The sequence below is a fragment of the Bubalus bubalis genome, chromosome X (assembly GCF_019923935.1).
Source record: "Bubalus bubalis isolate 160015118507 breed Murrah chromosome X, NDDB_SH_1, whole genome shotgun sequence".
In the NCBI taxonomy this organism is placed as follows: Eukaryota; Metazoa; Chordata; class Mammalia; order Artiodactyla; family Bovidae; genus Bubalus; species Bubalus bubalis.
In genome coordinates this window covers 72,575,749-72,647,837 of record NC_059181.1, presented here as the reverse complement: position 1 = coordinate 72,647,837, position 72,089 = coordinate 72,575,749, and positions in this window count along the sequence as shown.

The following is a 72,089-nucleotide window of genomic DNA, read 5'->3' as shown; positions in this document are numbered from 1 at the left end:
CAAACTAAGACATATCATAAATAAAATAGCTAAAGTTACAGAGAATTATAAAGGCAGCAAGAGAAAATCAAGGAGTCATATAAAAGGGTATTCCTATAAAGCTTTCAACTGATTTCTCTGAAGAAACTTTGTAAGTTAGAAGAGAATAGCCTGATACAATCAGATTGCTAAAAAGGAAAAACAACCTAGGATGCTCTACCCAGAAAAATTATTATTTAAGTTCAAGAGGAGTAAAGAAATTCTAAAACAATTAAAAACTAAATGAATTCATCAATACTAAACCTACTTCATACAATTTTGAAAGAATTTTTCTATGACATCAAAATACAAAATGTGGGGTAGGGGTGTAAAACATACAATTTTCTAGAATGTTGTTGAATGTAAATGACTGTCAGTTTAAATCAAGTAAATATAGCTGGCAGTCAATACATAAACCTCATGCTAACTGCACTTCAAAAAAAAACTACATTAGATACACAAAAAATAAAAAGAAATAAACCCAAGAATATTAAAAAAGAAAATCATCAAACCAAATGGGAGGAAAAATAAAGAATAAGAAATGAACAGAGAATAACTTCAAAAACAACTGGAAAACAAGTAATAAAATGGCATTAAATACATATTTATAAAAACTTACCATAAATGTCAATGAACTAAAAGCTCATATATATATAAAATTGGAGAAAATAAAGAACAAAAAGAAAAAAGAAAATAAAGACCTTTCAAGAGGTCACCTACAAGATACTCATTTCAGTGATAAAGACACACAATACTGAATGTAATGGGATGGGAAAAGATATTTCATGCTAACAAATATGACAAAATAGAAGTAGAATTGCTCATATAACAAAAAATGACTTAAAAATCTATAAGTAAAGAAAAAGCAGGGCACTAGATACACTGAAGGGGTTGATGAAAGAAGAGGATGTTGCACTTGTTAATATATACTCACCCAGTATAGGAGCAACTAAATACATTTTTAACAATTAACAGACCTGAAAGAAGAAATTGACAATATCCAGAGTACACATTATTTTCAAGCACTTAGTCAACATTCTCCAAAATAGATCACATACCAGGGCAAAAAAGAAGACTCAACAAATTTAAAAGAACAGAAATTATATCAAGCATTATTTTCCAATTACAGTGGTATGAAACTAGAAATCAATAAGTAAAGAAACAGGAAAAAACAAACACATGGATACTAAACAACATGCTACTAAAAAAAAAGGGGGGGTCAACAATGAAATCAAGAAAGACATAAGAAAATACTTAGAAACAAATGAAAACAGGAACAAAACTCCCTTAAATCTATGGGATAGAGCAAAACAGTTCCAAGGGGGAAATTAATGGTGATATAGGCCTTTCTCAAGGAACAAACCAGAACAAATAAAAAAACCTCAAATAAACAATCTAGCCTACCACCTTAAAGAATAGAGAAAGAACAAACTAAGCCCAAATTACCCAAAGCAGGGTATTTATGTTCCCTACTATTACTGCATTGTTTTTTATTTCTCCCTTCTGGTCTTTAGAATTTGCATAATATATTTTTGTGCTCTGATGTTGGGTTCATATCCTATTGAATAATTGACTCTCTTGTTACTATTTAATGACCATCTATATATCTCACTAAAATTTTTGCCTTAAAATCTATTTCATCTAATATAAGAATCACTATCCCTTCACTTTTTTGTTTTCACTGCATGGAATATCTTTTGTCATTCCTTTATTTTGAGCCCACATATGTCCATAACAGAGAAGGCGATGGCACCCCACTCCAGTACTCTTGCCTGGAAAATCCCATGGATGGAGGAGCCTGGCGGGCTGTAGTCCATGGGGTCACTAAGAGTCGGGCACAACTGAGCGACTTCACTTTCACTTTTCACTTTCATGCATTGGAGAAGGAAATGACAAGCCACTCCAGTGTTCTTGCCTGGAGAATCCCAGAGAGAGGGAAGCCTGGTGGGCTGCCATCTATGGGGTCGCACAGAGTCAGAAACCACTGAACCGATTTAGCAGTAGCAGCAGCATGTTTAAATCTGAAGTTACTATAGGAAACATATAGTGTTTTGTTTTTTTTTTTAATCTATCCAGGGATTTTACCTTTGATTGGATAATAAAATCCATTACCATTTACAGACATTATTGATAGGTGAGGACTTCCATATTATTAATTGCTCTCTGGCTGCTTTGAAATCCCATTGTTTAAAATTCCCATCTTACTTCTTTATTTGTAAATTGATGATTTTTTAATACTGGTATGGTTTGTTTGCCATCTTTTTTTTTTTTTTAATTTTATTTTATTTTTAAACTTTACATAACTGTATTAGATTTGCCAAATATCAAAATTAATCTGCCACAGGTATACACGTGTTCCCCATCCTGAACCCTCCTCCCTCCTCCCTCCCCATTCCATATTTTGCTTTGTTGTTTTCATGAGGTTTACATAAAATATCTTATAGATGCAAAGTCTATTTTGTTATGATAATTTAATTTTGATTGCATACTGCAGTCTATTATTTTGATCCTCCCACTGTTATAATTTTATACTACCATTTATATCATTTTAATATGTTTGTTTTATGTAAAGATCAACAAAGCTGATTGGCTTCTAGAAATGCTGATAAAAAACAGGGAGGAGAGACATAACAACAGTTGAACTACAATTAGTGTCTATCACTTCAGACCACACAGAAATTACAAAAATAATAGTAAGATTTTATGAAAAACACTAAATATATAAATTATACAAATTATATGAAATAGATCAATTCCTTGAAATGTATAAACCACTTAAAGAATAGAGAATATTAATTGTCTTATATATTAAAAATTAATATACAGTTAAAAGCTTCCATAGAAATCTCCATTCCAATATAGTTTCAATGGCACTTTCCACCCAAACACTTAAAGAAGTAACACTAATTCTACACAATATTTTTCATAAAATAGAAGGAAGAAAACCCTTGGTACCTCATTTACGACAACAATGCTGCCTTAATGCCAAAAGCAAAGACAGCTTGAAAGGAAAGCTACAGGCCAATATCCCTTATAAGTTCAAAAATTCTGAAAAAAGAGAAGAAAATATCAAATTCAACAATATATACAAAGTCTAGGGCACCACAATCAAATGGGTTTTATTCCAGAAATCTAAGGCTATTTTAATATTTAAAAAGTATTAATAATTTTCTAGTCCATTATATAAGGGGCTTAGAAATTGTCACTCTACCTTAACAAGGAAAAATCTGAACAAACTGCAAAACCATTGTTTTAGGTTCAACAGAAAAGTGAGGTGACAGACCACTGAACCCAAAGTTGAAGAATCAGACAGGAAAACACAGAGAACCTCAAATTTCCATAGTAGAAACTCACAAACAAAAATATTCACAAGAACCAGGACTGAGATTGGAAAACATAAATTGTAATTGACAAATTGATGGTGACTAGTTTTGTCAAGCTGATAATTAAAATCTCCAAGTAGAACAGATCATAAGGGCGATCTCACATGGTTGTGAATTTTACCTTTAGAAGCTCTGGCAAAGTGAAAAATTAAATAAATATCTCCACACATTTATGGCAGCAAGAGGGGAAAAATAACCATTTTGAAATATATAAGTGCATTATGTCCTTAACAAGGACAGCACTGAGGAGAAATTATTTTCCCAGGACCTAGCCTGCTGGGGTATTAGAGGCTCATCATTCAGGCAAAGAAACACTCAAATCCAGTACCATCTTGTCACCCCCATTTAAGTGGGGTGGGATGGGGTTGGATGGATAACTGAAAAGCACTGTGAAATTTATATTCCAGTGTCACAAGGTTACTAGCACTGTGAAGTTTGTAATCCAGGGTCACAAGGTTACTAAAAAGCAGAAATCTAATGGGTAAGAGTATAGAAGTTTTCCCCTCCTACCATGCATATGCATTGGATTATTAAAGTTTATTCACTGTGGTTCATTCTATCTAATATATCTTGCTGACTTTCCAATTATATATATACACTAAAGAACAAAAATTCACATAGTAAACATCATAACCAAACAGGATATGACAAGGATGCTGCAATTATCAAATCAGGGATTGAAAACAACTCTGATCAATATGCTAAAGGCTATGATGAAAAAGTAAAAAAAAAAATGCAAGAAGGGATGGAAAATACAGGTGGAGAGATGAAAATCCTAAGAACCAAAAATAAATGCTAGAGATCAAAAACATAACAAACATTTTATTTGATGGGCTTATTTGTAGACTTGACAGGGCTAAAAAAGAACAACTACGGTTTAGTATATGGGTATAGAAGTTTCCAAAAATGAAAAGCAAAGGGGAAATTTTAAAAACAGAATATTCAAAGACTGTAGGAAAACTTCAAAAGGTATAATATACACATTACATATGGTGGAGCTATAAGAAAAAACAAAGGAATGAAATAAACATTTAAAGCAATAGTAATAAAGAATATACCCAAATTAAAGTTAGACAACGAGCAATAGTTCCATGAATCTCAGGGAACACCAAACAGGATATATGTCAAAAAAGCATACCTATACATATCATATTCCAACTGTAAAAATTATGTATTAAAAAATCTTGATGGGATTAACAGATGAAAGCTATTATATATAGGCTGGGTAAACAACAAGGTCCTACTGTTTAGCATAAGGAATTATATTCAATATCCAGTCATAAATCATAACAGAAAAGAATACGAAAGAAAATGTGTATAAACATATTTTTCAAACATATATATATATATATATATATATAAACTTGATCACTTTGCTGTATAGCAGGAATTAACACAAAATTGTAAATCAACTGTTCTTTAATAAAATAAGTTGCTAAAAGTCTTGAAAGAAACCAGGGCATCGGAAAACTTACCTATAGAGGAGGAAGTATAAAAACCACATTTGTCTGTTCAGAAATCATGTAAGGTAGAAGAGAATGGAATGAAGAATTTAGAGTATTGAAAGAAAAAACCCAGCAACTTAGAATTTTGTACCTTATAAAATTATCCTTCAAAAGTGAAGGGAAATAAAATATTTTCTTAGACAAGCAAACTGAGCGAACTTGTTGCCATTAGATTCACCTTGCAAGAAACTTTAAAAAAGTTTTTCAGGAAGAAAAACAATATGTATTAAAAATTCAGAGTCACATAATGAAAATAAGGGCACTGGAGAGAGAATATGTTAAGATAAAGCAAAAAGTCATGGGGGGGAGGTGGGGCCAAGATGGCAGATGGCAGAGAAGGAAGTCAGGGAGTCTGTTTCTCCCCACACCTAGAATACTCACCAGATGCTAGTGGGGGACCTCCAACAATCAGACAGACAGGAGAAACTCTTGAATCACCAGGTACAACGTAGGGGTGAATAAGTTGGGTAGGAGAAGTCAAGGTGGCCAAGTACCGGTGAGGATGAGGAGCAACGAGGAGAGGGGAGAGCATTGGTTTAGGCAAAAGGAGAGGCATGCTTCATTCAAGAGATCAGCAGGGAAGGGAGCGATCCTCACAGATCACAGGATTGATTGTAGGAACCTCATGGTTTTTCCTGTACATTTGGCCTCCAGGAGTCTCCTGTGGCCCCAAACCTGGTCCTCAACCATCCAGGGAAGCCTCCACCACTGAGGGAAGCATCCACCATCCATTGCCCTCTCCATCCTCCCGGTATCATCCAAGAGCTCCCTCTGTGCCCATGTAGGTCCTGTTGGTATGAGAGGAAGGCGGAAGGAGAAAGAAGCAGATTAGTCAAGGGAGGATGCCTCAGAGTTCGAGGATCAGGAAACCTACCCAGTGTTCCTCTGCCCTCACAGCCCCAGGGAGACTCCTGAGACCTTGGTCCAGGTCCTCCATCCTCTTGATACCCCTCTGCCTTCCAGGGCCCCTTCTGTCCTCCAGATCACCTTCTGTCCACATAGGTTTTACGGGTGTAAGAGGGAGGGGGAATAAAGAAGAGCCAGGTTGGCCACCGGAGGATCACTTGGGGTGTGGAGGAGTGGAGAATCTTCCTGATGTTCCCCCACTTATTCAGCCTCTGGGGGTCTCCTGGAGACTGGGGCCTGATCCTTTACACCCTGAAGCCAGAAGCACTCCAGAGACCCTTCAGCTGGGCTGAGCTCAGGCCCTGCCCCCCACTCCTACCCAGGGCCTCTTCAAGTGGTGTGGACAGGAAGCCAGAACTCTGCCCCTGTCTAAATACCACCTCCACCTAAACCTCACCACCCATTAAACCTTTCCCCAAGTAGACCCTGCCCCATACAGTGAAGGATTTTGCTACATTTTTTTGCTCTCTTGTTTTCTTATTCTTTACCAGTGGAATTCAGTTTTACTGTCTAGTGGTTGTTTCATATATATTCTTATTATTTGTTTTATAAACTTAGTTTATTTTTTATTCTTTACTATTTTTCTGCTCCTTTCTATTTTTTACTGTTTTTTTTTTGTTTGTTTGTTTGTTTGTTTTTTTCCTAGTTGAGATAAGTTTTAGCTTCCAGGGCATGCTTCATATGCATTGATTTTTTTCTAATATATATGTTAATTTTCTAAATTTATTATATTTTTTATTCTTTGCTATTGTTTTGCTCCTTTATTTTCCCTTTTTGTTTTTTGCCATACCCTGCAGCTTACAGGATCCTGGTTCATAGGCCAGAGATCAGGCCTGAGCTCTTGTGGCGGGAAGGCCCTGACCTGATGGACAAAGATAAAGCATCAAGCCCCAGGGGATATTAATCAGAGTGAAGTATTTCAGAGGTCCACATCTAAACACCAAACCATGTTTTCCCAAAGGCTTGCAAACTCCACTGCTGGAACCCTCAGGCTAAACAGTCAGTAAGAAAGAAACACAGTCCCACTCATCAAGCAAACAAACAAACAAAAAGACAAAAAAATATGTTGGAGGTAAAGGTACAAGGCAAAAACCTACAAGATTAAATAAATGAAGAGGAAATAGGCAATCAATATGAAAAAAAGAATTTACAGTAATGATGGTTAAGAAGTTCCAAACTCTCACAAACAGAATGAAGAAAATGCAATAAGTATTTAACACATTTAACAAGGAATAAAGAATTAACTAAAATTAAAAATACTCTAAAGGAAATCAGTAGCTGAATAACTGAGGCAGAGGAAAGGATAAGTAAGATGGAAGACAGAATGGTCAAAATAACTGTGAAGGAGAAGAATGGAAAAAAAGAATGAAAATAATCAAGAGAGTCTCAGAGGCCACTGGAATACTACTAAATGTACCAGCATTCGAGTTATAGGGGTCCCATAAGAGGTCAAGAAAGATAGAGGATCTGAGAAAATACTTGAAGAGATTATAGCCAAAAATTTCCCTAACATTTGTAAATAAATTGCCACTGAAGTATAAACACTTTTAGAAAGGTGCTGAGACATATTAAGCAAACCAATAAAAATTAAATATGAAGGAAACTGTTGAAAAGAGCAAGGGAAAAGAAATAAGTAGCATACAAGGGAATCCCCAGAAGGCTCTCAACTGAATTTTCAGCAGAATTCTTCAGGCCAGAAGGGAGTGTGTGACAATATATATTTAAAGTGATGAAAGGGAAAAACCTATAACCAAGATTACCCAGTAAAGATCTCATTCATATTTGAAGTAGAAATCAAAACTTCACAGACAAACAAAAGGTAACCAGTTTTCAAACAAATGCTAAAGCAAACTCTCTAGGCAGGAAGGAAGAGAAGAAACACACACACACACAACAAACTCCAAAAAATTAAGAAAATGGAAATGGAAACATACATATCCATAACTATGTTAAATGCAAATGGATTAAATTCATCAACCAAAAGACAGTCTGTCTGAATGGACATGGAAACAAGACCTGGGTATATATTGCCTATAACAGACCCACTTCAAACCTAATGGCACATGCAGATTGAAAGGGAGGTGATGGAAAATACACTCCATGCAATTGAAAAACAAAGGAAAGCTGGGGTAGCAATACGCAAATCAGGTAAAATAGACTTTAAAATAAAATCTTTTAAAAGAGTTGAGGAAGGACACTACATAATGATCAAGGGATTGTTCCAAAAAGATAATATAATAGTCACAAATATTTATGCACCCAATATAGTAGCACCTCAATGTATAACACAAATGCTAAGAACCATAAAAGGGGGAAAGTGACAGTAACATGATAATAGTATAGGACTTTAATACCCCAATTTCACCAATGGACATGTCATCCAGACAGAAAATTAACAATGAAATGAAATTCTTAAGTGACATATTAGATCAGACGGTCCTAATAGATATGTATATGAACTTTCATCCCAAAGAAGCAGAATACACATTTTTCTTAAGTACACATGAAACATTCTCTGGATTAGATCATATCTTGAGTCACAAATCAAGCCTTGATCAATTTCAGAAAATTGAAATGATATCAAGCATCATTTCTGAATACAAGGCTATGAGATTAGATTTCAATGACAGGAAAAAAAAAAAACTGTAAAAAGCACAAACACACGGAGGCTAAACAATAAAATACTAAATAACTAAGAGGACACTGAAGAAATAGAAGAGGAAATTTTAATAATGCTTAGAAACACATGATAATAAAAATATAATGGCTCAAATCCTATGGTATGCAGCAAAAGCATTAGTGTGAGGGAGTTTACAACAATACAATCCTACCTCAAGAAGTGATAAAAACACCAATTAGACAAGCCTACCTTACATCTAAAGCAACTAGAAAAAGAAAAAAAAGAAAGTTGGTACAAACAAAGAAACCATAAAGATCAGAATAGAAATATATATATTTTTTAATGAAGAAAACGATAGCAATAATCAGTAAAACTAAAATCTAATTATTTGAGAAGATAAACAAAATTGACAATGAGCCTACCTCAAGAAGGTTCAAGTAAATAAAATCAGAAATGAAAAAAGAAAAAATCACAATAGGCAATGCGGTAATACAAAGGACCACAAGAGACTAATATGAGCAACCATACAACAATAATATGGACAACTTGGAAGAAATGGACTGATTCTTGGAAAAGTTCAACCTTGCAAGAATGAATCAGGAAGAAATAGAAATCATGAACAAATCAATCAGAAGCACTGAAACAGAAATTGTGATAAAAAAATCTTCCAACAAACAAAAGCCTAGGGCAGATGGTTTCACAGGCAAATTCTAACAAACATTTAGATAAGAGCTAACATCAATCTTGCTCAAACTATTCCAAAAAGTTGGAGAGGAATGAAAACTTCCAAACTCATTCTACAAGATCTTTATCACATTTACATTAAGATCAGACAATATCACAATGAAAGAGAATTACAGGCCAGTATCAAAGATGAACACAGATGCAAAAATCCTCAACAAAATAGTTTGTTTAAATTGAAATCATTAAATTTGTTAATATTGTGTATTACATTGATTGATTTGTGTATATTTAAAAATCCTTGCAGCCCTTGGATAAACTCTACTTGATCATGGTGTATGATCCTTTTAATGTGTTGTTGGATTCTGTAGGCTAGAATTTTATTGAGAATTTTGAATCTAAGTTCATTAAAGATATTGACCTGTAATTTTCTATTTTTGTGATATCTTTATATGATTTTGGTATCAGGGTGATGGTGGCCTCATAGAATGAGTTTGGAAATGTTCCTTCCTCTGTAATTTTCAGAACAGTTCAAGAATGATAGGCATTAGCTCTTCTCTAAACATTTGATAGAATTCACCTGTGTAGCCATCTGGAATTGGGCTTTGTTTTTTTTTTTGTTTTTTTTTTTGTTTGTTTTTAATGTGATCACAGTTTCGATTTCAGTGCTTCTGACTGGCTTGTTCATAATTTCTATTTCTTACTGATTCAGTCTTGTAAGGCTGAACTTTTCTAAGAAAAGTTCATTTTTTTCCAGATTGTCCATGTTATTGACATATAATTGCTCATAATTTTTCTCTTATGGCCCTTTGTGTTTATGCATTGTCTGTCATAACCTCTCCTTTATCATTTCTAATATTGTGGCTTTGAGTTGTCTCCCTTTTTTTCTTGATGAGTCTGGCTCATGATTTGCCAATTTTCTCTTCTCCAAAAACCAACTTTTAGTTTTATACATCTTTACTAATTTTTTTCTTTCATTTCTTTTTCATTTACTTCTGCTCTGATCTTTATGATTTCTTTCCTTCTACTAACTTTGTTGTTGTTGTTGCTGATATTCTTTTTTCCAGTTTTTATTGGTATAAAGTTAGGTTATCTTTTCAATATTTTTTTCTTGTTTTTTGAGTTAGGCTTGTATTGCTATAACCTTCTCTCTTCAAACTGCTTTTGCTGCCTCCCATAGATTTTGAGTCATCATAATTTCACTGTCATATGTTTCTAGGAATTGATTTCTCCTTTTGCTTCTTCAGTAAACTGTTGGTTATTTAGAAAAGTATTGTTTAAGATCCATGTGTTTATCCTTTTTACAGTTTTTTTTTTCCTACAATTAATATTTACTCTCATAGTGTTGTGGTCAGAAAAGATGCTTGATATGACTTCCATTTTCTTAAATTTACTGAGGATTTGTTTGTGACCCAAGATGTGGTTTTTCCTGGAGAATATTCCATATGCACTTCAGAAGAAAGTGCATCCTTTTGCATGTGGATAGAATGTTCTGAATATATCAATGAGATTCATCTGGTCTAATGTGTCATTTGAGGCTTGTGTTTCCCAATTAATTTTCTGTTTTGAAGATTTGCCCATTGGTGTAAATGAGGTGTTAAAATGTCCTCTTATTGTATTACTGTTGATTTCCACTTTTACATGTGTTAGTGTTTGCCTTATGTATTGAGGTGTTCCTATTTTGGGTGGGTAAATATTTACAATTGTTAATTTTTCTTCCTGGATTGATCCCTTGATCATTGAGTAGTGTCATTCCTTATCTCTTATAATATTATTTAAGGTCTATTTTGGCTGATATAAGAATTGCTATCACTGCTTTATTTTTATTTCTATTTGCAAGAAGTTTCTTGTTTTATCCTCTCACTTTGAGTCTCTATGTACCTCTAGGTCTGAAGTGAGAGTCTTGTGGATAGCATACATATGGGTCTTGTTTGTGTATTCATGATGTCAGTCTGTGTCTTTTTGTTGTTGCACTTAATATATTTAGATTTAAAGTAATCATTGATATATATATTCACATCGGCATTTTCTTAATTGTTTTTAGCTTCTTTTTTTTCTTTTTTTGAAGGTCTTTCCCTTTTCTTTTGTTTCCTGCTAATATAAGCCCCTTTATAATTTGTTGTACAGCTGGTTTTTTGGTGCTAAGTTCTCTTAACTTTTACTTGTCTGTAAAGCATTTGACTATTGCATCAATTTTGAATGAGATCCTTGCTATGTAGTGTAATTTTAATTGTAGTTCCCCCGCTCCCTTTAAGTACTTTAAATTTATCCTGCAATCTCCTGGCTTGTAGAGTTTCTGATGAAAGATCAGCTGTTAATTGTAAGAGGTATCCCTTGTATGTTACTTATTGCTTTTCCCATGCTTCTTTTAATATATTTTCTTTGTGTTTAATCTAGGTTTGTTTGATTACTATGTGTTGCCACATGTTTGTCCTTATGTTTATCCTATATGAGACTATCTGTGTGTCGGGAGCCATGTTAGGCATTACTGACAAAATGGAGGCACAGCCCCAACCTCCTCTCCTCATCTCGCAGTCATGGTCCCAGGATGAAGGAGTTAGGCCTTGTGATTTTGACTTGTTCTTTCCTTTCATCGGTTGAGTTGGCTAGAAAGAATGTTAAGGAGCTTGAGAGAAGTATGAGAAAGCACAAAGCCTTCTACAGTTGTGCCCAGAAAATAATCTATAAAGTAACCATTGACATTTGTTCAAGGATCTTTACAAAGAATGTCCCAGGATTAGCACATAGGCCGCAGCTTGAGGCCATGGGAAGATTGTTATCTGAGACCTGTTGTGAGGGAAATGTTTATGGCAAAAGAAATTTGCTGAGTTTAGGGTTTAGGAATAATTAAGAATAGCTAGAAGCCTTTTTAGGAGATAGTGATCTTAAGATGCTAGGGGCAAACAGGATTTAGAAAGATAAGACATAAATTGAGGAATGTAGCATGAGTTATAATGTAATCACAAGTTAAGTATAGGACACAAAAGAGAAAGTAGATAATAGATAGTCAAGCCTATTCTCAATATGCCAGCAAATTTGGAAAACTCAGCAGTGCCCACAGGACTAGAAAAGGTCCGTTTTCATTCCAATCCCAAAGAAAGGCAAGGCCAAAGAATGTTCAAACTACCATACAATTGCACTCATCTCACACTCTAGTAATGCTCAAAATTCTCCAAGCCAGGCTTCAGCAATATGTGAACCGTGAACTTCCAGATGTTCAAGCTGGTTTTAGAAAAGGCAGAGGAACCAGAGATCAAATTGCCAACATCTGCTGGATCATGGAAAAAGCAAAAGAGTTCCAGAAAAACATATATTTCTGCTTTATTGACTATGCCAAAGCCTTTGACTGTGTGGATCACAATATACTGTGGAAAATTCTTCAAGAGATGGGAATACCAGACCACCTGATCTGCCTCTTGAGAAATTTGTATGCAGGTCAGGAAGTAACAGTTAGAACTGGACATGGAACAGCAGACTGGTTCCAAATAGGCAAAGGAGTATGCCAAGGCTGTATATTGTGACCCTGCTTATTTAACTTATATGCAGAGTACATCATGAGAAACGCTGGACTAGAAGAAACACAAGCTGGAATCAAGATTGCCGGGAGAAATATCAATAACCTCAGATACACAGATGACACCACCCTTATGGCAGAAAGTGAAGAGGAACTAAAGAGTCTCTGGATGAAAGTGAAAGAGGAGAGTGAAAAAGTTGGCTTAAAGCTCAGCATTCAGAAAACAAAGATCATGGCATCTGGTCCCATCACTTCATGGAAAATAGATGGGGAAACAATGGAAACAATGTCAGACTTTATTTTTCTGGGCTCCAAAATCACTGCAGATGGTGACTGCAGTCATGAAATTAAAAGATGCTTACTCCTTGGAAGGAAAATTGTGACCAACCTAGATAGCATATTCAAAAGCAGAGACATTACTTTGCCAACAAAGATCCATCTAGTCAAGGCTGTGGTTTTTCCTGTGGTCATGTATGGATGTGAGAGTTGGACTGTGAAGAAGGCTGAGCACCAAAGAATTGATGCTTTTGAACTGTGGTGATGGAGAATGCCGGGGACCAGCCCCGGCTGAGCCAGGGTATTCGAAGGAGAGACGGCTAGGCGAGGGTCAGGGAATAACTGCTTAATTACACTTTAATTAAGGATACAAAGAGTAATAGAATAAGGATAGCTCAGTGAGGAAATTCAGTGGAGAAAAGCGGCTGAAATAAGGATAGCTCAGTAGGAAAATTCAGTGGAGAAAAGAAGCTGAGTGGCTTGGTTTATGCGGAAAATCAATATAACCCGTGACACCAGGTTAGCTCTGACCACGGAGGCCGCAGGCGCCCTCTCGAATAGCGGAAGGTGCCCCACCTTAGACACCTTCTCGAGTGGGTCTTAGAAGCCCAGGCAAATAAATGGTCGCAGAGGACATCCGCGCTCCAGATGGACACTCAGCTGGAATTTGGGAGAGAGAGTGACATGGGGAGACCAAGTTTCAGTGAACAAGGCCCGCACTTTATTTTCCAAAGTAGTTTTTATACCTTAAGGTATGCATAGAGGATAATGGGGGAAGGGGTAGAGTCATGCAGCAAGCCAGGCTTTCTTCCTGCAAACTTATCATATGCAAAAGTTCAGGTGATTGACATCATCTTCTGGCCCGGAGGCCTGTTAACATTTTAAGAAACTTATCTTTCTCTAAAGGTGATTATTCCAAAGTCAGGCGCCAGCCTTCCAAAAAGCATTGGACAAAGCGGCATTTTACATTTCTATACACCCATTATATCAATCAATACACTGCCAAGGACACAGTAGGTAAGGAGTATGGAGACTTAGCAGCAAACATTGGCCCAACAAGTGAAAAAACCCTTCACCAATACATTTTCTAATCAATCTTTTAACTACTCAAAGGAATCTGTGTTTAGGCAGTTTAGAACATCTCCTGCCTCTCACAGTTGGGAGGCTCTGAACAATCACATGTGGCCGGAAAAACCCATTCAGGCAGGCTAGAGGATTTCCAAAGGAGTTTGTAGGTTGAAACACTGTCACATCCAAGAATTATTAACTGGAGCTGTAAGCTAACTCTTTTTTCAGAGAGAGGTAGTGGGAGACAGCCCCCCGTAAAGTCAGAGGTGTAGGTGAAAGCACAAAGCAGAAAGTAGGCAGACTCTGGTTTTGGGGGTAGATGCTCGAGAATTTCCAGGGGGACTCCTGAGGCTCGATCCCGCCTTTGCGTATGCCGAGCCTCCTTCCTCATGACCTTTGTCATGGGCGGAGTGCCTCACGCTGTCTCTCGGCAGTGATAGAATTCCAGTTGAGCTATTCCAGATCCTGAAAGATGATGCTGTGGAAAGTGCTGCACTCAATATTCAATATGCACTCAATATGCAATATGCCGGCTCCCGGCATCTCCCCCTTTTTTATTTCTTAAAACAGCCAGATGCAGCTCAGTCGCGAGCTTCTGAATGTTTTGCCAAAGAATCCTGACAATACAAGGAAGAATGATTATGAGAAGATTAGACAGAATGTTTTTTCCAGAAATAAAAGTTAGAGAAGGTGTGAAAAAAAGTCATTAGCTGCGGTAAAATCCAGTCGAGAGTGTTTCAGGGTCTGTATTTGATTATGAAGTTTCCCTAAGTCCAGGCCAATGTCAGAGCTGTTCCAAACACCTGAGAGATGATTTTTGATTTTTTCCCATTCATAATCTGTCTCATTTACCTTTAAAGATGTCACGCATATCCACCGGTAATCAGCGTGGCAAGACAAAGCCATCTTCACTTTTAAAGCCTGTAAATCAGTCCCAATATGCATTATTGCCTCTTCTAAGGCGTCTACTCTCATCTCTAATTTCCTATCTATAGCTTCCTGTGTTGCTAGAGTTAGTGAAACATTTTTAGACATGGTATCAACATATTGGGCAGTATGCACTTGTTGAGTCAATGATATTGCTGCCACAGTAACAGAAGTAATTGCGGTTATTAAAGCTGATATTCCTAAAATAAGTAAGCCCACAAATCGTCGCAATCGCATTAAATCCTGAAGTTGTTGTAATACAGCAAGACTATAGTTATATCAATAAGTGGTTACATTATAAGATAAGGTGGACGTTGTAACACTACAAAGGAGCAAACATTATATTGAGGGTTTAAACAAGATGAGAGCATACATTATTCACAGGTCACTACATTGGGTCCACCAGTTTAAAGTCACATGTACATTAAGTTTTCCAGAATCATTGGTAAAGAGAAAAACATAAGAAGAGGGTAGACAAGCCAAAACAGAATAAGTAGAATTATTTTCTGGTTGGAGTTCGCGCTGCAGCAGCCCTGTCGGTCCCGCCGGGATCTCGATGTTTATCTTGCCTCCCCTTCTGGCGGGCTCCTCTTTTGCGATCGAAGCAATGGGGGAACTGGATGTCTGGGGGTCTGCAACATGGTGAATCAGCCTGTCTAAATTGGAGAATCTGTATTATGTGGAAAAATATAAGCACATCCTCGACCGATAGTTAATAATGGGTCAGGACCCTTCCATTGTCTTGAGAGGGCCTTCCATTTGACTAATGGTTTTGTATTTAATTGCTCTGGGCACCAATGGGAAGCATTGCAGTAATTCCAGCTGAATCAGTATTTAAAATATTTATTATAAAAAGAGCATGTTGCAAGATTTGATGGGGAGAACTATACTTAAACTCCCCTTCTTTTAGTTTTTGAATTTGGATTTTTAATGTTTGGTGTGCTCTTTCCACAATGGCTTGTCCCTGTGGATAATAAGGGATGCCTGTATTATGTTTAATTTGAAACTTTATACAAAATTCCTGAAAAGACTTAGAAGTGTAAGCAGGAGCACTGTCAGTTTTCAGAGCTTTTGGCAGGCCCAAATATGAAAAACAAGTAAAGAGATGTTGTATCACATCTTTACCTGTCTCTCCGGTACGAGCAGTTGTAATAATAACGTGATAAAAGGTATCTACAGTTACATGAACAAAGGACAGTTTTCCAAATGAAGAAACATGAGTTACATCCATTTGCCAGAGTATGTTAGGTTTGAGACCACAGGGATTAACTCCCATAGGTAGACTATTATAAACAGTAGGGCAGTGTAAGCAAGAACGCACAATCTCTCGAGCAGTCTCTCTGGGAATTTGGAATTGATATCTTAAAGCAGTAGCGTATTGATGATGAAGTGAGTGAGAGGCTCTGGCCTCCTCAATCACAGTAGCCACTGTATTTCTGGTTAACAAGTCAGCCAAATCATTAAAGGCATTTAAAGGGCCGGGCAATCTGGAATGAGCCCGAATATGTCCAATGAAAAATATTTTATTTCTTTTCCAAATTTGTTGCTGTAACTTAGTTAACAAATGAAATATGGTAGTTTTATTTTCAGGCAAAACCGCAGCTTCAATGTGTGGAATCAGCCTGACCACATACTGAGAATCAGAGTAAAGATTAAATTCCTCATCTGCAAACATAGCAAAAGCCTCTATGACTGCTGTTATTTCAGCTCTTTGAGCTGAAGTTTTTTGTGTTTTTAAAACTTTTTGGTGATTTTTAGTAACTATGAAGGCTTTACCGTTTGTTGTCTATCAGTAAAGGCTATCTGAGTATTTGGAATAGGAGACTGTTTACATCTGACAGGAAAAATAACTGGATGTCTGGATATAAAATTCAGCAAAACATGTGAAGGTAAACGATGTAAAAATTTTGACCAAAATAGTTTCCTATAGCAATCTGTCAATTTTCAAACATTAGAAGCACATCAAGTTGTTCTTTATTATATGGAATTACAATTTCTGATGGCTCTTTAAATAATTTAATGTTCCGCTTTTTTTCTTTACTATCAAAGTAGCTATCAATCCTGGATAAGAAGCCGCTACTTTTTTAGTTTGAGCGGGAAGATGGACCCACTCTAGGGGGCCATTTTGTCATAAATCTAATTTTTTGTCTGGCTTCCCCAATTACACCTATGGGGGTTTTATGGCAAAGGAATTGTCAAGCAGTTGTCAATTTAATTTTTTAATTTTTTAAAATTTACATTTTAACAACATGAATTTAAAGATATGTTAATTTAGGTCTAATGTTTAGTTTAAGTCTCTGTATAAATTTAAATAATAAATGTATAACCTCCTTATCTCATTTTAGTATACAGATATACCTAAATGCAAAATGTATTTATATAGTTTATACTTGTTACCATATAATATATATAAATCGATATACTTGAATTAATCTTTATAATTAATATATTAATATATATATTACAGCAATACAACACGTACACAGCTAATACCAACCAACACAAACCAATGCACTGCAATGATACATGTCACACATATATAATTATACAGTATATAGAACATATATCATCACAGCACATCAATCTATACCAATTAATATCAGCCACTCACACATTATATTACTGCAATATATATTTAATTATACAGTATATATATAATATGCATATATAGTATACATATTAATTTATATACAAATTAATTAAGTATAGATCAATAAATAGAATTAGGTATACCTTTATTATATTTTATTTATACCCATACCTAACTAGGCAAACTGTAATTATGTAAATATATTTATATTATGTATTTATAACAACATATAAAGTATTGTTAATTGTACCTCTTGTTGATAACTAAGAAATTGAGAAAACCCTTCTCTGAGTATCTCCTATTTGAGACAGCACGTCCCTCCCCCATAGGGTAAAGGGGAGCATAGGAACTACATAGGGTTGAAAAGTTCCACAGGTATCTTCAAACTGCCAATCTAACATTTTTGAACTTTTAACTACTGTGGGGGCTAGAGGGCAAATGAAACAAAATTTGACTCCTGAAATCTATCAGGGCAACTTGCCAATCATCACTATTTTGTAAAAGACTTGCAGTTGATCCTTACTGAGTGAAATTATTATATTTGCTACTTGTTTTCTAAAAAGTTCTACACTTCTTTTTTCCTCATTTTATAATTAATTGTGTCACCAAGCTGGGATAAGATAAAACTATTTTTCTTGGGGTCACTGATAGATGGAACCAATGGGCCTTTTTGTCACAAGCACCTTGTAGGTGTATGTTTTGTGGCAAGAATAATTTAATCTCATCTTTTGGTAATATTAATCCTAATTAACTGATCATTTAAAGTCATCTACTTTAACAAGAGCCGTCTGTCGTCTTAGTCAACTTTCGCTTAGAACTGGAATTAGGATCGCTTTTTAAGCAATCAAACAAAGGCTTTAAATCTGCAGTAGTCCGTTTTAAATGTGGGCGTATCCAATTACTGTCTCCTAATAACCCCTAATAATTTTTGGAAATCATTTAAAGTTAGTAAACAATCTCTCTGTAGCTTCAAATGGGCATTATCAATTTTTAAAACTTTTGGCACCTAAATATGAGAAGCAAGTAAAGAGGTGTTGTACAACATCTTTATAAGCTTCTCCAGTTATCGTTTTGTAAACTAAATCTGGTCTATAGCTTTTTAGATGACAAGTAACCATCTAATCTTTGCTTGAATACTTCCAGAAACAGGGAACTCACTACTCTTCAAGGTTTTAAACTCTCCCTCACCTTTTTCTCTACAGCATTCCCACCCCGCATACCACTTTCTCTAATCCCACCAACTCATTTTCAGTAGTATGTGTTGGCCAGGAGCTGGGTCAGTCTTTCCCAGCAATGTTAAGAGACGTCTGTTCCTGCTTCTAATAGCCCTGAGATTTTACTTTTTTGAATTAAAAGATCTTTTAAAGGCCTTGGAGCTGTAATTTCCTGCACCCAAAAGGCTAGATCACTAGATCTAAACGCTCTGTGGCTCTTAGCTTGAGAAGTCAAATTTTTTCCTGTCTGATAAGGTAAAAGCAAAAACTGTGTTATTTTTTGACTTTTATTAATTTGCAGTTTTAGTAGGCTGCGAGATCAAAACTTTAATTTCTCCAATATAATCAGAATCTACCACACCATACACCACCAAAATTTCTTGAAAAGAAAGCGAGCTACGCCCTAGCACAAGTCCTACAATGCCCTCAGGCAGGGGGCCAGCCACTCCCATTGGAATCGGAGCAACCAGCTAGTCAAGGGTTAATATTGTTGCTAAATCCCCTTAAGGTTTTTCTCTTAGCCTGGGTGAGACCCCCCTGAGGGGGTTTTCTCCAAGGAGCACGCTCTGCATATTGTGCATGCAGTCTTGTTTTAAAAGCTCCACTGTTTAAAAAACTTTTTTTCTTCTTCAGGCTTAGGTAACACTTTGAGAGGCTTTGGGGGCAAAGCAGGGAACTCTTGGGCCCTAGAAGGTGCAAACGGAGGCTGCGGCGATGGCCTTAAATCAGAAAGTGGTGGATAAGTTTTTTGTTTTTTAAAGGTTTGCGCAGAGCGGGAGGGAGCTCGCCAGGGCACCTGGTCACAGCATCTCTTACTGTCTCTCTCTCTCTCTTCTTGCCTTTCTCACTTTTCTCTCACCCTTCTTTTTTCGCTACCCTTCTTTCTTTCGTTTCTTTCTCTTTACCCTCTTCTCTTCTTTAATAATTTTTTTTATCTTTTTCTCTGTATCTCTTTTAACTTCTTTTTTCTATCTTGATGCGTTCCCTGATTCCTTCCTTTTCTGTTCCTCTCCTTTTCACTCTTTAGCTCTTTTTCTAGATCTTTTTCTATTTTCTTTCCTTTTTTTTTCCACTTTTTTTTTTTTTTTTTTTTTTTTGCTTGGGTGAGGCCCCCCGAGGGGTTTTTCTGCAATGAGCAGGCTCTGTATATTGTGTATTCTTTAAAAGCTCCTTTGTTTAAAAGAATTTTTTTTTTTTTTATCTTTTTCAGCCTTAGGCAATGCTCTGGGAGGCTTTGGATGTAAACTGGGGAATTCTTAGGCCCTGGGAGATGCAAGCGGAGGTGGGGTAGTTGCCTTAAATCAGAAATTGTTGGATAAATTTTTAAAGGTGTGTGTAGAGGGGGAGGGGGCTCGCCAGGGCGCCTGGCCGCAGCGTCCTGTAAACCCTCTCCTTCCTCGGGAGGTAGAGCACAGTCTCTCTCCTTTCCTTTGTCAATGGCAGAAAATATGATCTGCGCAGAAGGTGGAGACCCACTACCATCCACCGCTATAGCTTTTCCCATAGGCTATCCCACAGCCTCATGAGGAGGGTCCAGAACATTTTTAATCATATTTATAGGATAAGTTTTTAGTTGTTTTTTACCTTCACCCAAGTATCTAAGTTAACAGTAGCCTCTTTATCAGTTTGAAGATTACTTGTATAAAGAGTTGCCATTCTTAGTTTCAGTGTTACCCATGTAAGAAAATTAAGTATAATAGAAGATAAAGCTTTTAGCTTTTAAAAGATCAGGCTTTTCTTTGGCCTTTTAACATCAGAAACCGTTTTCTCTAAGTCTTCAACACTTTCAACACTTCCCACTCCTCAGCCCTGTCTATCCTACAGGGGGGTCCGCGGCACCCTTGAGTGGGGTCCTAGCCGTCCCGAACATTGGAAGGACAATAGGGCTGGTGACCCAGATTGTCCCGGGGGGGAAACAGAAGGCTGATGACCCAAACTGTTTCGAGGGGGGAGCAGTAGAGCTGATGACCCAAACTGCTCCGTGGGGGAACAAGAGAGCTGATGACCTAGTTGTTCCGAGAACGGGGGAGCAAAAGAGCCGATGACCCTAATTGCTTTGGGGAGCTTACCTTCGAAAATCCTGTCTCGGGCGCCACCTGCCGGGGACCAGCCCCGGCTGAGCCAGGGTATTCGAAGGAGAGACGGCTAGGCGAGGGTCAGGGAATAACTGCTTAATTACACTTTAATTAAGGATACAAAGAGTAATAGAATAAGGATAGCTCAGTGAGGAAATTCAGTGGAGAAAAGCGGCTGAAATAAGGATAGCTCAGTAGGAAAATTCAGTGGAGAAAAGAAGCTGAGTGGCTTGGTTTACGCGGAAAATCAATATAACCCGTGACACCAGGTTAGCTCTGACCACGGAGGCCGCAGGCGCCCTCTCGAATAGCGGAAGGTGCCCCACCTTAGACACCTTCTCGAGTGGGTCTTAGAAGCCCAGGCAAATAAATGGTCGCAGAGGACATCCGCGCTCCAGATGGACACTCAGCTGGAATTTGGGAGAGAGAGTGACATGGGGAGACCAAGTTTCCGTGAACAAGGCCCGCACTTTATTTTCCAAAGTAGTTTTTATACCTTAAGGTATGCATAGAGGATAATGGGGGAAGGGGTAGAGTCATGCAGCAAGCCAGGCTTTCTTCCTGCAAACTTATCATATGCAAAAGTTCAGGTGATTGACATCATCTTCTGGCCCGGAGGCCTGTTAACATTTTAAGAAACTTATCTTTCTCTAAAGGTGATTATTCCAAAGTCAGGCGCCAGCCTTCCAAAAAGCATTGGACAAAGCGGCATTTTACATTTCTATACACCCATTATATCAATCAATACACTGCCAAGGACACAGTAGGTAAGGAGTATGGAGACTTAGCAGCAAACATTGGCCCAACAAGTGAAAAACCCTTCACCAATACATTTTCTAATCAATCTTTTAACTACTCAAAGGAATCTGTGTTTAGGCAGTTTAGAACATCTCCTGCCTCTCACAGTTGGGAGGCTCTGAACAATCACATGTGGCCGGAAAAACCCATTCAGGCAGGCTAGAGGATTTCCAAAGGAGTTTGTAGGTTGAAACACTGTCACATCCAAGAATTATTAACTGGAGCTGTAAGCTAACTCTTTTTTCAGAGAGAGGTAGTGGGAGACAGCCCCCCGTAAAGTCAGAGGTGTAGGTAAAAGCACAAAGCAGAAAGTAGGCAGACTCTGGTTTTGGGGGTAGATGCTCGAGAATTTCCAGGGGGACTCCTGAGGCTCGATCCCGCCTTTGCGTATGCCGAGCCTCCTTCCTCATGACCTTTGTCATGGGCGGAGTGCCTCACGCTGTCTCTCGGCAGTGATAGAATTCCAGTTGAGCTATTCCAGATCCTGAAAGATGATGCTGTGGAAAGTGCTGCACTCAATATTCAATATGCACTCAATATGCAATATGCCGGCTCCCGGCAGGAGAAGACTCTTGCGAGTCCCTTGGACTGCAAGGAGATCCAACCAGTCCATTCTAAAGGAGATCAGCCCTGGGATTTCTTTGGAAGGAATGATGCTGAAGCTGAAACTCCAGTACTTTGGCCACCTCATGTGAAGAGTTGACTCATTGGAAAAGACTCTGATGCTGGGATGGATTGGGGGCAAGAGGAGAAGGGGACGACAGAGGATGAGATGGCTGGATGGCATCACTGACTCGATGGACATGAGTCTGAGTGAACTCCGGGAGTTGGTGATGGACAGGGAGGCCTGGCGGGCTGCAATTCATGGGGTCGCAAAGAGTCAGACACGACTGTCACTTATCTGATCTGATCTGATTAACTTTCTTGTAAAAATCCATTTTTCAAAGATTTTCCATATTTCATTTAAATGTGTGTGTGTGTGTGTGTGTATATGTATGTATTTTAAATGTATTGTACTGATTTAAATGATTGTGATCAATTTTGTATTTTTTATATTGTATTTTTGAGATTCTAATCTCTCGGTTTTTAATCTTTGCTTTTTGAAATTTGTTATCAATTTTGTACTTTTAAGGGTCAAATATTTAGTATCCATTTTCACTTATGTATTTGACTATTGGCTTGATTGCTCTCTCCCCTTTAGACCCTCGCTTTTCTCCTCCTAATCACTTCTATCTCCCTCTTCTTTCTTTTCTATATAACTCTTTGAATCTCTATGGGTGTTCCTTGCTGTGGAGAGCTGTTTCACCATTAACCTAGAAGTTTTGTCTTCTGAATCATGTGTATGGAAAATTGTTGAGGCTACTGTAAGAGAAGGCCCAAAAGCCAGAAGCAAGAGGCTCAATTCCAGAACTTTATAACATCAGAGAACTCCTGACTATCAGCCTCTTTCTCTCTTTCACTTTCTTTTCGTCAACTCTGGAACACCAGGTCCCGGTGCATTAAAGGACCCCAACAAGTGGCGCCTGAACAGGGACACTGGTATACTTGGCATTTTGGACAGAGTGACTCAAGGCTTATTGAGGTCAGGGCCTATTGAGGTCGGTAAGTACTAAGACATGGGTCAAACTGCTTGAAAGCCCCATTATTTCTCTACTTTACTTCACCATTTGTTTAAAGTTCAGGGACTTCTGGTTTCACACCAAGGAATAGAGGCTTGCCTTCAAACAGTAGTCAAAAGTAATCCCTGGTTCCCTGATGAAGGCAGTTTTGATTTAGAAATTTGGCACCAGATCAAAGAAAATTTGAATGAACTGCCGGGGAGGGAGAAAATATTCCAATTGATTTCTGGCCCCTATGGACTCTCATTAAAGCTGTAATGCTGCCATTTCAAGGTAATTCTAGCCCTCATGATATTTGACAACAGACAGAACACTGATTGCATGAATATGAATTAGATGATGTAACTTTACAAAAGGCCCATTTAAAAAAACATAAAGTATTTCAAAATTTTCCTACTAGCCCTGCCCCAGTTGCTCCAAATGCTCCTCCTCTGACAGCAGGCAGGAATCCAGAAGTCTCTCCTTTGTTAGAACTTAATGATTCTGACAATGACTCTCCTGAGGCGTTTTTTGACACCAAAGCTGGCAATGTTCTTATGGAAAATTATAAGTCCTTGGCACAGACTCATATTTGCAAAAAATCAGGACTTATTCACTCTCCTCCACAACAGAGGCTCTCTGAATTACTGGCTTTGCAATCAAAAGTTTCTGACCCCGTTGGTTTTTCCATCTTTCCGGTTGTAAGAAATGCTCAAGGGCACATAATACCTCAAAATGATGGTATTAATCTTTTTTACATGCAACAAATGAAAAAGATATGGCCCACATTCGCCTTTTACTATAGAGCTTCTAAATGTTGTGGCATCTTCTATTGGAAACTTTATTCCCTATGATTGGTGAATTTTAATAAAAGCTTTCCTTAAACCAGGAGAATATCATAAATGGACAATGTGGTTTCATGATATAGCCAGAGATCATGCTAACAAGAATGTTCGAGCTGGCACTCCCCAAAACCAAATTACTTTTGAAATGCTAACTGGTGCGGGACAATTTCATACCATAGAAGCTCAAATACAATGCCCTCCCTTGTTGCATGAACAATTAAAAACAGTGGCCCTTGAAGCTTGGGATCAAATTACTCCTCAGTGAGAGCCTACAGGTAGCTACACTAAAATATTACAAGGACCTAATGAAAGTTATGCTGATTTTTTAGCTAGATTAGAAACTCCTATATCCCAAACTGTAATTAGATAAGAAGTCAAAAAAACAGCTAGAGAAATTACTTGCTTATGAGAATGCAAATCAGGAATGTCAAAGAGGTATTGCTCCAATTCGTGAGACTGGGACTATTATTGATTATTCGAAGGCTTGTCACAGTCTAGGATCAGAAACTCAAAAGATACAAATGCTAGTTGAGACAATGGTTGCTGCCTTTAGAAAGGGAAATGAAGGATGCTTTACATGTAGAAAACCATTTAAAAAGGGACACCCTTAAGAAGGCTAATAAAAAACCTCCGAGAATTTGCCCTCAGTGCCACAGAGGAATGCATTGCGTCAAAGATTGTAAATCTAAATTTAATATTGAAGGAAAACCTATTCCGGGAAACTTCAAACAGGGGACCCCCCCTCCTCCACCCCGGTCTCCTACAACAAAAACCAGGGGCAAATTCTATCTTTTCCCTCAAACCTTCAACATCTGGCAGTGGTCCCGTTGATATACCAACCTAAATGATTTTTTCCTTTACCCTCAAGCAGTCCCTTCTAGAGTACCTACCAGACTTGTTGGATCCCTGCCCCCACAAACCTTCGGTCTTTTGCTTGGCCAATCTAGTTTGACTTCTAAAGGAATTACTGTTCACCCTGAAGTAATTGATTCAGGTTATAAAGGAGAAATTCAAATTATGACATCATCTCAGATTCTATATCAATTAAAAAAGGGGGACAAAATTGCTCAATTACTTCTTTTGCCTTACATTTCTATTAACTCCTCTAATAATGTATGGACAGGCGGATTCAGCAGTACAGATAAAAAACAATCCTTATAGACATCATTGGTATCTGAATATGCCCGACCAAATATAAATACCAAAATTGATAGTAAAATATTATCTGGTCTTCTCGACACTGGACCTGATATTACTATTATTTCCAAACACTTATGGCCCAAATCCTGGCCTATACAAAAAGGTCTCTTGCCAAATTGCAGGAATTTATCAAACTAAAGTACAAAAAATCTATCAAAGTGTTCAGATATACCTAGGTGAAGGACCAGAAGGCCAAACTGCAACACTAAGACCTTATGTGATAAATGCACCTCTTAATTTAATAGGAAGGGACTTACTTATGCAATGGTAGACTCAGATATGCATTCACTCAGATATGCATTCCACATTTCTCCTAGAGGACACTTCTCATTTAACAAACAGAGCAATTATTAAAATAACTTGGAAGAATTGATGAGCCTATTTGGACACAGCAGTGGCCCCTTACAAAAGAAAAACTACATGTTGCTAAAGAACTGATTTTCACTGAAAGTGAAAGAGGAGAGTGAAAAAGTTGGCTTAAAGCTCAACATTCAGAAAACGAAGACCATGGCATCTGGTCTCATCACTTCATGGGAAACAGATGGGTAAACAGTGGAAACAGTGTCAGACTTTATTTTTCTGGGCTCCAAAATCACTGCAGATGGTGACTGCAGCCATGCAATTAAAAGATGCTTACTCCTTGGAAGGAAAGTTATGACCAACCTAGATAACATATTCAAAAGCAGAGACATTACTTTGCCAACAAAGGTCCATCTAGTCAAGGCGATGGTTTTTCCAGTGGTCATGTATGGATGTGAGAGTTGGACTGTGAAGAAAGCTGAGCACCAAAGAATTGATGCTTTTGAACTGTGGTGATGGAGAAGACTCTTGCGAGTCCCTTGGACTGCAAGGAGATCCAACCAGTCCATTCTGAAGGAGATCAGCCCTGGGATTTCTTTGGAAGGAATGATGCTGAAGCTGAAACTCCAGTACTTTGGCCACCTCATGCGAAGAGTTGACTCATTGGAAAAGACTCTGATGCTGGGAGGGATTGGCGGCAGGAGGAGAAGGGGATGACAGAGGATGAGATGGCTGGATGGCGTCACTGACTCGATGGACGTGAGTCTGAGCGAACTCCGGGAGTTGGTGATGGACAGGGAGGCCTGGCGTGCTGCAATTCATGCGGTCGCAAAGAGTCGGACACGACTGAGCAACTGAACTGAACTGAACTGAACTGAAAGAATTGATAGACAATTAGAATTGAAACATATTGAGGAATCTTGCTCTCCTTGGAGCTCTCCTATTTTTGTTTTAAAAAAGAAATCTAGCAAATGGCGCCTTTTAACAGACCTTAGAAAAGTTAATGCATCTATGAAACCTATGGATGCATTACAACCAAGAATCCCATCACCTACTACTATTCCTCAAAATTGGCATATTATTATTATTGATTTACAAGATTGCTTTTTTAATATACATTTACACCCTTTAGACCAAGAGAGATTTGCTTTCCCTCTCCCTTTTCCTAATCAGTTCAGGCCTCATAAGCAATATCAATGGAATGTGCTGCCTCCAGGAATGATGTATTCTCTCACCATGTGTCAATGCTACGTGTCTAAAGCCCTTGAGCCTGTGAGAAAACAATTTCCTGACTTTCTTGTTATTCATTATATGGATGATATATTGTTTTCAGTTCCATCTGTTTTAGAAACTTAATACATATTTGATATAGCTAAACAATTCTTAAAAATCTCTGGGTTAATCACTGCCCCTGAAAAAAATCAAACTGCTACACCTTACCATTACTTAGGATTAATTGTGTATAGACAGCCTATTATTCCTCAATTAACTCAGATTTGTACTGAAAAATTATCAACTTTAAATTATTTTCAAAAACTCTTAGGCAATATAAATTGGATTAGACCCTCGTTAGGCATTGCTAATTATCAACTGAATAATCTATTTAATACTTTGAAAGGAGATCCTAATTTAGATAGCCCTCATTCACTTTCTCAAGAGGCACGAGAGGAACTCTATTTAGTGCAAAATAAATCAGACTAGATTTACCTCTAGAATTATTTATACTCCCCTCTCTTCATTCTCCCACAGGACATCTTGCCCAACAAGAACACGCAATAGAATGGATCTATACCCATTTTAGAGGAATAAAGTCAAACCCTGCTACTGCTACTGCTGCTGCTAAGTCACTTCAGTCGTGTCCCACTCTGTGTGACAACACAGGCGGCAGCCCACCAGGCATCCCCATTCCTGGGATTCTCCAGGCAAGAACACTGGAATGGGTTGCCATTTCCTTCTCCAATTCCTGAAAGTGAAAAGCGAAAGTGAATTCGCTCAGTTGTGTCCGACTCCTAGCGACCTCATGGACTGCAGCCCATCAGACCCCACCATTCATGGGATTTTCCAGGCAAGAGTACTGGAGTAGGTTGCCATTGCCTTCTCCAAAAGTCAAACACAACCTTGATTTAATTGCTCTCATCATTAATAACAGAAGAAATAGAATTAAAATTCTAACTGGCTCTGATCCTCATAAAATTGTAATCAGTTCAGTTCAGTTGCACAGTGGTGTCAGACTCTTTGCAACCCCATGAAATGCAGCACGCAAGGCCGCCAAGCCTGGAGTTCACTCAGACTCATGTCCATCCAGTCAGTGATGCTATCCAGCCATCTCATCCTCTGTTGTCCCCTTCTCCTCCTGCCACCAATCCCTCCCAGAATCAGACTCTTTTCGAATGAGTCAACTCTTCACATGAGTTGGCCAAATACTGGTGTTTCAGCTATAGCATCATTCTTTCCAAAGAATACCCAGGGCTGATCTCCTTCAGAACGGACTGGTTGGATTTCCTTGAAGTCCAAGGGACTCTCAAGAGTCTTCTCCAACATCACAGTTCAAAAGCATCAATTCTTCGGCTCTCAGCTTTCTTGACAGTCCAGTTCTCACATCCATACATGACCACTGGGAAAACCATAGCCCTGACTAGACGGACCTTTGTTGGCAAAGTAATGTCTCTGCTTTTGAATATGCTATCTACGTTGGTCATAACTTTCCTTCCAAGGAGTAAGCGTCTTTTAATTGCATGGCTGCAATCAACATCTGCAGTGATTTTGGAGCCCAGAAAAATAAAGTCTGACACTGTTTCCACTGCTTCCCCATCTATTTCCCATGAAGTGATGGGACCAGATGCCATAATCTTGGTTTTCTGAATGCTGAGCTTTAAGCAAACTTTTTCACTCTCCACTTTCACTTTCATCAAGAGGCTTTTTAGTTCCTTTTCACTTTCTGCCATAAGGGTGTTGTCATCTGCATATCTGACATTATTGATATTTCTTCCATCAATCTTGATTCCAGCTTGTGCTTCTTCCAGCCCAGCATTTCTCATGATGTACTCTGCATAGAAGTTAAATAAGCAGGGTGACAATATACAGCCTTGACGTACTCCTTTTCCTATTTGGAACCTGTCTGTTGTTCCATGTCCAGTTCTAACTATTGCTTCCTGACCTGCATATATGTTTCTCAAGAGGCAGGTCAGGTGGTCTGGTATTCTCATCTCTTTCAGAATTTTCCACAGTTTATTGTGATCCACACAGTCAAAGGCTTTGGCATAGTCAATAAAGCAGAAGTAGATGTTTTTCTGGAACTCTCTTGCTTCTTCAATTATCCAGAAGAGGTTGGCAACTTGATCTCTGGTTCCTCTGCCTTTTCTAAAATGAGCTTGAACGTCTGGAAGTTCACGGTTCATGTATTGCTGAAGCCTGGCTTGCATAATTTTGATAATTACTTTACTATCGTGTGAGATGAGTGCAATTGTGTGGTAGTTTGAGCATTCTTTGGTGTTGCCTTTCTTTGGGATTGGAATGAAAACTGAATTTTTCCAGTCCTGTGGCCACTGCTGAGTTTTCCAAATTTCTGGCATATTGTGTGCTGAAATTTCACAGCATCATCTTTCAGGATTTGAAATAGATCAACTGGAATTCCATCACCTCCACTAGCTTTGTTTGTAATCATGCTTCCTAAGGCCCACTTGACTTCACATTCCAGGATGTCTGGCTCTAGGTGAGTGATCCCACCATTTGATTATCTGGTTCGTGAAGATGCTTTTTGTGTCTTCTGTGTATTCTTGCCATCTCTTCTTAATATCTTCTGCTTCTGTTAAGTCCATCAATTTCTGTCCTTTATTGAGCCCATCTTTGCATGAAATGTTCCCTTGGTATCTCTAATTTTCTTGAAGAGATCTCTAGTCTTTCCCATTCTGTTGTTTTCCTCCATTTCTTTGCATTGATCACTGAGGAAGACTTTCTTATCTCTCCTTGCTATTCTTTGGATCTCTGCATTCAGATGTTTATAGCTTTCCTTTTCTCCTTTGCTTTTTGCTTGTCTTCTTTTCACAGCTATTTGTCAGGCCTCCCCAGACAGCCATTTTGCTTTTTTGTGTTTCTTTCCTATGGAGATGGTCTTGATCCCTGTCTCCTGTACAATGTCATGAACCTCATTCCATAGTTCATCGGGCACTCTATCTATCAGATCTAGGCCCTTAAACCTATTTCTCACATCCACTGCATAATCATAAGGAATTTGATTTAGGTCATACCTGAATGGTCTAGTGGTTTCCCCTACTTTCTTCAATTTAAGTCTGAATTTGGCAATAAGGAGTTGATGATGTGAGCCACAGTCAGCTCCCGGTCTTGTTTTTGCTGACTATATAGAATTTCTGCATCTTTGGGTGCAAAGAATATAATCGATCTGATTTCAGTGTTGACCATCTGGTGATGTCCATGTGTAGATTCTTCTCCTGTGTTATTGGAAGAGGGTGTTTGCTGTGACCAGTGCATTCTCTTGGCAAAACTCTATTAGCCTTTGTCCTGCTTCATTCCGTATTCAAAGGCCAAAATTTGCCAGTTACCCCCCAGTGTTTCTTGACTTCCTACTTTTTCATTCCAGTTCCTTATAATGAAAAGGACATATTTTTTGGATATTAGTTCTAAAAGGTCTTGTACGTCTTCATAGAACCATTCTACTTCAGCTTCTTCAGTGTTTCTGGTTGGGGCATAGACTTGGATTTCTGTGATATTGAATGGTTTGCCTTGGAAATGAGCAGAGACCATCCTGGTTTTTTTGAGTTTGCATCCAAGTGCTGCATTTCGGACTCTTTCGTTTACCATGATGGCTACTCAGCTAATATATATATATGTATATATACATATACATACATACATACATATAAAACACACACACACAGTTCTAATGAGCGTCCAAAACTGGAGCCCATTATACAGAGTGAAGTAAGCCAGAAAGAAAAACACCAGTACAGTGCATTAACACATATATATGTAATTTGAAAGATGGTAGTGACGACCTTATATGCAAGACAGCAAAATAGTCATAGTTGTAAAGAACAGACATTCAGACTCTGTGGGAGAATGCAAGAGTGAGATGACTTGAGAGAATAGCATTCAAACATGTATACTACTATATGTGAAATAGATGATCAGTCCACGTTCAATGCCTGAAACTGGGCACTCAAGGCTGAGGCACTGAGACAACCCAGAGGGATGGGATAGGGAGGGAGATGGGAGGGGAGTTCGGGATGTTGAGACACATGTGCACACATGGCTGACTCATGTCAGTGTATGGCAAAAGCCACCACAATATTGTAAAGTAATTATCCTCCAACTAAATAAATACACTTTTTAAAAAGTGTAAACCAAAATATCACCAAAACTAAAATAATACATCCGTATCACTGATGAACATAGAAGCAAATATCCTCAAAAAATAGAAGAAAACCAACGCCAGTAACACTTTAAAAGGCTCATACAATATGATCAAATTGGATTTATTACGTAGATGCAATAAATGTTCAACCTATATAAATCAATCAATGTGATACAGCAGACTAACAAACTAAAGGGTAAAAACCATATGATAATCTCAATAAATGCATAAAAAATATTTTGAGAAAATTCAACAGTCATTTATGCAAAATACTTCCAGAAATTGAGTATGGAGGGAATCTACTTCAACATAATAAAGTCCATATATGAGAAACTCACAGAAAACATTGTTCTCAATGGTGAAAAACTGAAAGCATTTCCCTTAACATGAGGAAGGGGACAGGGTGTCCATTCTCACCACTATCTTTAAACACAGTCTGTAATCCTTAGTCACAGCAATCAGAGAAGAAAAGAAAATAAAATAATCCAAATTGGAAAAGAAGTAAAAATATCAATGTTTCCAGAGGACATGATATAATACATAGGAAATCTTAAAGATACCATAAGATAAATGCTAGAGCTAACAAATAAATTTGGTAAAGTTACAGGATAAAAAATTAATGCACATAAATCTCTTGCATATCTATATGCTAATAACAACATATTAGACAGGGAAATTAAGGAAACAATAACATTTACCATTGCATCTGAAAGAATAAAATACCTGGGGACAAACCTATCTAAATAGGCAAAAGACCTGTGTTCAGAAAATTATAAAACACTTATTAAAGTAATAAAAGATGACAAAAAACTGATGGGAAAATATACCACGTCCTTGGATCAGAAAAATCAATATTGCAGTGTCTATATTACCACTGAATCTACAGATTCAATGCAAATCCTATCAAATTATCACTGGAATTATTAAAGAATTAAAAAAAATGCAATTTGTATTGAAACACAAAGGACCTTGAACAACCAAAGTAATTTTGAAAAAGAAAAACAGAGCTGAAGGAATCAGGTTCCTCGAATTTAAAGTATATTACAAAATTATAGTAATCAAGACAGTATGGTACTGGCACAAAAATGGATATATGGATAGAAAGCCTAGAGGTAACCACATAAACCTATGGTCACCTAATCTGTGAAAAGGTAGGCAAGAATATACAATGGAGAAAAGACAGCCTCTTCAATGAGTGGTGCTGGGAAAACTGGATAGCTTCACATTAAAGAGTGTAATTAGAACACTACCTAATATTATCAAAATAAACTTAAAATGAATTAAAAACCTAAATATAAACCTGGACATCATAAAACTCTTAGAGGAAAATAGGAAATATACTCTTTGATATAAACTACAGCAAGATCTTTTTTGACCCACCTCCTAGAGCAATGAAAATAAAAATGTAAAGAAACAGATTGGACTTAATTTAACTTAAAAGCTTTTGCACAGCAAAGGAAACCAGAAACAAGATGAAAAGATAAAAATTGAAATGGGATAAAATATTTACAAATGAAGCAACCACCAAGGAATTAATCTCCAAAATATACAAAGAGCTCATGTAGCTTAATATAAAAAGAAAATCTAATCAAAATTTGGCAAAAGATCTAAATAGACCTATCTCAAAACAAGACATACAGATGGCCAAGAGACATGTGAAATGATGCTCAACATCACTAATTATCAGAGAAATGCAAATCAAAACTGAAAAAAACTACATTGAGGTATCACCTCATACTGATCAGAAAATGTGTCATTAAAAATCCATTCTCTAAGTGCTGGAAAGGACAAGGAGTAAAGGGAACTCTTGAGCTATTGGTGGGAATCTAAATTGATAAAATCACTATGAAAGTATAAAGGTTCCTTAAAAAACTAACCATGCGTGTGTGCTTAGTCACTCAGTCATGTCTGATTCTTTGCAACCCATGGACTGTAGCCCGCCAAGCTCCACTTTCTGTGGGGATTTTCCAGGCAAGAATAGTGGAGTGGGTTGCTATGCCCTCCTCTAGGGGATCTTCCCAACCCAGGGATTGAACCCAGGTCTCCCACATTGCAGGCATATTCTTTGCCATTGAGCCACCAGGGAAGCCCATACATATATATTACCATATGTAAAGTAGATAACTGGTGGGAATTTCCTGTATGACACCAATAGCACAGTCACAAAAGCAAAAACAAGTGGCAATGAAACAAACAAAAAGTTTTGTGAATCAAAGAACACAATAAACAGCATAAGAAAGCAATCTACGGAATAGAAGAAGCTAATTGCAAGTCATGTATCTGACTAGGATCAATATCCAGAATATGTAAAAAACTAATCAGCAGTAAAAAAGTAATAGCCAGATTAAAAGTGAACAAATGATTTGAATAGACATTTTTCTTCAAAGTAATTTTTATATTCCACATATAAGTGATAGCAGAATATTTGCCTTTCTCTGATGTAGAAGACAGGAAGAAAAAAAGAAAAGCAGGCCCCAGCAAGGGACACAAAAGGAATTTATAATTATTGATGTTATAAAATGGACGCTATAAGGCATTAGGCTCTTGAAACAAGTCCAGAGGGAACAGTTCATAATCTTGAAAACAAGATATGATATTGGGGTCAGAAAATCAACCCCAGATTGTTTCCCAACTGGTGTCTCGGAGTGACATATTTTATGTATCTGGAGGAAAATCTATAGATAAAAATATTAGTCTTAGTTACTGAGTGGTTATTGATTACTGTTTCTTAGTTACTCAATGGCTAATGATCACTTTGTTCTTTGGCCCTGAAGGCCACATGAGATAGCTTAACTCCCTCCACATTCTTTCTTTCATGGCTGAGAGTATAATAAAGCTGGCCTGGATTCAGTTTCTGCACCTTCACCTTGAAGCGGTATCAGTCCCCTGATCCTTGCCTTTCACTGAACTCTTGTGTCTTGTTTCTCATTCTCCAGTCATATCGCACTTTCAGAAACCCTGCTTGTCAAGCCAGTCTCAATACTCTGACTTATTTCACTAAGCATAATACTCTTGAGGTCCATTTCTGTTGTTGATAAAGGTAGAATTTCTTTTTTCAGGGCAAAGTAATATGCCATTATATATACATATATACCAGATTTTTTTTCTATTCTTTCATCTGTTGATGGACACCTGGGTTGCTTCCATATCAAGGTTTTTATGAATAATGCTGATAGGAATACTGGGTACATGTATCTTTTCAAATTAGAGTTTTTTTCAGATATATACCTAGGAATGGATTTCCAGGGTCATATAATAGCTCTATTTTTAGTTTTTGAGAAACATCCATACTGTTTTCCATAGGAGCTGCACAAAATTATATTCCCACCAACAGTGTATCAGTCAGTAAGTTCAGTTGATCATTTGTGTCCAACTCTTTGTGACCCCATGGACTACAGCACTCCAGGCTTCCCTGTCCATCACGGACTCCCAGAGTTTGCTCAAACTCATGTCCATCCAGTTAGTGATGCCATCCAAACATCTTATTCTCTGTCGTCCCTTTCTCCTCCTGCCTTATATCTTTCCCAACATCAGGGTCTTTTCCAATGAGTAAGTTCTTCACATGAGATGGCCAAAGTGTATAGGGCTCTCTTTTTTCCACAACCTCACCAAAGTTTGTCATTTGTAGACTTTTGGGTAATAGCCATTATGACAAATGTGAGGTGATATCTCGTAATTCTGACTTTCATTTTTCTAATAATTGGACTTGCCTGGTGGCTTAGACACAGGTTTGATCCCCTGGTGAAGGGAGTTGCAGCCCACTCCAACATTCTTGCCTGGAGAATTCCATGGACAGAGGAATCTGGTGGGCTACAGTCCACGGGGTCAAAAAGAGTTGGACATGATTGAGCAACTAACACTTTGAATAATTAGTCAGGTTAAGCATATGTTTGTGTGCATGTTAAATATCTGTATGTCTTCTTGGCAAAAAACATTTCTTCAGGTCTTCTGATAATTTTTTTTGACAATTTTTAAATTTTTTTTCCTGATATTGAGTTATATGAGCTGTTTACATATTTTGGATTTTAATCCCTTGTTGATCATAAAATCTGAAGATACTTTTTACCTATTGTTTAGGTTGTCTTCTCATTTTGTTGATGGCTTTCTTTGCTGTGGAAAAGTATTCAAGTTTAATTATGTCACATATGTTTATTTTTGCTTTTGTTTATTTTACCTTATGGGACACATCAAAAACAAAAAAATTTGCCATGATTTTTGTCAAAGAGAATTCTGCCAGTGCTCTCTAGGATTTGTTTATTTTGTGGTCTTACAGTTAGGTCTTTAATCCATTTTGAAGATTTTTTGCATTCAATCTCACTGTTTTCCATATGGCTGTCAAATTTTCCCAGGACTACTTATTGAGTAGAGTGTCTTTTCTCTCTTATGTAGTCTTGCCTCTTTTGTCATATTAATAGAGTAAATGACAATGTGCATGCTATTTCACTTCAGTAGTGTCCAACTTTTTGCTACCCTATGAACTGTAGCCTACCAGGCTCCTCTGTCCTGGAGATTCTCCAGACAAGAATACTGGAGTGGGTTGCTGTGACCTCCTCCAGGGAATCTTCCAAAAAAAGGAATTGAACCCATGTACCTTATGTCTCCTACCTTGGCAGGCAACTTCTTTACCACTCGTGCCACCTGGAAAGCTTGAATGACCATAGGTACATGGATTTCTTTTTTGGATCAGCATACAGTCCCATTGACCATGCATCTGTTTTTCTGCCAATATTATGTTGTTTTGATTACTGCAGATTGGGGTATAATGTAAAAAAGCATGATACCTCCAGTTTTCTTCTTTTCTGTAAAGATTTCTTTGGCAACTTGAGGGCTTTTGCAGTTCTATACAAATGTTAGGATTATTTCTTCTAGTTTTGTTAAAAATGTCATGGGTATTTTGATAAGGATTGAATAAATATGTAGGTTGATTTGTGTCAGTTCAGTTCAGTCGCTCAGTCGTGTCCGACTCTTTGTGACCCCATGAATCACAGCACGCCAGGCCTCCCTGTCCATCACCAACTCCCAGAGTTCACTCAGACTCACGTCCATGAAGTCAGTGATACCATCCAGCCATCTCATCCTCTGTCGTCCCCTTCTACTTCTGCCCCCAATCCCTCCCAGCATCAGAGTCTTTTCCAATGAGTCAACTCTTTGCATGAGGTGGCCAAAGTACTGGAGTTTCAGCTTTAGCATTATTCCCTCCAAAGAAATCCCAGGACTGATATCCTTCAGAATGGACTGGTTGGATCTCCTTGCAGTCCAAGGGACTCTCAAGATTCTTCTCCAACACTGCAGTTCAAAAGCATCAATTCTTCAGCCCTCAGCCTTCTTCACAGTCCAACTCTCACATCCATATATGACCACAGGAAAAATCATAGCCTTGACTAGATGGACCTTTGTTGGCAAAGTAATGTCTCTGCTTTTGAATATGCTATCTAGGTTGGTCATAACTTTCCTTCCAAGAAGTAAGCATCTTTTAATTTCATGGCTGCAGTCACCATCTGCAGTGATTATGGAGCTCAGAAAAATAAAGTCTGACACTGTTTCCACTGTTTCCCTATCTATTTCCCATGAAATGATGGGACCGGATGTCATGATCTTCATTTTCCCAATGTTGAGCTTTAAGCCAACTTTTTCACTCTCCACTTTCACTTTCATCAAGAGGCTTTTTAGTTCGTCTTCACTTTCTGCCATAAGGGTGGTGTCATTTGCATATCTGAGGTTATTGACATTTCTCCCAGCAATCTTGATTCCAGCTTGTGTTTCTTCCAGTCCAGCGTTTTTCATGATGTACTCTGCATATAAGTTAAATAAGCAGGGTGACAATATAGAACCTTGACCTACTCCTTTTCCTATTTGGAACCATTCTGTTGTTCCATGTCCAGTTCTAACTGTTGCTTCCTGACCTGCATACAGATTTCTCAAGAGGCAGGTCAGGTGGTCTGGTACTCAAATCTCTTGAAGAATTTTCCACAGTTTATTGTGATCCACACAGTCGAAGGCTGTGGCATAGTCAATAAAGCAGAAATAGATGTTTCTCTGGAATTCTCTTGCTTTTTCCATGATCCAGCGGATGTTGGCAATTTGGTCTCTGGTTCCTCTGCCTTTTCTAAAACCAGCTTAAACATCAGGAATTTCACAGTTCACGGATTGCTGAGGCCTAGCTTGGAGAATTTTAAGCATTACTTTACTAGCATGTGAGATGACTGCAATTGTGTGGTAGTTTGAGCATTCTTTGGCATTGCCTTTCTTTGGGAGTGGAATGAAAACTGACCTTTCCCAGTCCTATTGCCACTGTTGAGCTTTCCAAATTTGCTGCCATATTGAATGCAGCACTTACATAGCATCATCTTTCAGGATTTGACATAGCTCAATTGGAATTCCATCACCTCCATTAGCTTTCATCATAATGATGCTTTCTAAGGCCCACTTGACTTTACATTCCAGGATGTCTGGCTCTAGGTCAGTGATCACACCATCATGATTATCTGGGTCATGAAGATCTTTTTTGTATAATTTTTCTGTGTATTCTTGACACCTCTTCTTAATATCTTCTGCTTCTGTTAGGTCCATACCATTTCTGTCCTTTATCGAGCCCATCTTTGCATGAAATATTCCCTTGGTATCTCTAAGTTCCTTGAAGAGATCTCTAGTCTTTCCCATTCTGTTGTTTTCCTCTATTTCTTTGCATTGATTGCTGAAGAAGGTTTTCTTATCTCTTCTTGCTATTCTTTGGAACTCTGCATTCAGATGCTTATATTTTTCCTTTTCTCCTTTGCTTTTCACTTCTCTTCTTTTCACAGCTATTTGTAAGGTCTCCCCAGACAGCCATTTTGCTTTTTTGCATTTCTTTTCCATGGGGATGGTCTTGATCCCTGTCTCCTGTACAATGTCAGGAACCTCAGTCCATAGCTCAGCAGGCAACCTATCTATCATATCTAGGCCCTTAAATCTATTTCTCACTTCCACTGTATAATCATAAGGAATTTGATTTAGGTCATACCTGTATGGTCTAATGGTTTTCCCTGCTTTCTTCAATTTAAATCTGAATTTGGCAATAAGGATTTCATGATCTGAGCCACAGTCAGCTCCAGGTCTTGTTTGTGTTGACTGTATAGAGCTTCTCCATCTTTGGCTGCAAAGAATGTAATCAATCTGATTTCGGTGTTGACCATGCAGTGATGTCCATGTGTAGAGTCTTGTCTTGTGTTTTTGGAAGAGGGTGTTTGCTATGACCAGTGCATTTTCTTGGCAAAACTCTATTAGTCTTTGCCCTGCTTCATTCCGTATTCCAAGCCCAAATTTGCCTGTTACTCCAGGTGTTTCTTGATTTCCTACTTTTGCATTCCAGTAGCCTATAATGAACAGGACAACTTTTTTGGATGTTAGTTCTAAAAGGTTTTGGAGGTCTTCGTAGAACCGTTCAACTTCAGTTTCTTCAGCATTACTGGTTGGAGCATAGGCTTGGATTACTGTGATAATTAATGGTTTGCCATGGAAACAAACAGAGATTATTCTGTGGTTTTTGAGATTACATCCAAGTACTCCATTTCAAACTCTTTTGTTGACCATGATGGCTACTCCATTTCTTCTGAGGGATTCCTCTCCACAGTAGTAGATATAATGGTCATCTGAGTTAAATTCACCCATTCCAGTCCATTTTAGTTCGCTGATTCCTAGAATGTCGACATTCACTCTTGCCATCTCTTGTTTGATCACTTCCAATTTGCCTTGATTCATGGACCTGACATTCCAGGTTCCTATGCAATATTGCTCTTTACAGCATCGGACCTTGCTTCTATCACCAGTGAAATCCACAGCTGTGTATTCTTTTTGCTTTGGCTCCATCCCCTCATTATTTCTGGAGTTATTTCTCCACTGATCTCCAGTAGCATATTGGGCACCTACTGACCTAGGCCATTTCTCTTTCCATATCCTATCATTTTGCCTTTTCATACTGTTCATGGGGTTCTCAAGGCAAGAATATTGAAGTGGTTTGCCATTCCCTTCTCCAGTGGAACACATTCTGTCAGATCTTTCCACCATGACCCGCCCATCTTGGGTTGCCCCATTGGCATGACTTAGTTTCACTGAGTTAGACAAGGCTGTGGTCCTAGTGTGATTAGATTGACTAGTTTTCTATGAGTATGGTTTCAGTGTGTCTGCCCTCTGATGCCCTCTCACAACACCTACCATCTTACTTGGGTTTCTCTTACCTTGGACTTGGGGTATCTCTTCACGGTTGCTCCAGCAAAGTGCAGCCATTGCTCCTTACCTTGGACGAAGGGTATCTCCTCAGCGCCACCCCTCCTGACCTTCAACTTGGGATAGCTTCTATAGGCTTTCTTGCACCTGTGCAGCCACCATTCCTTGGATGTGGGGTTGGTCCTCTGGCCGCCGCCCCTGGCCTTGGGCTTGGGGTCCTGGGGGTGTTGGGTAGCTCTTCCTGGCCACCGCCCCTGACCTCGGATGTGGGGTAGCTCCTCCTGGCCACTGCCCCTGACCTTGGACTTGGATAGCTCTTCTCAGCTGTTCCTGCACCATTGCAGCCTGGCACTCTCAGCTGCTGCCCCTGACCTCGGACGTGGGGTAACTCCTCTTGGCTGCTGCCCTTCGGGCATAGGGTCCTCCCAGCTTCTGCCCCTGACCTTGGACGTGAGGTAGCTCCTCTTGGCCACACTTAGTGTGCTGGTCACAGCCGCCGCCACGCTTAGCACACTGCTCTTAGTGATTTGTTTAGTATGGACATATTAGTAATATAAATTTTTCTGATCCAAAAACATGAACTATTTTCTATGTGTTTTGTATCTTCAACTTCCTATATCATTTTTAAATTGATTTCAGAATATAAATCTTTCAATTCCCTGCTTAAATTTATTCCTAGATATTTTACTCCTTTGATGTGATTTTTGAACCAGATATTTTTTATATTAATAATATCAGGTAATCTGCACATAGTAACAGTTTTACTTTACCACTTTCAACTTGTATACCTTTTATTTCCTTCTCTTGTATGATTTTGGCTGCTAGAGCTGCCAATATTGTATTAAATATAAGTGATGACAGATGGCCTCATTTTCATTGAGAGATCATTCAGGTATGATATCAAATGTGAGTTTATCATATATGGCCTTTACTAATTTTAGGTACATTCCCTCTATACCAGCATTGCTGTTGTTGTTGTTTGCTGCTAGGTCTTGTCCAACTCTTTTGCAACTCTCTAAACTCTAGCCCACCAGGTTTCTCCATCCATGGTATTTCCCAGGCAAGAATGCTGAAGTGGTTTGTCATTTCCTTCTCTGGGGGAATCTTCCTGATCCAGGTATCAAATCCATGTTTCCTCTTTGTCAGGTGAATTCTTTAACACTTAGCCACCTGGGAAGCCCATTAATGAGTTTTTATCATAAGTGTTAAGTTTTTAAAATGCTTTTTCTGCATCTATTGAGAAGATCATGCTATTTTTACCTTTCATTTTATTTATGTGATACATCACACTGATTTGTTATTACTGAATTATACTTGCACTTCTGGTATAAATCTTACTTTATCATGCAATATAATCCTTTTATATACTGTTGGATTGAGTTAGTTTATATTTTGTGGAGGTTTTTTTTCTTTTATATTGACCTGTAATTTTCTTTTAATTGTAGTGCTCTTGTCTGGTTTTTGAATAAAGTTGGATTTGTTGTGTAAAGTTGGATTTGTTGAATAAACCTGAGGGTGTCCCATCCTCATCATTTTTTTTTTTTTTTTTTTGAAGAGTTAAGAAGGATAGGTATTGGTTCCTCTTTTAATGTCAGGACAATTCTCCTGTGAAGACTTCTGGTCCTGGAGTTTTATTTGCTGAGAGTATTATTATTATTATTTACCCATTCAGTTTCAGAATTAGTGATCAAGCTGTCCAAATTGTTTATTTCTTTCTAAAATTCTGTCTTGTAAGATTTCTATTAATTTGTGTTTCTATTAATTTGCCCATTTCTTACAGATTATTGATTTTCTTGGTGTGTAACTACAGAATTTTCTTATGATATTTTGTATCTCTGTGATATTTGTTATTGCTCCTCTTTCATTTATTATTTATTTGAGTTCTCTCTTTTTTCCTGGTGAAACTGGATAAAAGTTTATCAATTGCTTTATCTTTCAAAAGCAGGTCTTGGTTTCATTTTTTTTTTTATTGTTAACCTATATTTTATGTATTTCCTCTCTAATATTTATCATTTCCCTTCTTCTGATGACTTTAGATTTGCTTGCTCTTCTCTTTCTAATCTCATTAGATGGTTCAGAGTTTGTTTATTTGAAATTGTTCTTGTTTCTTGAGATATGCCTGTATGGTTATAAACTTCTCTGAATGACTTTTGCTCCATCTCATAGATCTTGGAAAGCTGTTTTTCCATTTTTATCTATCTTATTATTTTTTTTAATTGTTCTTTTGATTCCATCATTGACCTACTGCTTTTTAGTAATATGTTGATTTGTCTCCAGGTATTTGTACTTTTGTTATTTTTCTTTATCTTATAAATTGTGTTTTATACCAATGTGATTGGAAAGAATGCTTGATAACATCTATTCTTTTAATTTTGTTGAGACTTGCTTTATTCATCCACCATGTGATCCATACTGGAGATTGTTATATGTACACATGAATAGAATGTACTTTCTGCTGCTTTTGGATGGAATGTCTAGATTTCAACAAGTTCAATTGGTCATTTATGCGATTTAAGACTACCGTTTCCTTACTGATTATCAGTCTGGATTATTTGATGTGAATGTGGTGTTAAAGTCCTTTATTATTATATTGTTGTCAACTTCTCCCTTTATGTCTGATAATAGTTGCTTTATATATTTAAGTTCTCCTCTATTGAGTGCATGGATGTTGCTGAGTATAGCATTCTCTTCCTTATTAAGCCCTTTATCATTATAGTATGCTTTTCTAAAAGCTATGACTAACCTAGAAAGCATATTAAAAAGCAGAGACATTACTTTGCCAACAAAGGTCTGTCTAGTCAAAGCAATGGATTTCCCAGTAGTCATGTGTGGATGTGAGAGTTGGACTATAAAGAAAGATGAGAGTTAAAGAATTGATGCTTTTGAACTGTGGTGCTGGAGAAGACTCTTGAGAGTCACTTGGACTGCAAGGAGATCAAACCAGTCCATCCTAAAGGAAATCAATTCTGAATATTCATTGGAAGGACTGATGCCACAGCTGAAACTCCGATATTTTGGCCACCTGATGAGAAAAACTGACTCATTGGAAAAGGCCCTGATGCGGGGAAAGATTGAAGGCAGGAGGAGAAAGGGATGACAGAGGACAAAATGGTTGGATGGCATCACCGAATGGATGGACATGAGTTTGAGCAAGTTCCAGGAGTTGGTGATGGACAGGGAATCCTGGTGTGTTGTAGTCCATGGGATCACAGAATCAGACATGACTGAAGTGAACTGAACTGATACCTTTCCTTTTTTTTACAGCATTTATTTTAAATTCTATTTCATCTTGTTTGATATACCAATGTATCCTATCTCTGCTTCTGTCCAGTTACCCAAATTCAGTTGCCCGAGGCTGAGCATTGCTACCGCAGCTTTCTTGCCATTTCCTTTTTCATGAAATATCATTGTTCTATCCCCTTACTTTGGGCCTATGTGTCTTTTACTCTGAAATGAGTCTCTTTATCGAAACATTAAGCTATTTTGTTTAATAGTCCAATCAGCCACATTACATCTTTTGATTGCAGCATGAAGTCCTTTGATATTTAACACAATTATTGACAAGTATGTACTATTGCTGCTGGAGGAGCAGTATTCTTGACTTGAGAAATTCCATGGACAGAGGAGCCTGACGGGCTACAGTCCATAATGTCGCCAAGAGTTGGACACCACTGAAGGGACTTAGCACTCACACACAGGCATGTACTACTGCTATTTTATTACATATTTTCCAGCTGTTTTTACTGTTCTTTTTTTAACCTCTTTTTCTTTATTCCATTTGATGATTTACTATAGTGATATTCTTGTATTCTTTTATGTCTGGCATTAGTGAATCTATTATAAGTTTTTGATTTGTGGTTGATGCACTTCATACCTGTTGACTTATAGCTATATATACTTAAAAAAAAAAAAAAGGCTGCCATTTAAGCTCAAAAACATTCTAAAACATCTATATGTTTTACTCTCTGCTCACATATTCTGGGTTTTTGATGTCATGCTTCACAACCTCATACTTAGCCCTTAACTGTTTATTGAAATTACAGTTGCTTTTAGGACTTTTTGTCATTTAATTTTCACACAACCTTAAGTGGTTGGTCCCCAACCCTTTCTGTATACTTTCCTTTCCTAGTGGTATTTTCCTTTCCCAGAGATTCTTACTTCTTTTTCACTTAGAAAATTTCCTTTAACATTTCATTCAGGGTCAGTTCATTTCAGTCGCTCAGTTGAGTCTGACTCTTTGAGACCCCATGGACTGAAGCATGCCAGGCCTCCCTGTCCATAACAAACTCCTGGAGTTTATTCAAACCCATGTCCATTGAGTTGGTGATGCCATCCAACCATCTCATCCTCTGAGGTCCCTTCTCCTCCCACCTTCAACCTTTCCCAGCATCATGGTCTTTTCAAATGACTCAGTTCTTCACATCAGGTGGCCAAAGTACTGGAATTTCAGCTTCAGCATCAGTTCTTTCAATTAATATCCAGGACTGATTTCCTTTAGGATGAACTGGTTGGATCTCCTAGCTGACTAAGGGAGTCTCAAGAATCTTATCCAACACCACAGTTCAAAGGCATCAATTCTTTGCACCAGTGCCATACTATCATGATGATTGTAGCTTTGTAGTATAGCCTGAAGTTAGGCAGGTTGATTCCTCCAGTTACTTTCTTTTTCAAGATTGCTTTGGCTATTTGAGTTTTTTTGTGTTTGCATACAAACTGTGAGATTATTTGTTCTAGTTCTGTGAAAAATACTGTTGGTAGCTTGATAAGGATTGCATTGAATCTACAGATTGCTTTGGATAGTATATTCATTTTCACTATACTCTTTCTTCCAATCCATGAACATGGTATATTTCTCCATCTATTTGTGTCTTCTTTGATTTCTTTCATGACTTTTTTTATAGTTTTCTGTACATATGTCTTTTGTTACTTTGGGTAGATTTATTCCTAAGTATTTTAGTATTTTATTCTTTTCATTTCAGTGGTGAATGGAATTGTTTTCTTAATTTCTCTTTCCGTTTTCTCATTGTTAGTGTATAAGAATGCAAGGGATTTCTGGGTGTTAGTTTTATTTCTTGCCACTTTACTATATTCACTGATTAGCTTTAATAATTCTCTGGTGGGGTTTTTAGGATTTTCTATGTAGAGGATCATGTCATCTGCAAACAATGAGAGTTTTATTTCTTCTTTTCCAATTTGGATTCCATTTATTCATTTTTCTTCTCTGATTGCTGTGGCTAAAATTTCCAAAACTATGTTGAATAGTAGTGGTGAGAGTGGGCACCCATGTCTTGTTCCTGACTATAGGGGAAATGCTTTCAATTTTTCACCATTGAGGATAGTGTTTGCTGTGGGTTTGTCATATATAGCTTTTATTATGTTGAGGTATGTTCCTTCTATTCCTGCTCTCTGGAGGATTTTTTTTATCATAAACAGATGTTGAATTTTGTCAAAGGCTTTCTTTGCATCTATTGAGACAATCCTATGTGTGTGTGTTTTTAATCTGTCAATTCATCAGTGTGGTGTATTACATTGATTTATTTGCAGATATTAAGGAATCCTTGCATCCCTGGGAAAGAGCCCACTTGGTCATGATGTATGATCTTTTTAATATGTTAGAATCTCTTTGCTACGATTTGGTTAAGTATTTTTGCATCTATGTTTATCAGTGATATTGACCTGTAGTTTTCTTTTTTTGTGGCATCTTTGTCTGGTTTTGGTATTAGGGTGATGGTGGCCTCATAGAATGAGTTTGGTAGTTTACCTTCCTCTGCAATTTTCTGGAAGAGCTTGAGTAGGACAGGTGTTAGCTCTTCTCTAAATTTTTGGTAGAATTCACCTGTGAAGCAGTCTGGTCCTGGGCTTTTGTTTGCTGGGAGATTTCTGATTGCAGTTTCAATTTCCATGCTTCTGATGGATCTTTTAATGTTTTTTTTTTTTGTTTGTTTGTTTTTTCTTCCTGGTTCAGTTTTGGAAAGTTGTTTGGCAAAAGCCACTACAATATTGTAAAATCATCAGCTTCCAATTAAAATAAATAAATTTTAAAAAGACAGCATCAATTTCCGTGCTCAGCTTTCTTTATAGTCCAACTCTCACATCCATACAAGACTACTGGAAAAACTGTAGCTTTTACTAGATGGGCCTTTGTTGGTAACATAATGTCTCTGCTTTTTAATATGCTATCTAGGGTGGTCATAACTTTTCTTCCAAGGAGCAAGCGTCTTTTAATTTCATGGCTGCAGTGACCATCTGCAGTGATTTTGGAGCCCCCCAAAATAGTCTGTCACTGTTTCCATTGTTTTCCCATCTATTTGCCATGAAGTGATGGGACCAGATCTTAGTTTTCTGAATGTTGAGTTTTAAGCTACCTTTTTCACTCTCCTCTTTCACTTTCATCAAGAAGCTCTTTAGTTCTTTACTTTTTGCCATAAGGGTGGTGTTATCTGTGTATCTGAGGTTATTGATATTTCTCCTGGCAATCTTGATTCCAGCTTGTGCTTCATCCAGTCCAATATTTCTCATGATCTACTCAGCATATAAGTTAAATAAGCAGGGTGACAATATCCAGGGTATGTTTTGTATTAATGAACTAGCTTTGCTTTTGTTCAACTGTTAAGTGCATTTTTCTTCCTTTGCTAAATGATAATCTTGCTGGCTATAGTATTCTAGGTTGCAGGGTCTTACATTTTAGAACTCTGATTATATGATGTCACTCCTTCCTTACATGCTAAATTTCTAGAGAGAAACAAGTGATTCTTTAGGGAATTCCCTTGTATATAACTCTGTTTTTCTCTTACTACCTTTCTAATTCTCTTCTTACATTTAAAGTTGGCTGTTGTAATTATGATATGTCTTGGTGTTGGTCTATTTGGGTTTGTGTTATTTATACCCTTCTGTGTTTCTTTTATCTGAATATCTTTCTTGTACCTGAATATATCTTTCTTCAATTTTGGAAAGCTAACAGTGAAAATGTTATCAAATACATTTTCAGTCATCTTTTATCTTTCTTCTTCTGGGACCCCTATAATGTTAATGTAGATATGCTTGATATTACCCCTAAATCTATAAAACTGTTATCTTTTTTTTTCTTTTCATCTTTTTATTTCCATTATTCTATCTTCCAGATCATTCATACTTTCTTTCTGCTATTTATTCCTTTTTTAGTTTTTGTTTTTTAGTTCATTTATTGACTTCTCTTTCTGATTGGAATTTTTTCATATTTTCTATTTTCTTATTAATTTTCACTGTTTTAATTTTTTTTCAATAATTCAGTTAGCACTCTTATTATGAATATTTTGAATTATTTATCTTGTAAATTATTTACTTTTATTACGTTGCTTTTTTCCCAAGAATTTTCTCTTGATTTTTCATCTGAGATCAGTTTCTCTACCTTTTCTTTTTTTTTTTCCATCTCTCTGAATTTAACTGAAACAGCTAACTATTACCTGGAAGGAGTGTTCTTATTTGTGGTCATTCCTATACAGACTGCTTTTAACTAGTGCTTTTGGTTGGAGGTAGCTCTGTTCCCTTAAATGTGTTCTGTCCTCTCTCCCAGCTCCAAAACTCATGCCCAAGAGGAGAGCAGTGCTTATGCAGGAGTGGCCTGTGCTAGTTTCTGGCTTGTGACAGGTAATGGCCTTAAGTGTGTTGGTCACAGACAGATATCTGAGCTGTCTCTTTTTCAGGCACCAGAAAGTGTTGCCCTCACCCTGAACCTTGCCTAGATGCAGACTTGGACCTGATTTTCCTTTATCCTTCATGTTATATCACTCCTCCCAACCTTTGCCACCCCTGACCTGTTGTGGAGAAATACTGCCAAGTAATCAGGGCCCAAGAGGGCTCTCAGGGTGTATCAGAGCACAGATCGTGGTTGAAATATCACCATTTAGCATCCATGTTGCTTCTGATTTACTGCCTAAGTGTCAACAATGGCTGCCCCACCACACCCAGATGCCACTACAGGGCCAAGCCACTTCTGTGTCCCACAGCCAAACTTTCTCCTCAGTTATTGTAGCCCTACATCAAGTGTAGATCTGTAATATGAAGTAAATGAGACTGGAACATTTGCTAGGCTAGGCTGGAACATGCATAAAGGTAGTCACAATAAACTGAGCAACCACTAAAGCAGTCTTCAATTCACCCTCTCTACTCTGCCTCAGAGGAAGCCATTGCCTGTGCACTCCTCATGAGCAGATCAAGGCTTCCTACGGTCCTTCTGTTAGTCCTAGCATCCCTCCAACCATCCAAAGGTGTTCATCTTCCCTGTACATGACCCCATGCCTGAGGCACCCCAAAATTGGTTTATTCATGAATCTCCACCTCTGTAATCTCCCTTGTCCTCTAAGTCCTCTTCCAGGAGCGCATGTCACAACATGCTCACTTCACTTACTCACCTACCTGATTCAATGTGTATCTTTCTTACAGCCTTGATTGTACATGACTCTTTCTGAAATTTTCTAGTTAGTTTTCAGTGAGGATTGCTCTGCACATACCGATAGCTGTATTTTTTATGTGCTTATGTTATGTGTTCCATGTCCTCTGTGAAATGGAATGTCTCCTGCCATCGTAATAAACAAGGATGTAACAGTTTTCCTCTCACATCTATAGATAGGGATGCAACAGCCATCAGTGATTCCGGACCTCCAAATGTCAATCGGGGCTCCTAAAAGGGAACACAAGTCTGTGACCCAGCAGATGTCCCCACCCCACTCCCTGGTGATTGCTGAGGAGTTTGGGGAAGGGGAATGTGAGAAATAAAAAGGACAGGATGCTGGCCTCAGATAACTGAGATACATATGAAATAAATTACTTCAATAATCTCAGATTCTTGCACATCTTCCCATACATAGAAGAGCACTAAATTCCTTAACTTGCTATCTAGTTTTAAATATTTAACAATAATCTTTTATGTTCAGACTGCCTGCCCCCTTCATTGCAAACTTATATATATATATATCCTTACCCCCTTGTCCACCTCCTTGGATCAGTTTCTCAGGGATACTGAGATGTTGTCTCCTGGGCTTGAAGTTCTTAATATTCCCACCCACCAAATAAAATAACTCAGTACTTTCAGGTTGTGACCAACTTTTTAGTTCACAGTTTTGCCACTGCAAAGGGACCCAGAGCAAATTTCTTTCCTCCACCTGAGCTAACAAGAAACTAGAGTCCTGGTATCAGCAGAGGCCCCTTGTACCCATCTACTTCCTTGGGAGTTCAGGAAGGATTTGAGTAGATCTCTCCTTGTTCTCAGCCTCCTGTGTTGGTTGAAGATCCTGAATTTTTATTTGATGGAGTATAGCAGGTACCTGAACCTCTCAGTTGAAAGATACTGTGAGTGGGCATTTGAAAGACATTGGGGCATACCCACCCAAGGTCTAGATACTGAATGGGGCTTACCTGAAAGATACTCAGGAACACTTGCTCAGTTGAAAGACATAGAAAGGGGCTGGTTGAAAGATACCAGGGAAATACCCACTCAGTGTAAGGCACTTGGTCAGGGGCTCAGTTAGAAGTTACTGAGGAAAACTCAGAGCTCAGCTGAAATAGAGCAAAGTTTCTCCATTATAGTGTTTTCAAATCTCATACCTGCAAGAATCTAGTTAACTGGAGAAATTGAATCTAACCATAAATATCGAGGGGGCTCTTTAATGCATATGCAGTTAAAGATTAAAAGCCAAATTAATAAAACTTTAATGGAAACTCACATTTCTTTGTGCCTTTGAGAGGTAAATATTCTACCTGATTTTTCCAAATTGCTCTGCGTTTGTGTGTCTTGTTGCCCGAATTATGTTACATCCTCCCCCACTCTCTTATTGCAGGTCTCTTTACACTTTAAACCACCGATGCTTTTGAACTGTGGTGTTGGAGAAGACTCTTGAGAGTCTCTTGGACTGCAAGGAGATCCAACCAGTCCATTCTGAAGGAGATCAGCCGTGAGATTTCTTTGGACGGAATGATGCTAAAGCTGAAACTCCAGTACTTTGGCCACCTCATGCGAAGAGTTGACTCATTGGAAAAGACTCTGATGCTGGGAGGGATTGGGGGCAGGAAGAGAAGGGGACGACACAGGATGAGATGGCTGGATGGCATCACTGACTTGATGGACGTGAGTCTGAGCGAACTCCGGGAGTTGGTGATGGATAGGGAGGCCTGGCGTGCTGCGATTCATGGGGTCGCAAAGAGTCGGACACAACTGAGCGACTGATCTGATCTGATCTTACACTTTAAGGTTTAGATGTCTGTTAAGACAAAATTTATTGATGGATAAATGATGGATCTTTTAAAAATTCAGTTCAGTTCAGTTCAGTTCAGTCGCTCAGTCATGTCCAAGTCTTTGCGACCCAATGAACTTCAGCATGCCAGGCTTCCCTATCCATCACCAACTCCTGGAGCTTACTGAAACTCATGTCCATCGAGTTGCTAATGCCATCCAACCATCTCATTCTCTGTCGTCGCCTTTTCCTCCTACTTTCAATCTTTCCCAGCATCAGGGTCTTTTCCAATGAGTCAATTCTTCGCATCAGGTGGCCAAATTAAAGAAGGTAACAAATTATTAAATATAGAGCACTCATTGTAAAGAACTGTTTTGTTGATACCTATACAACAAAAGTCAAATTAAAGTAAGAACTTTTGTTTAGAATGAGAAAAACTCATTTGGGAAGCTTCATTATGGTCTTTCTCCCTCTCCTTCAATGAGTTTTGCCAATATTAATAAGAAAAAAATATAATATCAACAGGAAAATCTTGGAAGGAAAGTCTAGCTTGTTTCCAACAAGCTAGACTTAAAAAAAAAAAAAATTAAGGTGTCACCTCAAATGAATAAAAAATCTTTGGACAGTTATTTAGAATGAGATAAATAGAATATATATTTATGTGATTAAAGCAAGATTTGATATTACTACATTACCTAAAATTAAAAAGCCAAGAAAGACCCCCTAATGATCCCCAACATTAAAAACCAAACAAGTCTGTTCTATTTACTACAGTTTTAAATTATACATTTAAAGCACTACAAAAATTCGGAGAGGGAGGTTCAGACAGTTAGGTCAAAGACTCTGACCCCCTTGCCTTTACATAACTCTGGGAATCCCAGAGCTTTTTATATAAAAGTAGGTAAAGTAGACAGGGAACAAAAAGAAAAAGCCTTCAAAACTCTCCCCTAAGACCAAAGATTGTTGACTGGATACTAATGAAAACTAAAATTAAAATTACAGGATTTTGCAGAATTCAGATAAAGGTATATAAAACTGGTATATTTAAGTGGGCTTTATATAAGATGATTACAGCTTTTATTTTTTTATTTTTTTACATTTTTTATTTTATTTATTACTTTTTTTATATTATATTTTATTTTAAACTTTACATAATTGTATTAGTTTTGCCAAATATCAAAATGAATCCGCCACAGGTATACATGTGTTCCCTACCCTGAACCCTCCTCCCTCCTCCCTCCCCATACCATCCCTCTGGGTCGTCCCAGTGCACTAGCCCCAAGCATCCAGTATCCTGCATTGAACCTGGACTGGCAACTCGTTTCATACATGATATTTTACATGTTTCAATGTCATTCTCCTAACTCTTCCCACCCTCTACCTCTCCCACAGAGTCCATAAGACTGTTCTATACATCAGTGTCTCTTTTGCTGTCTCGTACACAGGGTTATTGTTACCATCTTTCTAAATTCCATATATATGAATTAGTATACTGTATTGGTGTTTTCTTTCTGGCTTACTTCACTCTGTATAATAGGCTCCAGTTTCATCCACCTCATTAGAACTGATTCAAATGTATTCTTTTTAATAGCTGAGTAATACTCCATTGTGTATATGTACCACAGCTTTCTTATCCATTCATCTGTTGATGGACATCTAGGTTGCTTCCATGTCCTGGCTATTATAAACAGTGCTGCAATGAACACTGGGGTATTATTGTGAGATAGACAAGACATATAGATTGCCACTAAATAAATATTAACTAAATCTTCTGAGAAAACTAGTAGAGTTATCTGAGCTATAGTAGTAGTAGTGTTAGTTATTCAGTGGTATCTGTCTCTTTGTGACCCCATGGAGCTCACCAGGCTCCTCTGTACATGGAATCTCCAGGCAAAAATACTGGGGTAAGTAGTCATTCCCTTCTTCAGTAATATTCCAGACCCAGGGATCAAACCCATGTCTCCCACATTGCAAGTAGCTTCCTTGCCATCTGAGCCACAAGGACAGCCCATCTGAGTCATACAAAATGAGTAAAACTGGGAAATAACGTGCAAGGGTTCATAAAAATTTTAAAAATAGTGATTTTGCTTTGATTTGATTAATAAACTCTGAAGGTCTTTTCTAAAGGCCTTATACAAACCTTTAAAGGCATGGTTAAAAGTAATAGAACATAGAACTTCATAAAATAAATTTCAGTTTAATTAAAAATCTTGTCACTGATTTTAATAAGTTTAGATGACAGAACAGTTTGTAGAACTAACAACTGGCTTTATCTTGCAAACATCTAAAAAATCAGAATGTGAATATAGGCTGCAAGGACCTGAGACTGAGCCCAGGTAAGCAGGCAAGACCTAGAATCAAAGAGAAAAAAAGGGGCAGTTTTAAATCTAGACTGCTAAAAAGGCTCCCTCAACTAGATATTACAGATATTAAATCTTAATTATCTGAGCAAGCAATTTAAGATATCCTACCTCTTTGTTAATTAGTAAGTTTATATTGTAATACATGATGCTTAGCTAAATTTTTATTTTTTTATCTTTTAAATTAATTGATTTATTTTAATTGGAGGATAATTACTTTATAATATTGTGGTGGTTTTTGCTATACATTGACATGAATCAACCATGGGTGTACATGTGTCCCACATTCTGAACCCCCTTCCCACCTCCCTCCCCATCCCATCCCTCTGGGTTGTCCCAGTGCACCGAATTTGAGTGCCCTGTTTCATGCATCAAACTTGGACTGGTGACCTATTTCACATATGGTAATATGCATATTTCAATGCTATTCTCTCAAATCACCCCACCCTTGCCTTCTTCCACAGAATCCAAAAGTCTGCTCTTTATATCTGTGTCTCCTGTTGCCTCATGTATAGCGTTGTAATTACCATCTTTCTAAATTCCATATATATTCGTTAATATACTGTATAGGTGTTTTTCTTTTTTTTTTTTAATGTTTTCCATATAAATTTATTTATTTTAATTGGAGGCTAATTACTTTACAATATTGTATTGATTTTGCCATACATCAACACGAATCCGCCACGGGTGTACACGTGTTCCCCACCTGCATCCCCATACCATCCCTCTGGGTCATCCCAGTGCACCATCCCCAAGCATCTTGTATCCTGCATCGAACCTAGACTGGTGATTCGTATCTTATATGATATTATACATGTTTCAAGGCCAATCTCCCAAATCATCCCACCCTCTCCCTCTCCCACAGAGTCCAAAAGACTATTCTATACATCTGTGTCTCTTTTGCTGTCTCGCATACAGGGATATCGTTACCATCTTTCTAAATCCCATATATATGCATTAGTGTACTATATTTGTGTTTTTCTTTCTGGCTTACTTCACTCTGTGTAATAGGCTCCAGTTTCATCCACCTCATTAGAACTGATTCAAATGTATTCTTTTTAATGGCTGAGTAATACTCCATTGTATATATGTACCACAGCTTTATTATCCATTCATCTGCTGAAGGACATCTAGGTTGCTTCCATGTCCTGGCTATTATAAACAGTGCTGTGATGAACATTAGGGTGTACGTGTCTCTTTCAATTCTGGTTTCCTCGGTGTGTATGCCCAGTAGTGGGATTGCTGGGTCAAAAGGCAGTTCTATTTCCATTTTTTAAATGAATCTCCACACTGTTCTCCATAGAGACTGTGTTAGTTCGCATTCCCACCTATATTGCAAGAGGGTTCCCTTTTCTCCACATCTTCTCCAGCATTTATTGTTTGTAGATTCTTGGATGGCAGTCATTCTGACAAGGGTGAGATGTTACCTTATGGTGGTTTTGATTTGCATTTCTCTGATAATGAGTGATGTTGAGCATTTTTTCATGTGTTTGTTAGCCATCTGTATGTCTTCTTTGGAGAAATGTCTGTGTAGTTCTTTGACCCATTTTTTCATTTCATTTTTCTGGTATTGAGCTGCAGGAGCTGCTTGTATATTTTAGAGATTAATTCTTTGTCAGTTGTTTTGATTGCCATTATTTTCTCCTATTCTGAAGGCTGTCTTGTCACCTTGCTTATAGTTTCCTTCATTGTGCAAAAGCTTTTAAGTTTAATTAGGTCCAATTTATTTATTTTTTCTTGTATTTACATTACTCTGGGAGGTGGGTCATAGAGATCTTGCTGTGATTTATGTCAGAGAGCGTTTGGCTTATGTTTTCCTCCAGGAGTTTTATAGTTTCTGGTCTTATGTTTAGATCTTTAATTAATGTTGAGCTTATTTTGTGTATGGTATTAGAAAGTGTTCTAGTTTCATTCTTTTGTATGTGGTTGACAATTTTTACCAGCACAGTTTGTTAAAGAGATTGTCTTTTCTCCATTGCATATTTTTGCCTCCTTTGTCAAAGATAAGGTGTCCATGTGTGCTTGGATTTATCTCTGGGCTTTCTATTTTTTTCCCTTGATCTAGAATTCTGTCTTTGTGCCAGTACCATACTGTCTTGATGACTGTAGCTTTGTAGTATAGCCTGAAGTCAAGCAGGTTGATTCCTCTAGTTCCATTCTTCTTTCTCAAGATTGCTTTGGCTATTCGAGGTTTTTGGTGTTTCCATACAAATTGTGAAGTTATTTGTTCTAGTTCTATGAAAAATGCCATTGGTAGCTTGTTAGGAATTACATTCAATCTATAGATTGATTTGGGTAGTATACTCATTTTCACTATACTGATTTTTCCAATCCATGAACATGGTATATTTCTCCATCTATTTGTGTCATCTTTGTTATCTTTCATCACTGTTTTATAGTTGTTGGGTTTTTTAATTTATTTTTTATAGGTCTTCTGTTTCTTAAAGGTAAATGTATTCCTAAGTATGTTATGCTTTTTGTCACAATAGTGAATGGGTTTGTTTCCTTATTTTCTCTTTCTGTCTTCTAATTTTTAGTATATAAGAATGCAAGGGACTTCTGGGTGCTAATTTTATATCCTACAACTTTACTATATTCATTGATTAGCTCTAGTGATTTTCTGGTGGAGTCTTTAGGGTTTTCTATGAAAATAATCATGTCATCTGCAAACAGTGAGAGTTTTATTTCTTTTCCAAATTGGATTCCTTTTATTTCTGCTTCTTCTCTGATTGCTTGGCTAAAACTTTCAAAATGATGTTTAATAGTGGTGGTAAGAGTGGGCACCCTTGTCTTTTTCCTGACTTTAGGGGAAATGCTTTATATTTTTCACCACTGAGGATAATGTTTGCTGTGGGTTTATCATATATGACTTTTATTATGTTGATGTATGTTCTTTCTATGCATGTTTCTGGAGAGTTTTTAGTCAGACTCATCAAGAAAAAAAGGGAGAAGAATCATAGCAACTAAATAAGAAATAAAAATGGAAAAATCACAACAGAAAACACAGAAAGGATCATAAGAGATTATTATCAGCAACTGTATGCCAATAAAATGGAAAACTTGGAAGAATTCTTAGAGAAGTATAACCTTACAAAAGTGAACCAGGAAGAAATAGAAAATCTTAACAAACCCATCAGAAGCATGGTAATATAAACTATAGTCAAATATCTGCCAACAAACAAAAGCCCAAGACCAGATGGCTTCACAGGTGAATTCTACCAAAAATTTAGAGAAGAGCTGACGCCTATCCTACTCAAACTCTTGCAGAAATTTTCAGAGGAAAGTAAACTCTGAAATTCATTCTATGAGGCCATCATCACCCAAATACCAAAACCAGACAAAGATCACACACAAAAAGAAAACTGCAGCCCAATATCACTGATGTACATGGATGCAAAAATCTTCAACAAAATTCTAGCAAACAGAATCCAACAGCATATTAAAAAGATCATACATCATGACCAAGTGGGCTTTATCCCAGGGATGCAAGGATTCTTCAATATTTGCAAATCAAACAATGTGATACATCACATTAACAAATTGAAGGATAAAACCCATATGGTTATTTCAAGAGATGCAGAGAAAGCCTTTGACAAAATTCCACAATGATTTAAGATAAAAACACTCTTAGCTAAATATTTAAATGAAACCATGCTTCCCGACTGACTCTAGTGGTAAAGAAGCCACTTGCCAATGGAGGAGACATAAGAGATGCCGGTTCAATCCCTGGTTAGTGAAGATCCTCTGAAGGAGGACCCAACAACCTACTCTAGTATCTCCATGGACAGAGGAGTCTAGGGAACTGCATTCCGTAGAGTCTCACAGAGTAAAACATGACTGAAGTGACTTAGCACAAGCATGCACATGAGAACTCTCAGTTCAGTTCAGTTCAGTCGCTCAGTCGTGTCTGACTCTTTGCGACCCCATGGATCACAGCATGCCAGGCCTCCCTGTCCATCACCAACTCCCGGAATTCACCCAAACTCATGTGCATTGATACGGTGATGCCATCCAGCCATCTCATCCTCTGTCGTCTCCTTCTCCTCCTGCCCCCAAACCTTCCCAGAAACAGGATCTTTTCCAATGAGTCAACTCTTCCCATGAGGTGGCCGAAGTATTGGAGTTTCAGCCCCAGCATCAGTCCTTCCAATGAACACCCTGGACTGTCCTTCTTTAGGATGAACTGGTTGGATCTCCTTGCAGTCCAAGGGACTCTCAAGAGTCTTCTCCAACACCACTGTTCAAAAGCATCAATTCTTCGGTGCTCAGCTTTCTTCACAGTCCAACTCTAACATCCACACTTGACCACTGGAAAAACCGTAGCCTTGATTAGATGGACATTTGTTGGCAAAGTAACATCTCTGCTGTTTAGTATGCTATCTAGGTTGGTCATAACTTTCCTTCCAAGGAGTAAGTGTCTTTTAATTTCATGGCTGCAATCAACATCTGCAGTGATTTTGGAGGCCCCAAAAATAAAGTCTGACACTGTTTCCATTCTTTCCCTATCTATTTCCCATGAAGTGATGGGACCAGATGCCATGATCTTCGTTTCCTGAATGTTGAACTTTAAGCCAAATTGTTCACTCTCCACTTTCACTTTCATCAAGAGGCTTTTTAGTTCCTCTTCATTTTCTGCCATAAGGGTGGTGTCATTTGCATATCTGAGGTTATTGATATTTCTCCTGGCAATCTTGATTCCAGCTTGAGCTTCTTCCAGCCCAGTGTTTCTCATGATGTACTCTGTATATAAGTCAAATAAGCAGGGTGACAATACTTTTCCTATTTGGAACCGGTCTGTTGTTCCATGTCCAGATCTAACTGTTGCTTCCTGCCTTGAACATGAATTTCTTAAGAGGCAGGTCAGGTGGTCTGGTATTCTCATTTCTTTCAGAATTTCTCACAGTTTACTGTAATACGCATGGTCAAACGCTTTGGTATAGTCAATAAAGCAGAAATACATGTTTTTCTGGAACTTTCTTGATTTTTCAATGATCTAGTTGATATTGGCAATCTGATCTCTGGTTTCTCTGCCTTTTCTAAAGCCAGCTTGAACATCTGGAAGTTCACAGTTCACATATTACTGAATCCTGGCTTGGAGAATTTTGAGCATTATTTTACTAGCCTGTGAGATGAGTGCAATTGTGTGATAGTTTCAGAATTCTTTGGCATTGCCTTTCTCAGGGATTGGAATGAAAACTTACATTTTCCAGTCCTGTGGCCAATGCTGAGTTTTCCAAATTTGCTGGCATATTGAGTGCAGCACTTTCACAGCATCATCTTTCAGGATTTGAAATAGGCCAACTGGAGTTCCATCACATCCACTAGCTTTGTTCATAGTGCTGCTTCCTAAGGGCCACTTGACTTCACATTCCAGGATGCCTGGCTCTAGGTGAGTGATCACACAATCATGTTTTTTGTACGGTGCTTCTGTGTATTCTTGTCACCTCCTCTTAATATCTTCTGTTTTTGTTAGGTCCATACCATTTATTTTCTTTATTGAGCCCATCTTTGCATGACATGCTCCCTTGGTATCTCTAATTTTTTTGAAGAGATCTCTAGTCTTTCCCATTCTGTTGTTTTCCTCTATTTCCTTGCATTGATCACTGAGGAAGGCTTTCTTATCTCTCCTTGCTATTCCTTGGAACTCTGCATTCAAACGGGAATGTCTTTCCGTTTCACTCTGCTTTTCACTTCCCTTCTTTTCACTGCTATTTGTAAGAACTCTTCCGACAGCCATTTTGCTTTTTTGCATTTCTTTTCCATGGGAATGGTCTTGATCCCTGTCTCCTGTACAATGTCATGAACCTCTGTCAGTAGTTCATCAGGTATTCTGTCTATCAGATCTAATACCTTAAATCTATTTCTCACTTCCACTGTATAATCATAAGGGATTTAATTTAGATCATAAATGAATGGTCTACTCTGGCTGTGACAGACCATGCAGAAGTGTAGCCGACAGGAGCCACCTAACACCCAAGGTCAGGGGCGGTGACTGAGAGCGCCAGGCTGCAATGGCGCAGGAACGGCCAAGATGAGCTATACCATGCCCGAGGTCAGAGTGGCGGCCGAGAGTAGAAACCCCTAGTCCAAGGAGCAGTGACTATGCGGGTGCAGGAGGGCTGAGAGGAGCTAAACTGTGTTCAAAGTCAGAAGGGGTGACCTCATCCAAGGTAAGGAGCAGTGCCTGTGCTTTGCTGGAGCAGCCGTGAAGAGATACCCCACGTCTAAGGTAAGAGAAACCCAAGTAAGACGGTAGATGTTGCAAAAGGGTATCAGAGGGCAGACACACTGAAACCAAAATCACAGAACACTAGCCAATCTGACCACATGGACAACAACCTTGTCTAACTCAATGGAATTAAGCATGCTCTGTGGGGCCACCCAAGATAGACGGGTCATGGTGGAGAGGTCTGACAGAATGTGGTCCACTGGAGAAGGAAATGGCAAACCACTTCAGTATTCTTGCCTTGAGAACCCCATGAACAATATGAAAAGGCAAAATGATAGGATACTGAAAGAGGAACTCCCCAGGTTGGTAGCTGCCCAATATGCTACAGGACATCAGTGGAGAAATAACTCCAAAAGAATGAAGGGGTGGAGCCAAAACAAAACAACACTCAGTTGTGGATGTGACTGGTGATAGGAGCAAGGTCCAATGCTATAAAGAGCAATATTGCATAGGAACCTGGAATGTTAGGTCCATGAATCAAGGCAAATTGGAAGTGGTCAAACAGGAGATGGCAAGAGTGAACGTCAACATTCTAGGAATCAGAAAAGTAAAATGGACTGAAATGGGTGAATTTAACACATGGACATCACCAGATGGTCGACACCAAAATCAGATTGATTACATTATTTGCAGCCAAAGATGGAGAACCTCTATACAGTCAGCAAAAACAAGACCAGGAGCTGACTGTGGCTCAGATCATGAACTTCTTATTGCCAAATTCTGACTGAAATTGAAGAAAGTAGGGAAAACCACTAAAACATTCAGGTATGACCTAAATCAAATCCCTTATGATTATACAGTGGAAGTGAGAAATACGTTTAAGGGACTAGATCTGATAGATAGAGTGCCTGATGAACTATAGATCGAGGTTCATGACACTGTACAGGAGACAGGGATCAAAATCATCCCCATGGAAAAGAAATGCAAAAAAGCAAAATGGCCGTCTGGGAAGGCCTTACAAATAGCTGTCAAAAGAAGAGAAGCAAAAAGCAAATGAGAAAAGGAAAGATATAAGCATCTGAATGCAGAGTTCCAAAGAATAGCAAGGAGAGATAAGAAAGCCTTCCTCAGCAATCAATGCAAAGAAATAGAGGAAAACAACAGAATGGGAAAGACTAGAGATCCCTTCAAGAAAATTAGAGATATCAAGGGAATATTTCATACAAAGATAGGCTCAAAAAAGGACAGAAATGGTATGGACCTAACAGAAGCAGAATATATTAAGAAGAGGTGGCAAGAATACACAGAAGAACTGTACAAAAAACATAGTCATGACCCAGATAATCATGATGGTGTGGTCACTCACCTAGAGCCAGACATCCTGGAATGTGAAGTCAAGAGGGCCTTATAAAGCATCCCTATGAACAAAGCTAATGGAGGTGATGGAATTCCTGTTGAGCTATTTCAAATCCTAAAAGATGATGCTGTGAAAGTGCTGTACTCAATATGCCAGCAAATTTGGAAAACTCAGTAGTGTCCACAGGACTGGAAAATGTCAGTTTTCACTGCAATCCCAGAGAAAGGTAATGCCAAAGACTGCTCAAACTATCATGCAATTGCACTCATCTCACACGCTAGTGAAGTAATGCTCAAAATTCTCCAAGCCAGGCTTCAGCAATACGTGAATCGTGAACTTCCAGATGTTCAAGCTGGTTTTAGAAAAGGCAGCAGAAACACAGATAAAATTCCCAACATCCACTGGATCATCGCAAAAGCAACAGAGTTCCAGAGAAACATCTATTTCTGCTTTATTGACCATGCCAAAGCCTTTGACTATGTGGATCACAATAAACTGTGGAACATTCTGAAAGAGATCGGACTATCAGACCACTTGACCTGCCTCTTCAGAAACCTATATGCAGGTCAGGAAGCAACAGTTAGAACTGGACATGGAACAACAGACTGGTTCCAAATAGGAAAAGGAGCACATCAAGGCTGTATATTGTCTCCCTGCTTATTTAATTTATATGCAGAATATATCTTGAAAAAGGCTGGGCTGGAGAAGCACAAGCTGGAATCAAGATTGCTGGGAGAAATATCAATAACCTCAGATATGCAGATGACACCACCTTTATGGTAGAAAGTGAAGAGGAACTAAAAAGCCTCTTGATGAAAGTGACAGAGGAGAGTGAACAATTTGGCTTAAAGCTCAACATTCAGTAAACTAAGATCATGGCATCTGGTCCCATCACTTCATGGGAAATAGATGGGGAAGCAGTGGAAACAGTGTCAGATTTTATTTTTGGGGTCTCCAAATCACTGCAGATAGTGATTGCAGCCATGCAATTAAAAGACGCTTACTCCGTGGAAGGAAAGTTATGACCAACCTAGATAGCATATTCAAAATCAGAGACATTACTTTGTCATCAAAGGTCCGTGTAATCCAGGCTATGGTTTTTCCAGTGATCAAGTATGGATGTGAGAATTGGACTGTCAAGAAAGCTGAGTGCCGAAGAATTGATGCTTTTGACCTGTGGTGTTGGAGAAGCCTCTTGAGTGTCCCTTGGACTGCAAGAACATCCAACCTGTCCATTTTAAAGGAGATCAGTCCTGGGTGTTCTTTGGAAGGACTGATGCTATAGCTGAAACTCCAATACTTTGGCCACCTCATGCCAAGAGTTGACTCATTGGAAAAGACTCTGATGCTGGGAGCGATGGGGGGCAGGAGGAGAAGGAGATGACAGAGGATGAGATCGTTGGATGGCGTCACCAACTCGATGGACGTGAGTCTAGTGAACTCCAGGAGTTAGTTATGGACAGGGAGGCCTGGCGTGCTGCAATTCATGTGATGACAAAGAGTCAGACACGGCTGACAGACTGAACTGAACTGAACTCAGTTGACCATTATTCTACTGCTGTGAGCAGGAATCCCTGAGAAGAAATGGAGTAGCCATAATGTTTAACAAAAGAGTCTGAAATGCAGTACTTGGACCCAATCTCAAAAACGACGGAATGATCTCTGTTCATTTCCAAGGCAAACCATTCAGTATCACGGTGATCCAAGCCTATGCCCCAACTGGTAACGCTGAAGAAGCTGAATTTGAACCGTTCTCTGAAACCTACAAGACGTTTTAGAACTAACACCCCCAAAAGATATCCTTTCATTATAGGGGACTGGAATGCAAAAGTAGGAAGTCAAGAAACACCTCAAGTAACAGGCAAGTTTGGCCTTGGAATATAGAATGAAGCAGGGCAAAGGCTAATAGAGTTTTGCCAAGAGAACACATTGGTCATATCAAACATCCTCTTCCAACAACACAAGAGAAGACTCTACACATGGTGATCACCAGATGGTCAACTCTGAAATCAGATTGATTATGAGATCTCTATTTTACATTTTTCTATTTGTGTACACTTTGTACAAAAGAGCTGTATTTAATTTTAATAAAAAGGATTTACATTTTTGAACTGGGAAATATCAATGCTAAGTTGATACCTGATATTAATGTTCAAGTTTGCTCATCTAAATTAATACAGATGTCATTAAGAGTCATCAGAATTAAGTACAAAATTCTACTGTGCCTAGGTTTAATAAATAAGAACTTACTAATCTCTTGCAAGAAAATAACTTGACATGGGGAAATTTGAACATAAATATAAATGAGATAAACACCTTTGGATACAATTTTTAATATAATCATATTTTAGAAATATCTATTTAAAATGATCCTTCCAGATGGTTGGTAGCTTAAAATTCTAAAGCTGTGCCTATTTGAGCTAAGTGATGAAAGTTTATTTAACTAAAAGATACTGAGCCATCAATTACCAAAAAGAGAGACTAAAGGTGTCTGGGAATGTTAATGAAAATGTTTGGTATCACCTACGATGTTCTCTATAAGAAAAGAAATGTTTCTAAAAATTATCACTGATGTGTAAGCTCACCAAATTATAAAATGCCCAAATAAAGACACTTCATAATTGCTTGTTTCTTAGATTTACTAAGAACTAAGGTTTTAAGAGTTGAGGATTATAATGCAAACATGTAAAGCAATTATGAATAATATAATAACATTTCAGTATACAATAGGAAATAAAATGTTAGTTTTCAGTAAAGAAAATATGCAAAATGGAATTACAGTTTAGTAGGGAAAAAGAAAGAATGATCTGGTTAGTTTTATTTGGATGAAAAATGAGGGAAAGATTGGGTACAAGAAGTGATGAGAGATTGTGAAAAGGAGCCCTGAAGAAAAGTTTCATGCATAGTCAGGATCAGTTAGATTTAGATTGAAGTTAAGTAATTAAATTGATTTTGTTCCATAAGAGAGTGCAAGACTGAATTTTTATTTCTGTCTGTTATAAGTGCTCCTTTTGATAGCAGACTGTGTGAGTTTCTGTGCTCTTGAGTGATCTGTATTTATTTTCCTTGTGACATTTGTCAAATGAATTGATATTGTTTCAGTGGCATATGATCCTATGTTTTAAAATATTTTTGTTATTTCTAACAAACTTCCCAAATAACAAAATCTAACTAAGCTTTTCAGGTTCTAGCTGAATCTGGGATAGATGCTTCAAAGAAACATCTCTGAGGAAACTTAGAGGAAAGTGTTAAGCTAAGTTTTTTGGAAGTGAAAATTAAAATCGTCCAGTTGTGTCCAACTATTTTCAACCCCATGGACTATACAGTTCATGGAATTCTCTAGGCCAGAATACTGGAGTGGGTAGCCTTTCCCTTCGCCAAGGATTTTTCCCAACCCAGGGATCAAACCCAGGTCTCCTGCATTACAGGCGGATTCTGTACCAACTAAGCTATCAGGGAAAACTTGTTTGTCTGATTATTTATTTATTTATTTATTTAAAACCATTGTCAAGTGATTGGAGGTGAACTTTAGATCATAGTGTATGGATAAATTTCATTCATGCAAATGTTCAAAAATTTACATGAAATTTCTAACATCTGATATCTTGTGACATAATGTTAAAATGATATCAGTCATAATTCTAGTGATTATATTAAAGTGTTGATGTTGTAGAACTATTAACAATACTATTTTAAATTTTGTCCTTTAAAGGCTATCATAATTTTACACAATGAAGGATTTCAAGAAGACTCATAAAAATAACTTATAAATAAATGTATTTAATGACACTGAACTGGATCATAAATTATAAAATCTAATGTAAACCTGGTTACTTCATGCAGATCAACAGGAATCAATTACATGTGACTAAATGAACTGATAGAATGAAAACCACAATCACAGAAAATTAACCAAATTGATCACACGAATCACAACCTTGTCTAACTCAATGAAACTATGAACCATGACATGTAGGGTCACCCAAGACAGCTGGATCATGGTGGAGAGTTCTGACAAAATGTGGTCCACTGGTGAAGGGAATGGCAAACCACTTCAGCATTCTTGCCTTGAGAACCTCATGAACAGTATGAAAAGGCAAAATGATATGACACTGAAAGAGGAAGTCCCAAGGGTGGTATGTGCCGAATATGCTAGTGGAGGAGAGCAGAGAAACAATTCCAGAAGGAATGAAGAGGCTTAGCCAAAGGGAAAACAAAGTCCAGGTGTGGATGTGTCTGATAGAGTAAGTAAAGTCCGATGCTGTAAAGAACAATATTGCATAGAAACCTGGAATGTTAGGACCATGAATTAAGGTAAATTTGAAGAGGTCAAGTAGGAGATGGGAATAGTAAACATTAACATTTTAATCAGTGAAATAAAATGGACCAAAAAGGACAAATTTTATTCAGATGACCATTATATCTACTACTGTGGGCAAGAATCCCTTAGAAGAAATGGAATAGCCCTCATAGTCAAGAATAGTCCAAAATGCAGTACTTGGATGCAATCTCAAAAGCAACAGAATGATCTCTGTTCAGTCCCAGGCAAACCATTCAATATCAGGGCAATACAAACCTATGCCCCAACCACTAATTCCAAAGAAGTTGAAGTTGAATGGTTCTATGATGACCTACAAGACCTTCTAGAACTAACATCAAAAAAAAAGATGTCCTTTTCATCATAGGGGACTAAAATGTAAAAGTAGGAAGTCAGGAGATACGTGAAGTAACAGGCAAGGTTGGCCTTGGAGCACAATATGAAGCAGGGCAAGGGTAACATAGTTTTGCCAAAAGAACACAGTGATCACAGTAAACTCCCTTTTCCAACAACACAAGAGATGACTCTACACATGGATATCACAAGATGGTCAATACCGAAAAATGGTATCAATGGTCAAGAACAATTATATTCTTTGCAGCTGAAGATGGAGAAGCTCTATACAGTTAGTAAAAACAAGACCTGGAGCTGACTATGACTCACATCATCAGCTCCATTTTGCAGAATTCAGACTTAAATTGAATAAAGTAGGGAAAATCTCTAGGCAACTCATGTAAAATCAAATCCTTATCATTATACATTGGAAGTGACAAATAAATTCAAGGGATTAGATCTGATAGACAGAGTGCCTGAAGAATTATGGGTGGAGGTTTGAAACATTGTATATGAGGCAGATATCACAATTATTGCCAAGAAAAATAAATGCAAAACTGCAAAATGGTTTTCTATGAAGGCTGAGAAAAGAAGAGAAGCAAAAGGCAAAGGAGAAAGGGAAAGATATACCCATCTGAATACAGAATTCCAAAGAATAGCAAGGAGAGATAAGAAAGCCTTCTTAAGAAAACAATGCAAAGAAATAAAGGAACACAAAAGAAAGTCTTGAGTTCTCTTAAAGAAAATTAGAGATACCAAGGAAATATCTCATGCAAAGTTAGGCTCAATAAATGACAGAAACCGTATGGATCTAACAGAAGCAGAAAATACTAAGAAGAGGTGGCAAGAATACACAGAAAGGTACCAAAAAAAAACAAAACAAAACAAAACAAAAAACAAAGTCTTAATGACCCATATAACCACGATGATGTGATCACTTACCTAGAGCAAGAGTCCTGGAGTGCGAAGTCAAGTGGGCCTTAGGAAGCATCATTATAAACAAAGCTAGTAGAGGTGATGGCATTCCATCTGAGCTATTTCAAATCGTAAAATATGATATTGATAAAGTGCTTCCATCAATATGTCAGCAAATTTGGAAAATGCAGCAGTGGCCACAGGACTGGAAAATATCAGTTTTCATGCAAATCCCAAAGAAGTGCAATGCCAAAGAATGAAATTATTGCACAGTTGCACTCATTTAACATGCTGGCAAGTTTAAAATCATGCTCAAAATCCTCCAAGCTATACTTGAACAGTATGTGAACCTAGAACTTCCAGATGTACAAGCTGGATTTAGAAAAGGCAGAGGAGCCAGAGATCAAATTGTCAACATCCGTTGGATCATAGAAAAAGCAAGTAAATTCCAGGAAAACATCTACATCTTCTTCATTGACTATCTTAAAGCCTTTGACTGTGTGGATCACAAAAAGCTGTGGAAAATTCTTAAAAAGATGGGAATACCAGAGCAACTTTACCTGCCTCCTGAGAAACATGTATGGAGGTCAAGAAGCATCAGCTAGAACTGGACATGGAACAACGGACTGGTTCAAAATTGGGAAAGGAATATGACAAGGCTGTACATTATAACCCTGCTTATCTAATTTATATTCAGAATACATCATGTGAAATGTGGGCTGGGTAAATCAAAAGCTAGAATGAAGATTGCCAGGAGAAATATCATATCCTCAGATATGCAGATGATACCTCTCTAGTGGCAGAAATTGAAGAGGAACTGAAGAGCCTCTTGATGAAGGTGAAAGAGGAGTGTGAAAAAGCTGGCTTGAAACTCAATATTCTAAAGGCTAAGCTCATGGCATCCAGTGCCATCTCTTCATGGCAAATAAAAGATGAAAAAGTGAACTCTTTGACAGATTTTTTTTCTTGGCCTCCTAAATCACTGGGGAAAATTACTGTAGCCATGAAATTAAAAGACATTTGCTCTTTGACAGGAAAGCTCTGATAAACTTAAACAGTACAGTAAAAAGCAGAGGCAACACTTTGCCTACCTAGGTCAGTCTAGTCAAAGCTATGTTTTTTCCAGTAGTCATTTATGGGCGTGAGAGTTGGACGATAAAGAAGGCTGAGCTCCAAATAATTGATGCCCTTGAATTGCGGTGCTGGAGAAGACTTGATATCCCTTGCACTGCAAGGGGATCAAACAAGTCAATCCTAAAGGAAATCAACCCTAAGTCTTCATTGGAAGGACTGATGATGAAGCTGAAGCTCCAATACTTTGGCCACCTGATGCAAAGAGCTGACTCATTGTAAAAGACTCTGATGCTGGGAAAGATTGAAGGCAAAAGAGAAGTGAGCGGCAGAGGATGAGGTGGTTAGTTAGCATCATCATCTCAATGGAAATGAACCTGAGCAAGCTCTGGGAGATAATGAAGGACAAGGGAACCTGGCTTGGTGCAGTACATGGGGTCACAAAGAGGTGGACATTACTTAGCAATTGAACAGCAACAATAATTGGATTACAACTAGTTATACTAACAGTTGTTTTAATTTGTTCTTTTCAAATTGTTTATGCCTTTGTTTCTCTGCTACACTATGTCTTTATCAATGTTACTAGTTACATTACTCTATTTTATAAGATTATTGTCTCTTACAGTGTGTAACCAGGACTGCAATGAATATAGTGTTGACCAGACTACTTCAAGTAATTGATCAGAAATATAGTTCTATATGCCATCAATAATTGTAATAGTGTAATTCTAAGTTATAAAGAAGCAACAAGGGAAACATCTCCTGGATCCTAATAGGTTAGAAGATAGAGGATCCAGTGAATCTTTTATTATTTATCAATGGTCCTAACCTTGAAATTTACACTTAGAATGACATATCAGTGAAAACTTTCACCTTATCTGGGATGAGCCTCTCAGCACCATGGGACAAAAAAGCAAAATGATCATAAAATGTCTCCCATATATGGTAGAATTTACTACCATGTGGAGGGACTGTGAAATGGAATATCTCATGCCATATCAATAAAAAAAGAATGTAACAGCCATCAGTGATTTGGGGGCCTCCAAATTTGAATGAGGACTCTCAAAAAGGAACACAGTCTCTTTGATCCAGCAGATGTTGCCATCCCTTCCCTCCCCCCACCCACAACCGTGACTGCTATGGAACTCGGAGGAGGGGGGGAAGTGATGTGAGAAATCAAAATGACTAAATGCTGATCCCAGATAGCTGAGATGCATATGAAAGAAATGGTTTCAATAATCCCAGAATCTTGCATCTTCCCATAGATAGAAGAGGGCTAAATTCCTTAACTTGCTATCTGGTTTTCCTTACTTAACAAAAATCTTTGATGTTTAGACTACCTGCCCCTTTTGTTGAAAACTTGTATATAACCTGACTGCTTCTTCCACCTCCTTGGAACAATGTCTTGGGGCTACTGAGATGCTGTCTCCCATGCTCAGAGTCCTTAACATTCTCACCAAGTAAAGTAACTCTCTACTTTCAGGTTGAGATTAATTTTTAGTTGACACCTCTTACTCCACTATTTTGCCATACTGTTATACTTATTTACAACCATTAGAAATATTGTTCTATGGAATAGCCACAATGGAAAACAGTATGTGTGCATGTGTGCTAAGTTGCTTCAATCATGATTGATTCTTTTTGACCCTATAAACAGTAGCCCACCAGGCTCCCCTGTCAGTGGGATTTTCCAGGCAAGAACATTGGAGCGTGTTGCCATATCCTTCTCCATAGGATCTTCCTAACCTAGGGATTGAAATCACATCTCTTAAGTCTCCTGCATCGGCAGGTGGGTTCTTTACAACTAGCACTACCTGAGATGTCCACAGAAAACAATATATAGGTTCCTAACTAAATGTAAAATAAAACTGTTTTATGAGCACATGACCCCCATTTCTGGTTGTAAATAAAAAATAACTGAAAGCAGAATATTGAAGACATATTTGCACACCCATTCTTATAGCATAATATAACAGTCAAGAGATGGAAGCAATCGAAATAGCCATTGATCTGTCAATACATAAGCAAAATACAGTTTATATATAACATGAAATAATCAGCCTTAAAATGAAGAATATTCTGTCTTATACTACAAAATGGATGAATTTTAAGGACATTATGCTAAGTGAAACAAACTTACCACACAAAAAGCTCACAAATACAGTTTATTTCTATTGATGCAAGGTATCTAAATTAATTGAATTAATAGGAGCAAAGTAGAATGATGACTATTAGTGGCAGAGAGGAGGGACAAATGAGGAACTGTTGTTTGTTGAGTATAGAGTTTTTGATTTGCCAGATAAAATTGTTTTGGAAATGTGTTTTATGAAAATGAAAATGTACTTAACACTACTTAAATTTATAATTTTTACACTAAAACTTATAAATTGTTAAGATTATTATTTTATGCTGTATGTTTTTACCATAACAAAAATTTCATTGTGGATTTTGAACAGAATAGATGATCATCTGATCAGATGATCAGAATAGATGATGAGTGATTCCTTGAGTGATGGAAGGAATGAACACTGTTCTCTTAATAATAGACTTTTAATTTTCAACTTTTCAGTTATCCTACTGAAGTGGTTCTCAAATTTAACACTTATCAAAAATCACTTAGAATGCTTGTTAAAATACAACTTGCTAGGCCCATTCATAGAATTTCTGATTTAGCAGATATGAACAATTTCCATTTCTAGCGAGCTCTTTGGGTGGTACTGGGGACATCCTTTGAGAACTCTTTATCATGTTTCATCCCCTTAATTATTTTAAGCATCTGTGGACTCAAAAGCAAACATGTCTTTCATGCATAGGAATCAGAAAATACAGACATTTTTTGTTGTGATGGTGTAGTTGATTTGCAGTGTTGTATAGGTTTCAGATGCACAGTGATATGGTTCAGTTATGCATGTACATACACATATCTATTCCTTTTTAAGCTTCTTTTGCCTTATTGGTTATTATGGAATATTGAATGTGGAATAGCTTTGTTGTTTGTCTGTTTTGTGTATGGTGGTGTGTATCTGTTAGTCTTGGTGTCCCGATTTTCCCTCCCTGCTCTCTTCCTTTGGTAGCCATGGATCTGTCTTCTATTTCTGTAGGGGCTATTTATGTTTTGTCAGGGCAGGGGCAGAGACACAGACATAGAGATCTGATGTATGAATGCTGGAGGAAGGTAGCATTGATTAGGGGATTGGGATTGACATATTTACACTACAGTGTATAGAATGGATGACTACTGCAGGCTTTCTGTGTAGCACAGGGAACTCTGCTCAGTGCTCTTTGGTAACTTAAATGGGAGAGAAATACAAAGAAGAGGACATATATTTATGTATATGTGTGGTTTACTTTGCTGTGCTGCAGAGGCTGATACAGAATTGTGGAGCAATTCCAATAAAAATTAATTTAATAAATAAAATAAAAATAAGCTCTGGGACTTCTATCATGTTCAACTACCTTAGTCAAAACTTTAAAAACATTTTGTTTTTTACTCTTTTCTTTTTGATCATTTCTCACATTTTGTTCCAAAATCCTGACCTTAAGATTCTCATGGAATGTGGTAAGTTTCTCTAGGGTGTTTCACTGTGTACTCTTGTTTTATAAAGCACCATGAAAAATATAAGACTAGAGAGATTTAGAGCAAGAATGGATTTTAGAAATATGTAAGTATGTTTTTCATTTGAATAGATAAATAAACTGAGTGCTAAAATAGGGAAGGGGGTTGCATCATCCAAGGTAACACAACCAATTGGAGTAAGAGCTACAACAGGAATCTGTGCATTCTGGCACCAAATTCTATTGTTAGGACTTCAGTGGCCTAAATGATGGCTCTCAAGAATAAATGTTCACGTTGTAATTCCCATAAACTGTGATTTACCTTATTTGAATTAAATGTTATTTAAAGATATAATTGAATTAATTATCTTGAAGAGAACACCCTGGATTGTCCAGACAGCCCTTGCATCCATGATAAGTGTCTTTATAAGAGACATAACAGAAGAGAAGACACAGATACACAGAGGAGATAGTAATGTGAATATAAGAGGCAGAGATTAGAGTGATAAAATTAAAAGGCAAAGAAGACCAATGATAATCATCAACTACTGGAAGCTAAGGGAAAGGCAAAAGCCAGTTTCTTCTGTAGAGTCCCAGAATGAGCCATCTTGCCATTTACTTGGAATTCCAATCTGAAGAACTAAGAGAGAATAAATTATTGTTGCTTTAGGCCACCAAATTTGTGATAGACTGTCATGGTAGCTGCCAGAATGGAACACAGGTTTACACAACATGTTTAAACTCATATATTAGAACTTTTACTATTCACTAGAGATATGAAAACAGCTATTAAAAATTGCCTGAATTCCAAGATAATGTTCCTTTGTTGTTGTTCAGTCATTAAGTCATGTCTGACTCTTTGTGACCCCATAAACTGCAGCATGCCAAGCCACCCTGTCCCTCACTATCTTTCAGAGTTTGCCCAAGTTTGCCCTTACTGTTCCTAAGAATCATTACATGCTGAAATAGGTAAGTACATTAAAAACAATAACAACAAAAATATTTATTATCTCAAATAGGAATTCTAGAGGCAGAATAGCTCCAGATTTGGGTAATTCAGCCATTCAATGATGCCTCAGGGACAAAGGGAATTTTGCTTTTCATCTTTTCACTTTGTCCTCAATAGTGTTTTAGCTTAGCTCACTTCATAATCACAAGATGGTGATTACAGTTTCAATCTTCAAATAGAGATAAGATGATATTCAGCCATAGGATGTTGACTCTTTCTTCTATGCTTCTTTTAAGAGCAAAGAGACTTTTTCCAGAAGCCCTCCAGCAGATTTTCCCTCAGATTCCATTGTATACAATTGATTAATACATCCTACCAACCATCTTCTGGCAACTAGAATAAGTTTAATATGAATGGTTTAGGTTAATTAGTATTTAATAGATATTGGCACAAATTTGGACTCTGCTAACATAAAGGGCAATTTGATGACTGCAGGCAATCAAGTGAATCAACTACTCTGGATCGATTTAGATGAAAGAAGGAAAGCAGGGAGAGGGGGATAAAGAAAGAATGAAAAGCAGTTCTAAAAATTAATGACAGAGATAAGATGTAACCCTTAATAGGCATTAAATGACTTTCTGATTTAAAACTTTTAGTCTCAAATAATAGATGGGTTAAAATATTCTTTAAACTTGATTTACCTAATTGATTCTCAAACCTGACAGATCAGTTGTATCACCCTTCATGGATGTGAAAAATAAAGATTTTGGAGTACATGTCTAGATCTTCTGAATCAAAATCTCTAGGAGTAGGCCCCACATATCTTTAATTTTAATTTTCCTAGGTAGTTTTGCTGATTTGATAAGTTTGGGCCCTACTGACATAATATATTCTCTATCTCTTTTTCCAAGTGAAAGTACAAGATATCTGAATTTGTAACTGTGGGCTTTCTGCAAAAGAAAGTTTATTTTGAGACTTTGTTAAGCCTCAGAAGACAGCTTATTTTCCAAGAATTAAGCTCAAAAGATCATATATATTATCATCAATAAAACTGTAATCAGGCTTCATAGAGGAACAGGATCTAATTATTCCTATTACTTGCTTTTATAAAAACTTAAGTGTCCTGAAAGTACTGTGCTCTAGAAAATGGATACCAGTCGAAGCAAGACACAATTGAATTCTTCTTAGGTTTCTAATATTATGTATACCCTTCAGAAGTGTTTTATCACATACTATGTTTTGGGATACTGTATCAGGGAATTCCTGATCCTAAAAAAGAAATTGTCTAGTTATATTCACAAAATTAATTTTGAAAATTTATAAATGCATTAAAATCACAGCTTTGAAAAAGATAGATCTTAACTATCAAATGAGGGAGCCAGGATTTGAAACAAAATAGTGTAACTGCAAAATCTTCTCTCTTGCAAATAGGGCTTATGACCCAAAAATAACAGGCACTGAGTGAAAAAGTTGGCATAAAGCTCAACATTCAGAAAACGAAGATCATGGTATCTGGTCCCATCGCTTCATGGGAAACAGATGGGGAAACAGTGGAAACAGTGTCAGACTATTTTCTGGGGCTCAAAATCACTGCAGATGGTGATTGAAGCCGTGAAATTAAAAGACACTTACCCCTTGGAAGGAAAGTTATGACCCACCTAGATAGCATATTCAAAAGCAGAGACATTACTTTGCCAATAAAGGTCCGTCTAGTCAAGGCTATGATTTTTCCAGTGGTCATGTATGGATGTGAGAGTTGGACT